The following is a 72,089-nucleotide window of genomic DNA, read 5'->3' as shown; positions in this document are numbered from 1 at the left end:
CTTCTTCTGAAACTGAAGTAGGTAAGTGTGCACATACATAACAATCCTTTTCATCCATGGCGTTAGTGTATTCTTGCACTAACCTAGAATACTTTTATTATAGCTTACAAAGGAGTAACTAAAGTGGTCTTTCCTAGTTTTGTAAATAGGTGTATTAGTGATGTTCTTTGCTTAGGCTCAGATTCTGGGGCTAGGTAAAACCCTAATAGTACTATAGAGATCACTATTACTGTTGTTACGAAAATTGAACCCATGATATATTTACACTAATTTCTAATGTAACACATTCCATGAGTCAGTTTAAAAACACATAGTTTAATAGCTTTCAGCAAGTGTTAGTTTGTACCCTTTGGTACAGTTAATTTTATTTTTCTTCAGCAATAAATCCTCTAACTAGACAATCCTTAACCTGACTCTGCATTCTTTTAAAATGTTGGCCCTATTCTTCTGTAATTTCAACCCAAATCTAGGTTGATCTTCTGCAAAACAAAGAACTAAAACAGCAAATATCTAATGAGTTTCAAGTGTTTCTTCCGATTAATTTCATCAGTCTCGTTTTCTCTTTTTCAGGGAGGTTCAAATAGTTCAGGATTCACGTTGCATAAATCCTTCCAATGTGACATTCAAAGCATTATTCATGTAGTAAGACCATTCAGGTGCTGAATATCTGTGACAGGGCACTCGTGCTCTTTTCGATCTTAGGCTTTACTGATTTGGATCTATACCACCTTCGTCACTAGAATTTTAGCTATTGAAGAACTTCTCCTTCGATTTTTGTTTTCATACCTTTGTGGCCATTCTACTTGCTGATTTGTTCTCCTTGTTCCAGTGCTGGTTCCTTCTCCTGGTTCTTCTTCTTGTCTCAGTATCACATCAGTGGCACTTTTACTCTGTGATTCAACCTCAGATTCTTTTTTGTTACCAATGTAAATGCCACTCTGAGTTACTTCGGGTACTTGCACTTGACTTTCCGTCAGCTGATTGTCATCCCTTCCTGTTCCAGTGGCTGGACTGACACCAGTGCTGTTGGTCAGGGTGATATCTCTTTTAGTGGCATAACCACTAATGCTCTTTGTTCAGGATCATAGACCAAAGGCACTTCTTCTGGACTGCTCACTCTATGGTGTGGGAAGCATGAATCCAGTTTGAGACCCCAAAACACTTAACAGCAGTGTGTGCAGTGAGGTTAACCTGAAAGGGCCCTTTCCACCTGGGTTCAAGGCAAGTCTATAGAATGTGCTTCTTGATCATGACCCAATCACCAGGATTGAGGTCATGGCACCATTCTTGATGTGGGTCTTCTGTGGTAGCTGAAACATGATGAGAGACAACACAAACCACATTAGCCAATCCTTTTCAGTAATCCAATATTTTATTGTCAGTGGTATTCACAAGAGCATTTGCAGGAACGGCAGATAATCTCATTGCTCTGCTCATCCATATTTCATGGGGTTATAACCTCATCTTTCTGTAAGAGATATTCTGGATAGTCACCAAGGGTAAATGGTCTAGCCATTTCAGAAAGATAGATGTACAGACCTTAGCCAATCTAGACTTGAGGGTACCATTTATTTGTTCAACAATACCAGAAGCTTCTGGTTTGTAACTGCAGTGTAATCTTTCTTCAATCTGTAAGGCTATGGAGATCATCTTCGTCACTTCATTGTTGAAGTGCGTTCCTCTATCTGACTCAAGAGAAATCGGCATGCAGAACCTAGGTATTAATTCCAGTAATAACAGCTTTTATACAGTGAGACTGTCATTCCTTCCAGTTAGGTAGGCTTTAACCCATCTGGAGAGGACACACACAATCACTAGGATATATCTCGACCTGTTGTGGACAGGCAACTCTATGAAATCCATCTGCACACTTTTAAATGGGCCTTCTGATCTCCCTAGGTGTGTTTAAGTGACGTGTTCTTTTCTCTAAATTGAACTGTTGATAAGTTACACACCAATGGCAGATCTCTTCAAGCAATATTCTGACTCTGGGGTTGTACCAGCTCTGCCTGCTAAGTCTCACCATTGCATCTCTTCCTAGATATGTATATCCATAGTAGTGTTGTATCATTGGAAACAACAAACTATGCGGTAATACTGGTCTCCCATCTACAGACACCCAAATGTCATTTGCATTTTTCTCGCATCCTGCTTTTACCCAGCCATTCTGTTTTGCCGCTGACACGTTTTTCTGCACCCACTTCAGTTCATTCCACATGTCAGTAACTTTATCAACATTGCAAAAGAACTCTCCTCTTCCGACTCACATGTGAAATTTCCATTAAAGGAACAGGCTAACAATGAGCAATACCTGCCTACTGAGTCAGCAAATCTGTTGTCCATGGCAACATAGCCACTTCCTCCTTGATGAGCTAAACACTTCACCACAGCAATATCTCCTTGTAATTGCAGAGCTTGCAATTGGTCCTTGACGTTTGTTCCATTTTTGATCGGGTACCCGAGGAAGTAAGAAAACCCCTCTGTGACCACAATTGTCCAAAATCATGGATGACACCAAACCCATTCTGGCTGTTAGTGAATATGTTGACTCTCATTAGTGCAGTTAAACTGCAGGATCTAGTAAGAGCAATCAGTTCAGCAACTTTGGCAGAAAAAACGTTGTGACGCCGTGAACCTTTGACCACATAATTTATGGTTCAGACAGCATAAGCTGCTCTAAGTGTGCCATCATTTTCTCTCAAACATGAGCCATCAATGAATAATAAATGATCAGACTCAATCAGACGTTCATCCAGAATATCAGTGCTGGGTTTGGTGCACAATTTCATGACATCTAGACAATAATGTTCACTTTCATCACAATTCTCATCATCATTTAAAGGTAACAGCGTCAATGGATACAGCACTGTGCATCACTTCAAAACAATATTTTGGAAGAATGCATATTGTTCTTATCTTGGGTCTACCTATATGGGCCATATATTATGTATTTGTTCTCGTTAACCCCTTCCATGCCCATGACGGAATGGTTCAGTCATGAGCACTATTGCAAAACAGCAGAGGGATTTCCCATTTTATGTTGCCTTGGGAGGTGGGGAAGAGCATCCCCAACCTCCCAAAGCAATGTTTTGGTGTTCCTTGTAATGACGATCGCACGCATGGCGCGCTGTCGTCATTACAACGAAAACAAAACTGAAACTTAGTTTCAGTTTGACAGTTTTGGTTCTTGTAGGGCTATCTCAGCCTCCCAAGCACCGAAACACATGGGAGGGGTATTGTTGGAAAGAGAAGAATATCCCCTTTCCAATGGTATCCTTCCCTAGTGGATCCCTGCCTGGGGATCGCCTAGGAGGGCGCTCCTCATGCAGGGATACACCCACTAGCACCAGGGAGTGGGGAGCAGCCCCTTGGGCAAAGGCCTTTGCTCCCCCATACAATTTTGCAACAGACTGTCTTTCTTCCGCCCCGGGGTGCAGAAAGCACCCTAGATGCCAGGGATTATTTTTTTAGAGGCCAGTGGTGGGGGCTACCCATAATGGGCAACTCAATGCCACCACCCTACCCCCCCAAAAAAGGCAAAAGACTTTCTGCCCAATTAGAAGGCAGATGGGGGCAGAGAGCCCACTAGGCACCAGGGATTTTTTTTTATACATAGGGGTGGGGGCTGCCCAGAATGAATATGCCAATGCCCATTCCCCCACCCAAATGCTAGTCTTTTGCCGCCCCGGGAGGCAGATGGGGCAATAGTCTCTTACCTGACCCGGGGGACAGAAAGCCCACTAGGCACCAGGGTTTTTTTCTCCAAATATCTCTTGCGGGGGCTGGCCAGAATGTGCATGCCAATGCCCCCACCACCCCAAAAAATGCAACAATCTTTTTGCCCCCTCAAGGGGCAGATGGGGAGGTAGACCCTGATATGCCCCCCAGGGGGTAGAAAGCCCACTAGGCACCAGGGATTTTTCTCCCAATGTTCGGGGTGGGGGCTGCCCAGAATGGGCATTCCAATGCCCCCACCCCTCAAAACAAAAGCCACAGCCTTTCTGCCTCCCTCATAGCCCCCTCCATGGCTTAATTAACTCTCAGATCTCATCGAAGGCCTGCCCCCTTTCTCAACCACTCTGCAAATGGGCCTTCTGGTTGGGGGATGAAGTCCATTTGACTGCTGAGGGTCATTGGCTGCCAATAACCCCTATTGTTGCCACAAGCAAGTGCTCCACAATGGGATTGCTCACACCTCATTGGAGGTGCTGCCCCCTTTCTCAATAACTGCAAAGGGGCCTCCTGGTGCACTTCTGTTTGGGGGATGAAGTCTAGGGGTAAGCGCGCCAGTAAACTCTATTCCGCTAGTGGTTGGCAGAGTTTCTCCCAAACTCCACATTCCAAGAGGTGTGCAGAGAGGCAAACCTCTGCAAACTCATCCAGCGGAGAGAATTTTACCACCCACCCCTATCAAAGACTCACACACCCGCTCACAGACCCACTCAGACACTCATATACCCACTTACAGCCCCACTCATACTCTCAGACCTACTTACAAACCTACACAGACACTCATACACCCACTGAGACACTCATGCAATCACTCACACACTTAGTGTCAAAGGTTATTGGGTACAGTTAGAGAATAACATTTATAAAATTTACAAATTCCCTTAAAAAACAAAAAGGTTACATGGACGTTATATTTCAGATGTAGAATTTAAAAAAGCGTAGGTATTTATTGAAAAAGCCAAAGGTTACAGGGACATTATAGTATGCTCAGATTTCACTTGTACAAAACCAGTGAAATTCAGCAGTTATAGATACCTGAGCTAGCAATGACTCACGCACCCCAATCCACTGCTTATGACCTCATATATTACATCCCTCATGACATGGACAGTGATATTGGACCGCGGGGGGAAGCCTGAATGTCCCTGCAGTCCCAGCTGGCTGCCCTCCTCCTGTGGAAGCCAGCATTGCTTTCAGACATAGGGAGCTGCTAAACATGCAGCTCCCTGTGTCTGAAAACAATTCTGGTTCACTTCCTGCAAGCGAGAGCATTACTGAGTTTTTGCTTGCTGAAATTGGAGCGTTTGCTGTGACTTGGCAGGAGCAGTAAAGCTCCGCAAGCTACAGCAAACATCTATGTCCCAGTGGTGGGCACCCCAGGATATTGCAGGAGCTGGCCCTGGGGGGTGGGTGTCCCCAGTGCCATCTATAGCTCCAATAGGGGAACCATGTGCCCTCTCCTTTCTTGTTTGGAGAGCCAGCCCCAGGAAGGTCCCTGGGGCCGAGAACAGCCCAGGAGAGGGCCCGCTCCCATTTTTTAAATAAGAAGGTAGCCCAGGGGATGTTGATGTCCCTGGGGCCCAAGGTGGTCCTTGATGCCCCTATTACAAATTGCTTATGGCCCAGGGGAGGCGGTGTTCCCCGGAACTCGGGGGATCTGAGAGGCCCTCCATAACAATGCATAAGCTCTGGGGAGGTGGTGGTCCCTGAGGCACGGTGTGTCCACGAGGTCCCCCTGATTTATTTTTAAAATATGGCCCCAGGATGGTGGTTGTCCCCGGTTCCCCGGGGGTCTGAGAGGCTCCCATTTAACAATGATTGAGCCTGCACTTCTTTTTTACATCTTTCAGCAGGAGCCTGTTACTTTGGCCTCTTTGGTGATTAATTACCTACTTGTTGTCGCCAGTATGTAGTTATAGTTAGGATTCAATTTCTATTAAAAAGCAGTTTTTCAGTTGCCTATATCTTTGACGCCGGTTGATGAATCATCACAAAAGTTTTCCCAAAGTGTAGGGTGGCCTGTCAAGCAGGGGTAAAAAAAAAAGGGGGGTCCCAAATGAGTTCCCCCTAATGTTATTTACCATAGGACATTTGAACAAGCATACAGCCCGAACTGTTGGACTGAATTACACCACATTTGGCTGAAAGGTAGATTGCTTTCACTTATTTGGTGTGCATTTGTTCAGTAGTATTAGAGATATTAACTGAAAAAGAAATTTGTATATATAGGTACGTGGACCCTCTCCAGATCCACCTGCAGGAGTCTGCTGATTCACGAGCCACAGCGAAGTCCTGATTGGCTGGCAGCACCTTCACAAAAAAGTTGTGGTCGCCATTTGTTGATTCAGATATTCTACAGACACTGCTACACCCTTTCACAACCCCATAGAGAGATTCTCATAACTACACTGAAATCTATACAAAGACTGTCACACCCACTCACATATACATACAGACCCTCTCAAACACACTCTTATATTTATGCACCTACTGTTACACTCATTCACAAACCCATACTAAGACTCTCACATGCACACACACATTCATACAGAGACTTTCACACCCACTCACATACCCATTCAGATAGTGTCATACCCATATAAACACTCTCACACATAGACTTACACCTATATAGACACCTAGATAACCACTCAGATACTGATATAGAGTATCAAACCTATTGATATATTCATACAGACACTATTACAGCCACTAAGATACGCATTGAGACACTTATGCACCTAAAATTATACCTATTTAGACTCTGGTATACCTACTGTGAGATCCATTCAGAACCCTTTACTAGAAAGAATGAATGTGCTGTTTCGCATTGAAGGAGTGCTTTTGGTTTGCGGATCCACGACGGTCTAGCAGGTTTGATAACATTAAAAAAAAACTTATTTACAGTTAAAAATAACAGCTGTTAAGGACATAGGGTGGATCTTACAAGAGCGGTTGTGTTCATTGTATGGACATGATGACTATGGGCCCGATTCACAGAACTAACTTAAGACAAAATCCTAAACTTACTACCATTTTGGTATTCACAGAAGGCACTTACTCATTTTGGTATTCACAGAAGGCACTTACTCATTTTGGTATTCACAGAAGTTAGGAGTCCTAAGTTTAGGACTCCTAAATGCCTTCTGTGAATACCGAAAGTCTTAAAATTAGCATTTTACGCAGTTTAGTTGTAGTATAGTTAGGACTCCTAACTTTAGGACTCCTAAATGCCTTCTGTGAAAACAGAAAGTCTTAAAATTAGGATTTTTCTCAATTTAGTAGTAGTAAAGTTAGAACTCCTAACTTTAGGACTCCTAAATGCCTTCTGTGAATACCGAAAGCCTTAAAATTAGGATTTTTCTCAGTTTAGTAGTAGTATAGTTAGGACTCCTAACTTTAGGACTCCTAAATGCCTTCTCTGAATACCGAAAGTCTTAAAATTAGGATTTTTCTCAATTTAGTAGTAGTAAACTTAGGACTCCTAACTTTAGGACTCCTAAATGCCTTCTGTGAATACCGAAAGCCTTAAAATTAGGATTTTTCTGAGTTTAGTAGTAGTAAAGTTAGGAGTCCTAACTTTAGGACTCCTAAACTGAGAAAAATCCTAATTTTAAGACTTTCGGTATTCACAGAAGGCATTTAGGAGTCCTAAAGTTAGGACTCCTAACTTCTGTGAATACCGAAGTGAGTAAGTGTCTTCTGTGAATACCAAAATGAGTAAGTGCCTTCTGTGAATACGAAAATGGTAGTAAGTTTAGGATTTTGTCTTAAGTTAGTTCTGTGAATCGGGCCCTATATTTCCAAGTGGATGCAGAGTTTCAAGGTGCTCAGAAATACTATGTTGCCTTCGTCTGTAAAGTGAACACCATCTCTCCCGCATATTCTATGCATGTTGAAGCGCAAGTTAGACCATGTTATGGTTTCTGAGGAATGCTGAAGCAGTTTTATTACCATGTTTCCTGGCTTTTTCTATCTGTGGACAAAATTCAAAAGGCCACTTCCATTTCTGTCTGGCATATGTCAGAAAACACCAAGGCAATGTGAGGGAAAAGTTAATTGTTCAAAGGTATTCTTCATTATGATTTCAAGTTCTACCCCAGTCAGTGTGCCCAGGTCATGGCCAACACAGTGCACAATTATGAGGTCTGGATGTTTGGAGTTCTTAATGCTTTCAACCGAAGGCAGCAATTGCTGCCACTGTAAACCTCTCTGGCCGAACCAACTAATATCAACATAAGGCAAACCCAGGTCCTTGTCAATGCCATTCTTTTTTAGCAAACTCTCTAGCCCAGAATACAAAGCTATGACCTACAATCCATACTTTAACCATTTCGAATGATATGATGGAGAAGTAGCACACAGGTGAGGGCTGGAGTAGGCTACAGCTAAATTAGTTTTTAAAAATAAGTCAGTTAAAAGAGACCCTACCAAGTACAATTTAAAACAGCGCATTTGATTGGATGCTGTAGTTATGGCTCTGTTTTAAAACTAGGTTGTGGTATGAATTTTAATTAAGTACATGTCTGATTGGCCATGAGGTATATGGTTCTAATTACATACAGTTAACCACATCTGCTTTCTTGGGTTTAGGAGTTAGTGCTGTAGAGACAGTTGTTAATTTGTGGCCTACTTTTAACAGAGAATATTACAATTTTGGTCACCGTGGAAACAGAGCTACATGGGAGAGGGGAACAAAAAAGCCTGCAATGTAAATTTGAGGAGACATTCATCATGAAATAAATAATGAATACAAAATGATTGTGTCTAAATTTAAGGATTTGTAGGAAGTGGTTTGTAAGTGGTAGTGTTTAGGAATATTTTTAAAAAAAGATTTTGGTTTGCCACATTGAGCCGCAGATTCACAGCGAGGTTACACAGGCAGGTCATGCTGTGCACCGCTGATCCGTTCATAAATCCGTCGATCTTGCCCAAAACCACTACCAAATTGGGTTCTCTTTAGAGGAGTCAAAAAAAGTGTTAAGAAATGTGACCATTCAGAAGAGCTGTTTTATTAGTAGGAAAATTAAATGAAATGAAAGCGGTGTTTTTATTTGTTTGCAGCCTCTCTAACCTTAAACGCCAAGTTGAATATGGTGCCATTAATGGTTGCCTTGTATGAGAGTGGTCTACCATTCTTCTGCTCAGTTTTTGAGTGCTTTCCTGAGACAAGTTTGACAAATACTAAGAAACAACAATATTCACCAACAATTACATTGAACATGTATGTGAATTGAGCTGTAGCATAAGGACCGAGTGTGAGTAAGGTGGGTGAAAGTGAGCAGGATGTTTGAGAAAAGTAAATGGAAATGTGTATTGATCAGGAGCTATGAACAAAAAGTGGTGAAGAAAAACAAATACAGGTATATCCCAATTTAGGGAGTGACACAAGGAGTGAAATGCTAATGTATGAAGTGAGATACAATGGTATTTTATTATGAATAGTTATGCAATGATATATAGACAGATATATCGATTAAAATGTGTTGGTTGACACTGATGATCTTGCTAAGATAGCAAAGTCGAGTTAAATATATTTACTTCTCACACATATTGATATAGCTATGCATACAATACCAGAGCAAAAGGTACAGTGATGCATACATTCACAGAGTTACAACAAAGCTGATGAGTGCAGTAAATCACTCAGAGAGATATTGATTAATGCAATTAAATAACTAGCTAAGTAGTAAAATGTAAGCTGAGGTACCCAGAGAGAAATAAAAGTATATAGCAGGACATGTAGAGATAGTTTACGATGTAGTGAGAAATTAAAGTACACCATATATAACAGTATATACAGTAATACACTTATAGACAGAGACGCAAAGAAATATGGGTGTAATGCAGGTATGACATACAGATAAGTACTAAGAGATCCTAAGCAGACACTGTAATGTAAGGACAACCTCTCTAAAGTAGAGACAACCATTATAAAGTAGATAGTAAAATTTGTAGAAAGGTACCCAGCAAAACAATTATAGTGGCATTTACAAGACCTGATATATAGCGTGATACACAATACTAGATTAAGTGGAACAGTAATGTAAGTAGTTATACACATGTGTACACATGAATACCTAGAACAATACATTCTCTATATCTGTAATACCTATGTATAAGAATAGGAAGATAGATGGATAGACAGTTATATGTGTGTACTGTACAAAGCAGAGGAAAGAATAAAAGGATAGTATGTGTTAAAATTGGATTCATAAATCTTGAAAAGATGGTTTATTACAGCACGGCAATAGTACATCCATCAATCTCAGGGTTCAGCTGTAACTGCCCTTTACCAAAGAATCATTAACCTTGGAGGCTCCAATTAGAACCTGGAACATACATAAAAGTACACAAGTTGCATGCCTTAAAGGAATAGCTTACTGGACAACATTTGTGGTTTGAGAATCTAACACATCCCCCTCATTACCAAACAAAATAAATATGGAACAACATCAAACATAATCACAAAATGATCTAGGTGCATTTCTAATATGCACAATACTTTTAACCCTTGACGCCACTGATCCATCCTCTTGCACCATTTGTGAACTGTCATTGCCAGCCACCTCATTTTTATGCATGCCCTAACGTCTACCATTCTGAACAGGACATTTGGCCAACCTCCTAGAATTCCAGACTCTTCCATCTTGGGTGATCACACTGTTCTTGAACACCTTCTTGATTTGTATAGGTCTACCATACTTACTAACTCCCTTATTAACCAATGCTGATTTCAGTATTCTGACCCAATCACCCACCATCCAAACTGGTTCCTTTGTTTTCCACTTGTTGTCAAACCATAATCTAGTCTTACCCTGTTTGTGTTCAATCCTATTAGCAGTTTCATGTAAATTTACCTTTTGCTTAATAAATTCCTTACACTTTCCTCTGAACCACCAGGGACATACCTCCGAAGCTGGATCTCTTCCTTTGAGTAATTTGAATGGGCTGATCTCAGTAGTGGAATGTGGGGTAATGCGGTATACCCACAGTTTTTCCCTGAGCACACTCAACCAATTACCCTTTTGTTTTAATGATTCAACCACAAAATTCTTAAGCACTCGGTTGAACCTCTCCACCTGACCATTCTCATGAGGTTCATACAATGAGGTACAAATGTGTTGTATGCCACAACTTTTAAGAACATTTTCCATCTCCAGAGAAACAAGTTGCACACTATTATCAGACACAAGAGTGGAAGGACAACCTTCCCGTGAGAAAACATCTTTAAAGAAGCTTATAACCGCACTTGTGGTCGCTTTGGGTACAAACTTGACCTCAGGCCATTTGGAGTGATAATCAATTAACACTAGCGCAAAACGTGACATTTCAGGTAACATATGAAACAGACCTGAAATATCAAATGCTACCTTCTTCCACGGTTCTTTTGGCCATTGAACTGTTTTCAACGGAGGAATATGAACCTTCAATATTTTGTCATTGGAACAACACTCATTACATTCCCTGACAATACGATCAATCAGCCTATCCATACCTGGCCACCAAAAATAGGATCTAATCAGGCGTTTCATCGCAGATATACCAGGATGTGTTTTGTGTGTTAATTTGAGGATCAATTCTTGAATACCATGTGGAGGAATGCCTTTACCCACTTTTAACAGAAACTCACCCTCACAAAACAACTCATCAGCTACTTGGAAATACGGTAGTAACTCTGATTCTACCTGATCCTTCCTTGGCCAACCTTCCATCACACATTTTTTGAGACAAACCCATTTGTCATCTGCTTCTTGGCTCTCTTTCCAAAGTTGTTCCGTGATTTCTTGGTACTGTGAAGGAACCACATCAGAAATACCTAACACAAAATCTACTTCCTTAACCAACCTGACACTACAAATACCATCATCACACGGAAGGCGTGACAAGAAGTCTGCAGTTACATTTTTCTTTCCAGGTATGAATTCAACCATGAAATGATATTCTTGAAGTCTTGAAGTCAACCTAGCTATTCTAGCTGTGGAATTCCAACCACCACCTGCTGACAAAATATGGACCAAAGGTTTGTGATCCGTTCGGAGTACAAACTTGCTTCCCCACAAATACATTCTATAGTGTTCCACCGCCCAAACACAAGCCAGCAATTGTCTTTCAATAACAGCATACTTACGCTCTGTCTCATTAAGAGTTCTGGATGAAAAAGCCACATTCCACTCTTTTCCCCCATCTCTTTGTGATAGAACACTACCAAGCCCATATAGACTGGCATCCACCGTGACAATACATTCTTTTCTCATTTTAAACGGTTTAAGTGTAGGGGCATTCACTATATCATTTTTGACATCTAAGAAAGCTTTATGTTGTTCTTCACCCCAATCAAATGCTACCTTTTGTCTTAATAACTTCCGTAAAGGTTCCATCTTGGTAGCAAAAGTTTTAACAAATTTGCTGTAGTATTCACACATACCGGAATAAGATAATAACTGTTCTTTGTTAATCGGGGCCGGAGCCTTTAAAATAGTCTCTACGTTGGATTTCTTAGGAACCAAACCATTACCGGACAAAGTATGCCCTAAATACTCTACTGAGCATCTGAATAAGTTGCATTTGTGTGCCTTAAGGGTAAGCCCAGCTTCCTCTAACCTCTTGCATACTTCATTTAAGTGTGCCTCATGTTCACTTTCATTCTTTGAAAAAACCAAAATGTCATCCTGGAAGCACTTTACATACCCATCAATATCTTTGAAGATCTGAAACATGACTCTCTGAAAAACAGAAGCAGCCGATGCCAACCCAAAAGGCATCCTGGTGTATTGGAAAAGCCCAAGTGGGGTGATAAATGCCGTAAACTTCTTTGACTCCTCCGTTAGCTCAATTTGATGGTACGCAGATCTAAGGTCGAGTGTCGAAAAAATCTGAGCACCATCAAACAGTGAGACCAGTTCAGTGATATTGGGGAGAGGGTGACAATCAATTATAATGTTAGAGTTTAGTGCTCTTAAGTCAACACAGACGCGCAACTTCTGATCAGGCTTGCGTACTAAAACTATGGGCGAAACCCATTCAGCAGATTCGATTGGTTCAATAATCTTATCTTTCAACAAATCTTGCAACATGTCTCTTAGTTCATCTGTGACATTAATGGGTACCCCTCTTAGCTTTTGTTTGACCGGCATTGCATTATCCTTTAGAACGATCCTATGTGAAAAATTCTTTAACTTACCCAACTTATCACAGAATACCTTGTCAAACTTATGTGTTATGTGTGACATACTATTGTTAGTTACTGAAGCGTGGTTTACTGTAGTAACTGATAACATGTCTAACTCATTACATAAAGAAATCGGATCTTTCGAGCTTGGATTTAAGATAATGCCTAGTTCCCACTGATCACGCCACCCTAGCACATTTACTCCTTTGATAGCAATATACAACTTCACATTAGCAGCTCTTCCCCTAAATCCTAAACGTACTCTAAAGAACCCTTCCATGTCAATTTTTGAACCATCAAAACTTTCAGCGTGAATGTCGGGTTGTTGCATATCCTTACTATCACAAATATTTTGCAATTTTTCATTAAAGTACTTTCTACTAATAATTGTTCCAAGTTAGTGCCAAGCACATCAAAAGAACCTTTGGGAGGCTTCATACAGTTCCCTTTTCCTGGATCCATATGTGTGATGGACACAACAAAACTCTTGTCACGATCTTGGCTGTCATTCACGCTTGTAACTTTATTTGTATCCAAACTCCCGGACACGTTGCGTGCTTGCCCATTGGGACGTCTATCTCTGCAGACATTGCTGAAATGTCCTATCCTGCCGCAAACTTTACACTCTTTATTAATAGCTGGACATCCCTGAAAAGAGGCAATATGTGATCTGCTCCCACATCTATAGCACACATAAAAATTACTAGGATGATCTTGCTTCCTTCCTGAAAAGTTACCATAACTCTGTTTGGGTTTTCCTTGAAGTATGTTGGGATTTTTAGTTTCTCCCTTAGATTTGACAACACATATTTCCTCTTCCGCAGTGGACTTAATGGACTTTTGGCTTACTACATCCATCCATTTTTCTGATAGCTCCGTGGATTTGGCTATAGCTATAGCTTCATCTAACTTTGGATCCCCCATGACCCATAGTTTTTCTTGTATCTTCTTGTTTTTAACGTGAACAATTATTTGATCCCGAATCATTTCATCGGTGATGTTTCCGAAGTTGCAGTGTAGACTTAACGCTCTCAAGGCCGTAAGAAAATCGTCAAAAGATTTGTCATCTTTTTGTGCCCTGGTATAAAATTTTAATCTGTTCAGGGCAATGTTTGATGTTGGTTTGAATCTTTTTTCCAACCTGGTCAAGGCTTCTACATACACATTCATATTATCCCCTTGCCCCATCTGGAGAACAACTTGCGGCAAAGTTCTGAATACTTCTTGACCCTCCGAGCCAAGGCAGTGAAGTAGAATGCTTTTTTTCCTTTCTGCGCCCATGCGTTCCCCATCTATGGCTTTCATGTAGTTAATGAACTCCTCTTTCCATCGAGGCCACGGTATGGGCGGATCACCTTTGTTTTGAAGAAATTTACTTGGAGCTTCAAATTGCATTTTTTTTTTTACCAAGGAAAGAAAAACAAACAAAAAAAAAAAAATGAACCGTAAAATAATGAAAATTTGTTGAAGATATAAGTCACTGCACACTTCCCTTGAACTAAAATACACTTGAAATAAATTACCCAATGATAACTAACCAGCTATATTTCAAAAACTCACTTGTTGTGGTTCTTTTGTAGTTGATCTGTACAACGTTACATATTCTTACATTGGTTCTCTCGATATAATGTCTTAGCGATATCACCGTAAAAGATCAAAAGACTGTGATTGCCACTGCCGGCTCCATTTGGAATTGACTTCCGTGTTGGTTGCTAAGTAACCAAACAACAAAATGGCTGCCTGACGCACGCAACGCATACGTAGCGTTGGCTTGGTGATGTCAGCACTCTGAGCTGAAGCCCGTTTTCCTTGGAACTGTGAGGAGGAATGGCGCGAACCGTGGAGCGAGGTTAATGGTGAGCGCTTGATTCGAAGAATGCACACCCGGTAACCAATGTTTTCCAATGATTACCAATGATTATTTTAGTGGTGCGAGTCCGCTAAGCTTGCCAAAGATACATCCAAAAATGCCTGGGAATCTAGCTTGTGCTCCACGAGAGTCCGCACCGCATACAAAGGTTTTAATCCAAAAATGAAAACGTTGTGAAGTGATGTCCCTTAAACAGGAGCACAACCAGTCTTCTAACCATACATGTAGATCGGTAGATCAGTAATCCTCGTCTGAATTGGGTACGTAGATATCCAAGTTAGATTTTGTGGAAAACACCAAAAATTAAATAAAAACCATAACCATAAAGTGTGAGTTACTCCGCTCCCGTGCTGGATAAAGGCAGGAGTGTTTTCTTTCGCCGCTCGTCGCCAAATGTTAAAATTGGATTCTTAAATCTTGAAAAGATGGTTTATTACAGCACGGCAATAGTACATCCATCAATCTCAGGGTTCAGCTGTAACTGCCCCTTACAAAAGAATCATTAACCTTGGAGGCTCCAATTAGAACCTGGAACATACATAAAAGTACACATGTCGCATGCCTTAAAGGAATAGCTTACTGGACAACATTTGTGGTTTGAGAATGTAACAGTATGTTTTGCATAACTATTTAGAAACTGTAGAGTACAAGTATAGAGAAACTTTGGACACAGTGATGCATTCACTAGCACACCAACCCACTTACCTATCCATACACTCAGAGACTCTCGGAGACATTGTTGCATACAGTTACACACTCCTGGACACATGGATACACTCAGTGACTGACTCAGATACTTCATTATATAGATACTCAAAGACCTTGGGACAGATTAATATAAACACTGAGGCGCCCATGTACACAGTAATACACTCCCGTACTCATTTATACTCTAGCTTATACATACAATTACACACTCTCGAACATATTGATACATACACTGACAACCATGCCCACAGTGATGTATTAATTGATACACTCACACAGTCACTTATACACAGAGTTAGATACCCTGGGTGCTTTGATATATACACAAGAACATCCATGCATACCCTGATGCACTCCTTGAGCTACTCATGTACTCGCTGATACATACACTCAGACACTATTGTAGACCCTTAACATACACTGATACACTCATAAACACAGTGATGCATGAAGTGATAGAGTGACACTCACTTATGCATGCACTTAGATATAATTTGGAAGTGATAGATATAGTGAGACTCTGACACACTCACTTACACAGACAGTGCGATATTCTGTGACACACTGATACATACCCTGAGATATCTGTGTACACACTGATACAGTCATTGACTTAGTCACATACGCTCTGATAAACACAGTGAGACATCCTGGGAAAGAGTAATACATTCAGTGATACACACAAGGACACATTAATGCCGTCACTGACACACTCAGTTTTACTTAGCATATCAATAATACAGATATCCAAGAGAGGTGCATGGATACAGAGTTATATCTGTGCACTGTGGAAAGAAGAGGAAAAAAATAAAAGGAAAATATGTCTTGTATAACTGATTATAAACCCTAGACTAAAGAATAACCAGTTAGTCAGTAAATTAGTAATACAGTTATTTGTTGTAGATGTTAATTTATTGTTTATTTTTTTACAGACATCTGGTTTTATTTGATGAAGAAGATTTACAATGCCTGACAAAAGAGAAAGACAAAAGAAACAGAGAAAACAGTATTATGTACTGCAGACTAAGGTAGACAAACAAAATAAGGGAGGAGAATATCCATCGGAACAAAAGAGAAGCTGGTAAGAGTACTAAACAGTTTCTCAAAAAATATGTTGTAAAATATTAAATGTGACTACAGTCTTGTCTAAAAATGGAATTTACACACCAAGTGGAAAAAAGCAAGGAGTATGTGTTTTGAAAGTAGGAAATGCTTTAAGAAATAAGGGACTTTGGGCCTCATGTAGGTAGCCAAATACCGGTCGGTAACGGCCGATTTTCGGTAAATATGCCGTTACCGACCGGTATTCAGACAAGTGAGATGTAGGAGTCCAAAAACCACTTTTCGGTAAATATGAGGCGGTAAATACCGATTCATAGTTACCGAATTCTAAAATACCGATTCATATTTACCGAATACATTAATAACGAATCGGTAAATATGAAGTGGTAAATATGAAGTGGTAAAAATTGAAAATGACATGTAGGAGCAGTCGGTAATTAAGAAATCCAGGAAAATCGGTAAATAAGAGTCGGTAATTAACACGGATGGAAAGCAGGTGGTAACCATCAACAATGCACATAAGCAATCCCAAAATGCAACAGCGTGGACAACATGGCCGCCATGTACGTCATTGCAAGGCGCCTACGTCTACAGGCAGCAGGACTGAGGGTGTGGCGACGGGAGGAACAAATCTACAGACAGCGCATCACACTATTCCAGCTGACTGATGCAGAGATACATGAGAGGTACAGGCTACACCCCGAAACCATCATGGACTTAATCAGGGACCTTCACCCACTCCTGGACCAGCCAATAAGAAGGGCGCACGCCATACCCCCACATGTGCAGGTGCTCTGCAGCCTACATCTGTTGGCATCCGGCAGTTATCAGGTGGTGATAGCTGCGGTAGGTGGGGTATCCCAGAGTTGCCTGTCACGTTTCTTCAGGAAGTTCCTGGATGCCATGATGCAGAGAATGCACCACTACATCAGCTTCCCAAACACACAGGCTGCACTGCAGAAAACAAAAACAGACTTTTATCACATGGCACAGTTCCCCCATGTCATCGGCTGTATTGATGGTACACACATCCCAATCTGTCCTCCAGCTGACACAGAGCACATCTACAGGAACAGGAAGTCCACCCACTCCATCAATGTGCAGGTGATCTGTGATGCAGGGAACATCATCACAGATATTGTTGCAAAGTTTCCTGGGAGCACCCACGACTCTTACATCTTCCAGAATAGTGGGATCTACACACGACTGAGAGCCGGAGAATTCGGAGAGGGATACCTGCTGGGTAAGTAACAGTGACGCCCCTTGAAACCTGCAAATCAGAGTGTATAGAGGCATGTAACTGATGGTTCCCTTTTACTCATCCAGGCGACAGTGCATATGCATGCCGTTCATTCATCCTCACTCCCTACCTACACCCAGCAACCCAGAGTGAGAGACGATACAACGTGGCCCACAAATCTACACGCAATGTGGTGGAGCGCACGTTTGGACTGCTGAAGAGCAGGTTCCGCTGCCTCCACAAGAGCGGAGGCGCACGCCAGTACAAACCCATCACCTGCTGCAAGATAATTGCCACTTGTGCAATGCTGCACAACCTTGCCACGAAAAAAGGTACAGATGTGGAACTAACATATTTTGAGGACAACGAGGATGAGTCAGGCCAGCCAGAGGACAGCGCAGCTAGAGTGCCAACTGCAATCGATGGGAGAGAGAGACGGGCAGAGATCACATGCAACTATTTCTGAGTAAGTGAGGGGACACAGCGAGTCGTGAGAAGTCATGACGTAGTTTAATGTGGCACCACGCCATGAACACATGAACAGGCCAATCTGGCAATATGCCATCTATACAATGAGTATGTCCAGGGTTACGTCACCCAATGGCAAGTGGATAAGCAGGGCCACATCAATGTTTGCGCATACGCGCTGCAGTGGTGGATTGCACGGCCTGTGCATCCTCACTAGAGCCAACCCCAAGCCGCCTGCTGCTCCTGCGTGCTTCGGGGACGGGGGGTGTGATGCTGCTGCTGGTGTCGATGCTCTCCGCAGCATCCCCTGCAGCAGTTGTCGACGCCTGACTTGTCAATAGCACCCCTAGTGCACTTGTCACCTGCACCATCCCCCGTGACAGGTCGCTGCAGCACTGTGTTAGGCCCTCCTGCATCGTCACAGAGCGCCGGCAAAGTAGGGAAGTCGCAGTTGCCAGACGGTTGAGTGCCCTGCTGGTAGTGTCCCTTCTCTGGCGTTCCCGGCGCCGTGCTTCGATGTCAGCATCTAATTTGCTGCACAACTGCTGGATTGACTGGGACATGTCCCGAATGCCCGCAGCCATGCCGCCAATGTTTGTGTCCATGTTGACTAAGCTTGTCCTCATCACCCGCATGTGCCTCTGGACTGACATTACTGCCTTTGATTGCAGGCGCTGTTGCTTCAACATTTGGCCCTCGAGCCCCAAGAAGACACCATGGCCGTCAGTGGGTGCTGGTGGACTCTGGACACGCGACCTGCGGCGCCCTCTTGCTCCCGTCTGTGCTGCCTGTGATGTTTGGGGCACAGTGGGATGGCTCCCTTCCTGGGGCCCGGTGCGGTCTTCTGGGCCCATGCTGTCGTCTGACGAGGTGTCTAAGGCTCGTAGCCTGGCTGCTGTACGCCTCCTCATTCTCACACCTGCAAGCGGAGATGTGGCCGGTGAATCGAACATGAGTGGCGATGCTGGCTCTGGTGGTGGTGATGCTGGCTCTCGGTGAGGTGATGCTGGCTCTGTGTGCGGCGAGGCTGGCTGCGTAGGTGGTGCGGCTGCCAGTGGGCCTGCTCCCTGGTCTGCACTCGTGCTGGCTAGAGGTGATTTTTGTGGCCGGTGTGCCGTCTCCCCTGCAGCATGCCCTGTACTGCATGATGTCACATCTGTGGACAGAAAAACAACATTGGCTCAGTGTCCCCGAAGGGCTGCATTGCAAGCGTCACAATAAATCATTTCACATTCCAATCTGTCCTCTGTCTCCTTGTGCCTCGAGTGCGTGACATGCCTTGTTGCCCTGTGACATTTACGTCATGGTTAGTGTTGCCCTGACTACATCTCCCGGAATGCATTGCCTGTCTGCACTGACACGTGTGGACTGCAGTGTGATTCTCGTGTCACAATGGGGGATGTGGGATAGGGGTAGGGGCGGCTACATTGCTGTGCTTTCGTCTTACCTTGGTGTGTTGCGGCTCTGGCAGAGCTGTCGGCGTCCCCAAGACCCACGACGCTCTCTTGCTCGAGTGTGGCCGCCACCAGCTCCTCCAGTTCGGTGAGGGCAGGTGCCCTGTTGGTTCCACCTCCGGTCTGGCTGGCCTCCTTCTGGATGTCGCCCATCTTCCTCTTGGTCACAATCCTCAGGTCATACCAGCGCTTTTTGAGGACCTCAATTTCCCTGTGGGTCACTCCCACAGCATTGACCTGCGCCTGGATGGCCAGCCATATGTTGCGCTTTTCGGCCTCAGGCACTTGCAGGGATTGCCTCCCAAACAGCTTCTGGTGCTGCTTCACCACCTCCTCCACCAGCACCTGGAGTTCCTTGGGGCTGAATTTGAGCTTCCTCCTCCTTTCCCCTCCGTCTTTCTGTGTGCTCTGGCTGGACATGCTGTTCGTTTCCCGCTCGCACATGCAACTGCTCCCTGCCTCTCCTCTGCACTCCGAGCCTCTCCAGGGTCGGCTAATTATGTACACCTGCCTGGGTGTGGCCACTTCGGCTAATTGTGTACACCTGCCTGGGTGTGGGCAGTTCCTGGTTGGGTGGGCTGTTGTTGCACAGGATTAGCTGTTTCGTCAAGTCATGTGATGTTATTTACCGAATCCGTACGTACCGATTCGGTATTTTCCGATTCGGTAGATACCACCTCGGTATTTTCCGATTCGGTAGATACCACCTCGGTATTTTCCGATTCGGTAATTATCACCTCGGTATTTACCGAATCGGTGAATTCCGATTCGTATTTACCGACTGTTACCGAATCGGTAACTGTTACCGAATTTTTACCTACATGTAACTTACCGATTCTAATTTACCGATTCGGTACGGCTCGGTATTTAAGAACCGGTAAAATTTATTTACCTACATGAGGCCCTAAGTCATGGAGACAGAAACATTTTAAGGAGTTAAGAGCTGAAATGTTTATTAGAGGACAAGTGCTGCACTTAAGCAAAAGAAACACACTGAGAGTGTTGTTGAGAAAGCATTTGCTCAGAAAAGGAAAGTATTTATATTAATATTGAAAGGAATGAAGACACTAGACCAAACAGTGTTGAGTATGAAGAAATAACTGTGAGAAAACAGCTTAATAATAGAACTAATGTTTGCAAAATATTTAAAGGTGAATGGAAGCATACTTCTAGTACAGAAGCTTATTTTAATGAAGAAAGCTATTTGCAAGAAAACACACTAGTGCATGCAGTTGATGTAACTGGTCGTTGTTATGAAGTAAAAGATGATAATTCTGTTGCAAAAGATGAGTTGGTTTCTCTGCAATGTAGAGGAAGTGGTAGTTGAAGAGGTGCAAGGAAGGAGTTCACAGGCCCCAGTATACAAATGGAGCTGTAGTTGTAGTATTTGTCAGGAGTCAATTGATTTATTCCAACATTTTATACATGACTTTCCATACAGAAGTCTCAAACTGAAAATTGCAATTTTGAAAGGATTTAATCCATGCAAAGTGAGCAAATATGGTAATTAACAGGGACATTCATTGGCACGTCTTTCAAGGCAATTTTTCAGAAGAACCTTTCATCATTTTAGGATGATAGTTGTTCACCATTCCAAAATACGAACTTTGGTTAGAAGACTTTACTATGCAAAGATTCCTGCCTTATATTTAGGAGAGATAAATAGAGTAGGGGTGGGCGGAATTTGCGAAAGCGACTTTCGCAAATTATCGCGAAAATGTTAAAAATCTCCGCAAACAAGCGGAAGTATCGCGAAGATGCGCAAGTTTTTTTCCCGCCCGTTCGCGATATTTTTTGCATGGTTGCGGGTCGCTAACTTACCCCTGCGGTTGCTCGCGGGCGCGGCCATCTTGTTTTCAGTTGTCTCGCGGTGCATGATCGCGAGAAAAAAGACGTGATCACGCGACGCATGACGTCACTGCGGACGCGAACTGTCGCGAGACAGCGCAAATGGCTAAAACAATACAACATCTCATGGAGAACGCGACCGGATCTGGTAAACTTGTCGGCGAACGCGGGGATTCAGGTAAGGCGATCGCGCGCGCGCTAGAATGTATTATTTTACAGCGCGAGCAAGAACCAAATTATCGCAAAGCTGCGGAATGCGGAAATTTTGACATTTCCGCGCTCTCCGCGGAACGCGGAAATGCCAAATTATCGCAAATTCCGCGAACGGAACGGAAATTTTGCCCAGGCCTAAAATAGAGTTTTATTGTATGGTACACCAGCAGAGGGAGAAAACGTTTGTGAAGATATTCAGTTTCGGTTGTTTGGTCCAGAAGAGAAGTCTAAGGAAAATGTAGAGTTGGTTACTGGAGGTGTAGAGGAACAGGATACAGAAATTAATTCTGAAATCTTTGCAGAACAGATTGCAAAGTTTAACACAGTTTGCTCTGAGAAACCAAACGGTGTTTGTATTTGTTGTTGAAGCACTCACTCCAAAATGCAAACTCACAATGTAGTTGTGTACTCTAAAGCTGAAAAAGAGAACGATAATAAGTGCAAGAGTTTGGTGCATATTTATTTGTTGAGGAAAGATTTTTCCACACAGATAATATGTGAGCACTGCTTTGATAAGTTAGAGAATATTAAAATGCCAGCTAGAGCCATATATAATAAGTTTGGATTGGTGTCAGTTCCAGAAGATCTTAAAGTATTAAATGTGTATGAATCAATTCAAATACAGTATATACATCCACTCAGAGCCATAGGCCATACGCAGAATTTAAGGCAAATTAAAATTCCATCAACATTTGAGTGATTTCTAGGTCCTATTTTGATTAAGAAAGTCAAAAGCTTCAGAGAAAGAGTTAGGCGAGACATGATGCCATTGCCTCATAGCTCCCTAACTGCTGTGATGATTCACAGCAGGCTTTTTCTGATGGGGAATTTGGAAACAGATCAGTGCATGATCAGTCCATGTGAGAGGAAGGGGTGGCTCACAGTATAATTTACTGATGTTTGTAAAAATTAAGTCTAAAGTGTGGCCAATTGAATGTGTTGGGCCTATAACTTTCTGATGGAGGCCCAGTGCAGCTATATGAGCTAGGAGCTGGTACCTATCTTTATTTTAGGGATCATCGAAGTGGTAATTGAAATCTCCTAATAGTAAGAAGTTTGGGGCCTATAGCACATGTGATGCAATGGTTCAATAGGATGGTGGTTCAAGTCTATTTTAGGTCTTGTCGGGCGGTAAAGCAGGGCAACTTTCCAATGATAATTTGGGGAAAGTTCTAGTGTAAAAATACACATTTCCGCCCAATCCTTATTTGATGTTTCGATAAGTGAGACTCTAAAAGGGTCTCTAAAAGAATCGCAACTCCGCCTCCAGGTCTTCTATCTCTAGCAATTTAAATCATGCAATTATTCTGCGGGAGAGCCTGTGTGATAGCGGGTATTGAACTGGGACTTAGGCATGTTTCCGTCTAGAAGCCAACATCAGACATAAGAGAAGAAAAAAGATCCCAGCATTCGGTGGCATGCTTGGGTAGGGATCTTATACTACATAGAAAAACTCTTAATCCCATTTGGGGGAAGCGGGATTGAGGAGACTGGGGCTGAAATAGGTTGCCTGTTTCCAGTGTAGTCATAGCATCTGGCCTTAAGTCACTGGAAGTGTAAGTATTACAACTAAATTTGCATTTAGGACAACTCATGGGTCCCTCTGTGTATCCCTGCACTAACCTGTACCAGTCAGCCCCTTGGTGAGTGACTGGGGTGGGGGAAACTGCAACTCACCTCACATCACCTCACCTACATCTGGTGATTTGGCCCGAGGGTCGCTCATGGACCTGACTCAGTACAATGCCAATCCTGGTTCCCTTTGAGCCGGTGCAGGGAGAGTGCCTAAGGTCTGAGGAGGCAGAGTCATGGCTGTGAGCCCCAGTGAATTTGGAATCAGCCGACCTGGGCTGGAAAACTCCAGTGAGCTGTGACGACCTACGGGAAAGAGAAAAGCACTATCAGCTGCTTTCTAAGCACAAACTGTGATGTTGGGCCAAGTGATGATGTGGGTACGCTCCCAGGAGGTGAGGAGTGCGGGCCTTAGTTACTGAATTAAATTCCCACAAGACCTCTCCAAACATGCCACAAAAATATTGAAGCACAAATGTCTCAGAGATCATCCAGAAATGCTAATAGCAGACATTTACTTTAGTCCAGGACAAGGTGGCAGCAAAAATGACTTTATCTACACAAAAAACCTGCCAAATGGAGAATTTCATACAACACCTTCACGTAACGAACGCTACCAACATCCACCATGGAATGAAGCTCACCATATCCCCATCTCAGAACTTTAACGGAGAACTGGCCATAACCATCGACAGAAATGGGAACATCCTAGTCCAAGCCTCAGAACAAAACCTTACCATTTTTGACTGACACTTCACTGCACTCTGTGTCTCCCTGGCCTCTGGTCCCATCTCCACTCCTCTCCCATTAAACCAACCCTCCATCCTCTTCCAGTGAGCAGATACATGCATCCGCACCTTCACCACCTAAATGGATGACTCTCAATTCCCCTTGCCTAGTCTCCTCCCCACCCACCCTTCAAACCCCTCCACTGCTAAACCCCGGGATACTATAGTCTCACCCTCAGAATCATCTTGTCCGTCCCCATGGCTCACAGCCCAGCCAGAGTTACACGCTACTCCCGTTGCCTCGCAATCCTCCAACCTCAATAGGCTGTCTCCTTAAATGTAAATGTAAATGTAAATTTGATACTTGTATAGCGCACTACTCACCCGCAAGGTTCTCAAGGCGCTTGTACGAATACCGCTGTGGAACCCATCCTGGCTTTCCCTGTGAGGCGCCCTCTCCTGGGCACCCCCAAGGTGGAGGCCAGGCATCCTTAGCGTTGTGGGGGCCGTTGTGGAGATTAAGCAAGCTATTGCCCAGAGTTGCAGAGTGGGACTCCATGATTGGAATAGGCACCGAGGCGAGAATTATCTGGTCCGTGGAATTTTTTGAGCCCAAGACCCGCCGAGGCGGGGATTTGAACCCTAGTCCCGGGCTAGACCTCTGCATCAGGGTCTGCCGCTCTAATCATTGAGCCACACTTCTCCTTCCTTAGCCCTTACCCCTGGCTCCGACCTTGTCTAGCACACCCCCCCTCCCCACTGCTCTCCCAGCCCTCTCGCAACTGTTTCCCCATAATAGCCCGTGTAGAACTCAAAATTGATGCTATTCTGGATGAAATCTTGTTGCTTCGCATTGAGGAAAAAAAATATCCATACTCTGCCCAAAGACCTCGCACCACAGATAAACTCTGACCCTGCCACAAACACTCTGCACCGCCTCAAACCCAAATGCACCTCAGCCTAAACATCACAGCAGGAGGCTGAATTGATGAATTACACCTATGGAAATGACCCACAGCCAAACCGCTTTCTACAAGATCCAATTTGTCCTTGACTCGAACAGGAGCACAGACACCTCTTGCCCCTAGGCCGCTCTCCCAACTAACTACCATCCAACCCAATCATCCTGAACAGAGACCCTCACCCACGCCCCACAGCATGCTTCTTAACTGCCGGAGAGCAATCAAGCATGCCACTGATATAGCTGATGCCATCTTACAACATAACAAGGACATATGCTTTCTAACTGAAACCTGGCTACCTTACATTGACTTCTTCACCCCACCGGGCTTCTCAATCATTTGCATAGATCACAAAGGGGGCATGGGTGGCTGAGTAGCCATCATACACAAAAGATATCCCTGCTTAACTTCCTTCAGCACTGCCAAACACCCTATCTTTGAATATCTAGGAGTTCAGCTCTCCACAAATGAACCCAACTCCATCAAATTCCACATCACCTATCACCCTCCTGGCAAAAAATGCTAATTTCTTGATGACCTAGCAGGCCTAATATAAAAATCTCACTAAAAGACAGCACCAACATTATATTAGGAGACCCAAAACTGCATCGGAACTACACTAAAGACCCTACAGTACAAGCCCTCTCCACCCTCCTGGAAGCAAGCAATCTCACTCAACACTGCAACATGTAAATGCACAAGGGTTCCAACCTTGATGCAATCATCTCCAATCACAGTACACTATCCCTGCTCTCTATCCTACCATCCAACTGGTCAGATAACTTTCAAATTCTCCTCGATCTCAATTCCTTCCACCATTGTTCTCTCCAACGCCATTGTCCCAAGCACTGGGTTAGAAAGATCCACAAAATACCCAAGTGGAGCTTGAAGCTTTAGTCAGTACTTAGCCTACCATCTATATGCAGATGACACACAACTCTACATGAAAATTGCTTCAGACAAAAACATCCACCACCTAAATAACACTCTCCTCACAGTTCAAGCCTGACTGACCAGCCACCACCTCAAACCCAACCCCAGCAAAACTGAACTCCGTCTCATTCATCCCAAAGAAAATTCCTTTCTTGTAGACAGCTGGTTCGGCAACCTCTTGGCCCTAAAGTGCAAACTGTCCATCTTCAACTCAATTAATTCCCTGAGGATTACTCTTGACTGCCACCTAAGCATGAAAGACCATATCAGTGCAACTGCAAAACACACTTTCTACACACTGAAAAGCCTAAGAAAAAGTCAAACTCTTCATCCCCATGGAAGACCTAAAGATGGTGGTGCAATCCTTAAACATACCCGGCTGGACTATGGCAAAGCAATGGTTAACGATGCCCCAAAATCTTACCTAGCCCAATTAAAAGCCACACTCCACGCTGGTGCTAGACTCAGATCAGGGGAAAGGCTCTTTGATCACATCACTCTCACCATTAAACTAATCAACTGGCTGCGAATTGAGGCTACGCCATACTAAAAACTGCCTACATAACTCACAAAGTTCCCTTAACTGGTACATCAATTCTTCCCTCACTTTAAAAAGAAACTGATGCTTTCTCTCCTCAACAAATACCTAAACTCACCTTCTTAAAGCACCTGACTAGCCTGTAGGCACCCTCTCCACAACCTCTAAATAAATCTGTTTACCACTACCCCAGGGGAAATTGTGCCTCAAATTCCACCATCCTCAAGAGGCCTTACCTCAGCTACCTCAAAACTACATTGTCAATCTTTACTACTGTTCATCTTGTTTTGCCCTTTTTACTGTTACTATGTGCTTTTTAGGTCTTGCCAACGCAGCACGCATGCGCAGCATCGGAGGGCCTTCAGCCGTCGCGCTTCACTTTTTCAAGCACTGCACTCGTGCTTGTGGTGGCATCTACCTTGCGGGAGCGTGCATCGGCGCGCCACAAGCCCGAGTGCAGTGCTTGAAAAAGTGAAGACTGCTCGCGCTCTCACTTTTTTTTTCTTCCTTATATTGCGATCGTGCGCGCACACCACTCGCAGCTGTCATACTGCCAGACTTCCAATGCTTGAGCTTATGTCGAAATGTGTTTCCAGGCACAGTGCAGCTATTGGCTGTCTTTCCTTTTGTTGAGCCAGCTATTTATTTTTTATTTTTAGTAGACCACCTCGGAGGATCAAAATATGTGCACTCATGCTGTGCTTTATTGATTCCCACCTCCTGGTTCGCGTTGAGCTCTCTCCCCCACCCTCCAAGCACAAACACAGTGTTTCTCTCCACCCACCCTTTCCCTGTGCATCAAGTGAGGCACCATCCATGTTCCGTGGAAGAGAGGGAGCATTTAGGCCCTATTCTACAGGCAAATCGGCAGGGCATAACTTTAACAAATGTCATCACATCATCCGCTCTTTTGGGCAATTTTATAGGCTAGCCGACCTCGTGCGGGCCTATAGCGCATTGTTGACACCAAGCTTGTCTGTGCTGCTGTGTGTGTTTCAGCTTCGCCTTCACCTGCATCTAATGTGCTGCATCGCAAAATACTTAAAAGTTCCCAAAAGGGAGACCGAGTGCATTGCAAATGCGTTTTTTTCCTGTGAGCTTGGACCAAGCCCAGATGTATTTACCTTAATTTCTGTCCCCCCAGTTCAGGTACTGTTTGCCTTGTCTGTGTTTCTTTATCCTACTCGCCTGTTCATGTTTCTTTATGTTGTTCCTCTTTCTTTCTTTCTTGTTGTTATTTATACCTCCCACCCGCCCCTCATTCATGTTTCTATATCCCCCGCACGTTGTTCATGTTTCTTAGCCATTATTTATTTCCCACACCACACCCACAAGTTGTTTGTTTCTTTATCCGCTCTGCCCCTGTTTGACCCTTCTATATTCTCCCCTTCCCTCCGAACAGCTTTACTCCTTACCACTCCCTTATTTCATGCTGCTTTACCCCACAACCCTGCCGTCATAGTGCTTTTCTCATAACTTTTAGCTGTGTTGCATGGCTGAAAGTTATGATGAAATAGCGCTGAGGTGCATTTGAGCACTATGAAAAAAGTGCTATAACGTGCTAGTTGGAATGAATGGAGCCACAACAAGCACATCTTTGGCTGCACCAGGCTGGGCCCGAGCACAGAGCTCAATAATGCTATTAGGTATGTTTGCAGTATGTCAAGCACGAGATACTCCAGATTGTAGCCCAGCTGAGGAGCCTTCGAAAACATGGATTGTATTCAACGTATCAATAGTAGTACACTATACTGCTAGGTGAAATGATCAGCGTTCACGGGTGACAGTTTGTGGAGGGGGTTGGTCTGAAAGGAAATAGATGATAATTTATGTATGGAGCTTAGAAAAGCAGAGCTCAGATGTCCATTAAATAAGGCCCGTGCTAATAATTCCAAACAGAAAGCAGAGGCCAGCGCAGGGACTTTACCACTCACCAGCTGACCCCCGGGTTCTATGAGTAGCTCATATTGCAAAGCATGGCAAGTGCTCATATATATACACATTCTCTTCTGTCCACTGAGTGCATGTGTAGAGGTTGTGTGCACCAGCAGGCAAAGCAAGGCATGCACATTTCACTGTCACAATATGGAAAATCAATATACATGTACACGTGTTTCAAACCTTTGCTCTAATAATATAATAATAGTGCCCGCCGTCATAGCACTTTTCTCATAACTATTAGCCATGTTGCATGGCTGGAAATTATTTAAAAAATAGCTCAGTGCTGCACTGTAGTGCTTTGACAAAAGTTATTACACAGCCCACACTACCCGCATTATATCACTTTTGTTTTTTCTTTCAGTCATGCTGCACGGCAGCCGTGCTGCTGTACAACATGGGTAAAAGACAATGACAAAGCCAATAGCTCTCCCATCTGCGATACCTTTTGGCTTTGTCAGTGCTTGTGGTGCTATGTCTCTACTCAGTTCAGTGGTTTGAAATCTCACGCCCCTCATTGCTTACATTTGTCTTCTATCCACTCTGTTCAGAAGGAACAAATGCCAGCACCGGCTTCATGAACCGTTCTTGGTATATTATTTTTGTTTGGGTTCAATTGACCATTTCATTTCTATAGTGCACACTGTGATAAACGTACCCTTTTTTAAATTCAATAAATAAACGTTTGCACTAACCACTCCTCTAGTCACCAACGAGATGCTACTTACAACTGTGCAATTTCCTACACCTTGCAGAACTTGCAATTTGTTTTAATTTGTGAAGTTTTGCAAAGTTTCTTAGATTTTGCTTCACAGTAACTACAAGATACTTTCACTCTAAACCAAGAAAGTGGCATACAATTAAGATACCTACCACTTTGAATCATATGTCCAATGACACCGAGTGAGCACAGCAAGCTAGTCCAATCCCCTTTACAAAACTTCCCTTCCACCCTTCCTTTCATCAGAACCCAGAAACTCCTGAGGCGGAAGCCGGGAGACAGAGACTTTTGTTTTAACTTGATGCACGTGTGATATTGTGTGTCACTTTATTTTCTTGTGTTTTAAAAAAAATAATAATCATCTCCTACCTGGCTGCACAGGACTCGACCCTGTAAATCTACCGCTCAGCTGCCCTGCGCTGACAGCGGCTCTCCCCTGACAAACACGGCGCCATTGTCGGCGTGCGACTAGGCCACGCCCCCTTGGAGGCCACGCCCCTTTTTCATCTGGTACTTAAGCTGACCCACAAGCGCTGCTTGCCAGAACCCAGAAACTCCTGAGGCGGAAGCCGGGAGACAGAGACTTTTGTTTTAACTTGATGCACGTGTGATATTGTGTGTCACTTTATTTTCTTGTGTTTTTAAAAAATAATAATCATCTCCTACCTGGCTGCACAGGACTCGACCCTGTAAATCTACCGCTCAGCTGCCCTGCGCTGACAGCGGCTCTCCCCTGACAAACACGGCGCCATTGTCGGCGTGCGACTAGGCGACGCCCCCTTGGAGGCCACGCCCCTCACCTGTATAAAAGTATGTGTCACTTCCGTTCGCGCAGCGGACGGGCGCAGCGGGCGTGCCGTCAGCGCGCCGAAGGCAAGCCCGTCTGGGCCCGTCCGGCCCGACCGGACCCAGGCCCAGGGACGCTGTCGGATCCACCTCTTGACCGCTTGGTGTATTCAGGAGACATGCTCCGTGCGCTCCAACCGGAAAAAACTCTGCCCTGCCACCACACGCACACCGAAGGTAAACCTTTCTCCAACTGTAGGCGTTGTAATCCTACCACCCTAAACTCAGCCAAACTCGGACTTAAGATAGGTCTTCTTAACTGCCGCTCCCTTCCTAAGCATGCACACGAGACCAACCTGTTAATACAAGATCAGGAGTTAGACGCGCTGTTTCTTACCGAAACGTGGCTATCTGACAGCTCTGACTCGGACATCGTCACTGCTCTCCCCTCAGGCTATCTTTGTCAAGCCCTACATAGACCCAGAGGGAGAGGAGGGGGCTTAGCCTTAATCTACAGAGAGCAGCTTATCTGTAGAACCTCCAACGCTCACATCGAAGACTGTGAAAGTTGCCAATTTTCCATCCATACCTCCCCGGCCCACACCCTGTTGGGACTACTGATCTATCGCCCTCCAGGTGCTCCTGGGAAATTCCTTAATGCCGTTACCGAATCGGTTTCACAATTAGCCTCCTCTGCTCCTAACTTCCTTATCGTAGGTGATCTGAATCTGCACTTTATGGACCCCACTGATCGGATAGCCTCAGATCTTCTTCAGGACCTGTCATCATTTAATATCCGACTGGTCAACAATGAGCCTACCCATGATAAGGGACACCTACTAGATCCCGTCCTCACCAATGTCGCTAACATCACCACCAGTCCACCCCTGACTTTGCCATGGACTGATCATTTCCTAGTCCCCATCTCTTGGGATGCCCCCATTATAACCCCTCAAACTACGAAAATCCAGGTCACCGATAGACGGTGGCACAAACTTGTACCCACGGAATGGGCCACCACTCTCTCAAACACCATCCCTGAGCTCTCCATCGAGCCTGGTACGGCCGATATACAGTTTAATTCCTGGATCACATCTTCGCTAGACAAACTAATACCTAAAACAGACACTCTTAAGCATACCAAAAGAGTGTCCTCTGCTCCGTGGTATACCCCAGAGCTCAAAGCTCTGCGCCAGGAATGTAAGAGAACGGAACGCTCCTGGAGGAAAGATAAGTCCAAAGCTAACAAAGACGCTTACTCTACCTCCCTTTTAACTTACAAAACATCCATTCGTAAGACCAAAAGCGCATTCTTCCAGGAGAGAATAGAAAAAGCAGTATGCTCGAGTAAAGAATCCTTCGTCATTCTAAAAGAACTTCTGAAGACCCCTGATCCTGGACCGAGAAACCCCCCGGATCCTAAGGCCGATCAGGAAAAATGCCATCAGTTGGCCAACTTCTTTCAAGAACAAATACTAAAAATCCTTGATTCAATCCCCCCTGTTAGTTCGTGTGAGGAAAACGACCCCCCGAACACTCGGACATCCATCTGCCTCCCCTCTTGGGGTCAAGTAACTATCGAAGAAGTGGGAAATACTCTAAACTCCATTAAAAGCGGATCTCCCAGGGACCCCGCCCCGCTTCGGACCCTTAAGGAAGTAGCTTCCATCATTGTTCCCCCCCTTACCCACCTGATCAACGCCTCATTCCAACAGGGAGTCGTGCCCCCGAGCTGGAAAGCGGCAGTAGTTAAAGCACTACTGAAGAAACCCTCCCTTGATCCCGAAAACCTGGCCAATTTTAGGCCAATCTCTCTTCTCCCAGGATCAGCAAGGTTGCTGAAAAACTGGCCAACAAGAAACTTTCACAGTTCCTGGAGGACAACAACAGACTAAAAAGCTCACAGACAGGTTTTCGTCCGGGGCAGGGCACGGACATCGCCCTCCTGGCAGCGATAGAGGAGGCCAGAGCACTCTTAGACGAAGGAGGATCAGTGGCAGTGATCCTCCTCGACCTGAGTGCGGCCTTCGATACCGTCAACCACCAACTTCTCATCAAGCGGCTCAAGAGAGTTGGTGTGGAAGGCTCCGCCCTATCCTGGCTGTCATCCTTTCTGGCCCAGCGCACCTTCCAGGTCTGGGAAAACAACACCTGCTCCTCCGAAACTCCCCTCCAATGTGGCGTGCCTCAGGGCTCCTCCCTGAGCCCCACATTATTCAATATCTACATGGCCCCATTGGAGGAGGTTATCACCCCGTTCGGAGTGAGCGTCGTCAGCTATGCTGACGACACTCAATTAGTTGTGTCATTATCCCATCCCAGCCAACAACCAGCAGATTTATCTAACTGCCTTACGCAGGTTCAACGCTGGATGAACAGTTCAGCCTTAAAACTGAACGGAGCAAAGACTGACGTTCTCCTCCTTGGCCAGAAAGGACCCACTCTCTCCCCGAACATCTGGCCAGGATGTCTGGGTCCCCCACCTGACCCTAAACAAGAAGTAAAAAGCCTAGGCGTGTGGCTCGATATAGACCTTTCATTCACCACGCAAGCAAAAAAAGTAGCCGGGACGTGCTTCGGGCTCTTGAAATCACTGAGGAAGATCCTGCCCCTCTTGCCCCCCAACTCGCAAAAATTGCTAATTCAAGGCCTGATTCTCTCTAGGCTTGATTATAGCAATGTGATCTACTTGGGCGCCCCTGAAGCAACAATGAACAAGCTTCAGAGAATTCAGAATGTCGCCGCAAGGATTCTCACTAATACTCCCGCCAGATCCTCGGCCAAACTAGCACTAAAACTCCTTCACTGGCTCCCAATTAGGGAGCGGGTCAAATTTAAGGCCCTGTGCCTAGCCCACAAACTGCTACAAAATCAAGGCCCCCCTATTCTCAGAAAATGTATCAAACCTTATAAATCCTCTAGATCCCTCCGTTCTGACAAGGAGAATCTCATCATCACTCCCAGATTTAAGAAGGCACGTTCAGGCGGAAGACGTTTCTCAGTCCACACCGCCCGCCTCTGGAATGCACTCCCCCGCGACCTGAGAATTGAACCACATTACCTACGCTTCAGGAAGCGGTTGGAAACCCACCTTTTTCCTTAAAAGCAACTTGCTCTTCCGGAACTCCGATCTTCTACCCCCCCCCTTACCCCCCTCCTTTCCCGGCCCTCTGACCTTTAGAGGTAGGGTTCTTAGCGCTGGGATACCTCCGGGTGACTACGCGCTCTATAAAAATTTTAATAATAATAATAATAATTAATCAATTAATCCATTCGTTCTTTCCACTTCATACACCAATCCATCCTTTCCCCTCTCATCCACCTATTAATCCATTTCTTCAATCACCTTTTCATCAATCCACGACCCATTTATCCACTATTTCACCTTTCCATCCACCCACACATTTTTCTATCAATCACTTTCTCTTCTATTATCCTTTCACCTAATATCCATCTATTCACTCATTCATCCTTTCACCTTTCCCTCCTTCCTGTCCTCTATCAATCCTCCCAGTCATACTTTCTCTGTTCATCCATTCACCCATCCTTTCTTCCTTCCATTCTCAACTCATCCAGCCACCCAACTCCCTTCCATGCACACTTCAATCTTTCCACCCTTCCATTCATCCTTTTGTTCCAGCAGTCTTCCAGTCCTCTTTTCATTCATCCATCCTTTCACTCGTCCTTCCAACTTTCCAAACTTTCTTTCACCCTTCTTTGTTTTCCTCTTTTCCTCCAACCCCCTTTCCTTCTGTCCCTATTTTAATTTTTCCTTCCACACTTCCTTCTTTGCACCCTTCTTTTGTTTCACACTTCCTTCCACTCATCCCTTCACATTTCTTTGTTTTATCCTTCCATTCATACTTGTATCCTTCCTCTTGCCTTCCTTTTTTCCCTTCCTCATTTCACCATTTATATTTAGCAATCTTTTTCTTTTCTTCCCTCTTTGATTTTTACTTTCTTTTCTTTTTCTGTACCTCTATCTGTTTGATGCCTCTACTTTTCTGGTTTTCCACATTTTATTCATTCAATCCTCTATGCCCTTCATGCCCTTGGCTCAGTTGTCAGCCATAGGCCTACACGCCTCAGCTGTTTCTGTTCTGCAAACCTGAAGACAGACGAAGCCCACAAAAGAGTCAACATTTTAGTGCCTTTTCAGCCAATTGGCTCAGTGCAACACCCACCACACCTCTAGCTGCTATAGTAGAGGGTTTAGGCATAGCCAATAGGTCTTGCCTTTGGGACCTTATAAGTGTTTAGTTATCCAGCACAATATCTTTGGTGCAACAACATCAACTGTTGCATGGCTAAACACGTATAAGGTCCCAAAGGCGAGATCTATTTGCTATGCCAATGCTTGTTTAGTTTTACACCTCCAGTAATCTTGTACAATTAGCGCTGTGCTCTGTAAAGGGCTATGTAGTTTTTTGTACTGTAACTACCTCAAAATTGTATCAGAAACTTTCCCTAATATCCTTATACACCCCCTCACATACTGTCACTATGTATCTATATTTACTGCTAATGTATCGAATGTAGTTGCTGCAATGCAATTTCCTGATTTACCTCGTCACTTTCTGTCACTGTGTATCTGTATACACTACAAAAGTACCTCATGTATGTGCTAACTCTGTGAAGCGCTCTGATGCCCTCAGGTCAAGTTTGCGCAATACAAAACTCAATAAATAAATAAACAAATACAATAAATATGCAAACTATAGTGGTAGATAAAGATATTGAAGAACCTCTTATTATTTTATCAATGGTGTTCCAGCAAAGAGTAGAAAAATGTGACAAGCGTTAGTAGATATTAATAAGATCAAAAAAGCAATATTATACCTAGCAAATAAAATATTTACAATACAAATGTTGATGTTGCTGAAAATGTAACTTGCATAGAGGATGAGACGTTACCATCAAGTGGACAGATTGAAAAAGTGGATCAGTCAAGATTGGAACAAATTGATGAACACTACAGCATCCATCCCCTGCATTCTAAAGAAATCATTGGTGATGCTATTAAGCTGTTTCAAATGAAACAAGCTAAAGGAGCTCTGTTAAGTGTATGAGAAAAAAGTTTAGAGCCACGCTGTTTTCCTCAACTGTTCCCCACTGGAGCAGGAGGCCGCTATGATGACCATACTGTACAGATACAAAAAGAACTATTGATGGACAGAATGCAGAACAATGTCATACATTCACCCCAGTACAGAGATCTGGGCCTAAATCCATTGTTTTTTTGCTCACCATGACATTCCAGTTTGGACACAGCCATATGCAAATCAGTCTTGACCCTGTGCCCAATGGGAACAGTCCAGCCCGAACTGCCAGGCCAGGTCCTCCCTGGACTGGAAACAAGCATCCTAGGACCGGTTTCGGGGTTTCATCCCTCTTCAGCCAGGATAGCTTGATTTCAGTGGCATGGAGAGTACGGGACTCACGTCTGAAAATACCCGTCCCACTCGGGGTGACAAATGCAAAAAGAACTATTGATGGACAGAATGCAGAATAATTTCATACATTCACCCCAGTACAGAGATCTGGGCCTAAATCCATCGTTTTTTGCTCACCATGCCATTCCAGTTTGGACCCAGCCATATGCAAATCAGTCTTGACCCTGTGCCCAATGGGATACCAGACTAGGGCATACCAGGGCATACGCTGTGTGCTCATTCATCATGACTCCATATCTAAATGCTACTACACCAAGTGAGCAGCGATACAATGAGGCACACATCTCCACAAGCAACATGATTGAGAGGACATTTGGGTTACTAAAATCCCGGTTTCACTGCCTCGACAAAACTGGGGGTGAATTACAGTATAGGCTGGAGACTTGATGTAAAATAGTCGTCACATGTTCCATGTTGCACAACATAGCCACAAATAGAGGCATTCCTCTGGAAGACACTGACAGTGAGCCAGAGGTAGACATCCAGCCAAGACAACCACCACAAGCGGTCCAAATACAGCAGAGGGGAGACGGAGACGTGCAGAAATCACTCAACATTATTTCTAAGGTGGATAATCATGAGACAACACAGTAGGTGCACAACGGTTTATTGTAACAATATTGTGGTAGTGTTAATGCACACATACCAGGTGCAGAAAAGTGTAGTGTGAATAAAGACAATTAAATTACATTGCCTTGGCACTTACACGTCAGTATGAACAATATACATGATGCTGGTTACCTCACCAGAATAGTACTTGTCCAGGTCACTACTTTTTCCAGCCACGCACTCCCGTTGGCCTCTCAGTAGGCTCAGCCACATACCCAATTGAGCCTTCCATGCCAGTGTTGCTCCTGGTACTGCGCCTCCTAGGATTTGTGACAGGTGCCAGTAGGCTACTGAGGCTGGAGGCCTCCTCACTATCCCCCCTGCAAGTACGTTGGTGCCGCAGTCTGGAGTTGTTCCACTGCATTAGTGACCTAGATGAGGCCCCTGGCCACATTCCCGCAGCAGTGGCTCATCTCCACTTGAATGCTGACAGCACAATGGGAAAGCTGAGCTGTAGTTGTGCTCAGCCTATTGATTGCCCTGGTGTAACCGTCCAGGCGCCCCATCCAATTGTGATGCCTCCGACCATGGGAGGCATGCTCACCCTGGATGACCCTGCACAAGTCGTGCGTAGCTGTTGCAACAATGGCTAGGTTTTCCGTGTTTGCCCTGTGCCCTTCAACTACAGAAGTGGTGAGCTCTGTAAGGCAGTCACATATGTTCCCCATGTGTGTTGCCATTGCCCCCAGTTGGCCCTGCATAATCCTTGTGTTTCTTCCTTGCAGGCACTGGACCCCATGCATCTTGCCATCCAGCCCACTCCAGGCAGCTGCTCCATTGTCCTCTACAGACTTCAGGATTGCCCTGGGCCTTTGCCTGCAGAAATGGATGGACCTGTGCCGCATTGGTACCTTTGTTGGTGTTGGTTGTGTGTTGCCAACCTGCTGAATGGGAGTTCATGTGTGCCTCCCTTCATCACTGTTCGAAGCAGGCAGTGGTGGGACTATTCGCATGCGTCAAGTGGGAGAAGGTAAGGTGAGGATGCTGGCACTTCTGGTTCCTTCTCAGACGGTTCCACTGGTCCCTCTGACTCGTGGTCCCCAGCCGCGTCACTCCCCTGTGCTGCTGCATCTGTGATTTTACACAGTGCAAGTTCAGTTATTTTTTGGTGCACATGTTTGTGACATAGAGCATGCAAATGTCTAATAAAGCTACTTATGTTATGGACAAAGTCTACTTTAGTCACTTCCTTGCTGTACTCTGCTGTACTAAAGCTGTTTTGGTCCCTCCTTGCCTTGCCCTTACTTTTGTCTATATACAACTCCCACAGTGAATTTGGGTGTTGCAAGCAAAAAGTGGCTGGACTCAGGTGTGCTACACTATGCAGGGTATGCATTTGGGGCTATTTTAGTTACATTTAACACTGAAATATATTTAGCAGCGGTCTTACCTTGGAAGGTACCTGCCTGTTCAGAGGTGTCAAACTGTGTTTTTCCGACGACTGCCTCTGGCTTCAGTGTGATTACAACCATGTCCTCCACGGGTGTGTTTGGACGTTCGGAAGATGGTCCCCCTCCAGTTTATTTTGCAGCTGCTAACCTTTCGGCTACCCTCTGTTTAGTTCGGCTGCTCAGGTTGTACCAGAGATTGCACAGGTCTGAGAGTGCACGCTGTGTTACCCCCACAGCATTAACCTTAGCTTGGATTGCCAGTCAAATTTTTTGTTTGACTGACTCTGCAGAGAGAGTTTACCAAAAAGCCCATCGTGGTTCAACACCACTTCCTCAATGAGGATTTCCAGTTCTTTCTCAGTGAATTTGAGCTTTCTTTTCCTGCCTACTCCTTTCTTTTTCCCTTTTTCTGTGGTCATGCTGTTGTTTTCTTACTGCTTCTGCTCCAAACACAGCTTCCTCCTGTTCAGCTCTACCAAACTGCCTCCTACTCTGACTTTCTCTGTGAACAGGTGTGTGCAATCACTGATTCACTTCCGGGTTGTGATGTCATCCCAATGCAGCAATCTGGGTAAATCACTGTTAGCGATTCTGTAATAGGGAATTCGCTATTACCGATTCAGTAATAGCGGGCTCGCTATTGGAAGTAGCGAATTTTACCGATTCGCTAAAATATAGCTAATTTTTTGATGCATTCACTTTTGCGATTCCATAACAGCGATTTCTTAATAATCGCTATTAAGGAAAAGTAAAAACGTTTTTTGATGCATGTGTGCATGTGCCCCTAAACACCTGGAGCAGTTAGCTGCGAAAATTAACAATGATCAGAAGGACATTTATATGGAAGTTAAAGTGAAAATGGAACATGGAGTTCTCCACAAGAAGAAAGAATACAATTATTAATCCTTTAAACCAATTCCATTACATATCAGGGGTCACGCTAGCACAGGGAAAAAGCTTTTTAATTATGATTCTGACCACTTACCTACAGAGGACAACACAATCAAATTTGTTGTGTGTAGTAACAGCACCAACTGGATTAGCTGCACACAGTATTAAAGGAATAACTGTACATCGACTATAATTGCTAGCTGTAGAACATGATGACAAACTGGAATACCAGACCTTATCTGTTGAAGCATGCCATCAGGTAAAAATAATAATTACAATAATAATAAAAGACATTTGTAGAGCGCGCAGCTACCCCAGATGGGGTGTCCCGTTGCTAAAACAGACAGTGAACAAGGTGGAGGACAGCGCAAAACTATTCATTCTGACTAAAAAGCCAGGTCTTCAAGGCCTTTCTGAATTCCTGTTCGGACTGTATCATGAGTAAATGAAGGGGGAGATTATTCCAGAATGTGTTGGTACCCACCTCAAATGTTCTGCCTCCCATTCTTGCTTTCACAAAACGTTGTGTGGAAAGAAAGCGTTTGTGGTTGGACCTTAAAGGTCTGTCTTGTTGATAAGGGCAGAGTCTCCTCCTCAGATAGATACGCCCTCTCCCTTTGTCTGCTCGAAAGGCAAACGTCAGGGCCTTAAATTCAATCCGTTTGGCTATCGGCAGCTAGTGCAGTTGCCTGAGGTAAGGAGAGATGCAGTGATGAAGAGGGACCTCGCAAACCAATCGGGCTGCCGCATTTTGAATTATCTGAAGTCTCTGGATCAGACCAAGCAGCATACCCATATACAGGCCGTTTGTGTAATCAAGGTGGAAGGTGATTAGAGGATGGACCATGGTTTTGCGGGTTGAGTCAGGCAGGAAGTTTATACATTTTTGAATAAAATGAAGCCTTTAATCATTGATGAGGTAAGCATGGTTTCAAATGTAATGCTTGCCTTTGTTCACTTAAGAATGCAACAGATTTTAAGAACAGAATACAATGTTCTCTAAGAAGGAAAGCTTTTAATTGTGTCACTCACTCAGTTCTATACACTCTGATACACCCTAGGTCTCACTAATGCATACACTAACACACCTATGGACACACTGATGCATTGTCTGACAAAATAATTGACTCACTCATATACACACTGAGACACCCTGTGACTAACTGATACATACACTGACACACCCTTGGACACACCAATACATTTATTCACACATTCAAATAGTTACTCGTGCACACCCTGACATACTCTAGGAGTATGACATAAATTGACAAACCCATGGAATGACTAATGCATTTACTTACACACTCACACACTTACTTCTACACCCACTGAGTATCTCAGTAACTCATTGAGTTTATTAGTATGCTTAAGCAGGTGTCAGTGTATATATTAGAGCCTCCAACACTGCTACACCAGTTTTACCGGCCCAGAGGTTGGGCCGCGATGTGCTGACGGTGCTAGAAGTACCATAAAGCAAACTGAGGCGTCCTGCAGCATGGGGGCCTCCAACACTGCTGCACCAGATTTCCGGCCTAGAGGAGGGGCCACGACGTGCCTGACGGCGCTGGAAGTGCCATAAAGGCAACTGAGGCATCCCACAATGTGGGAGCCTCCAACACTGCTGCATCAGTTTTCCCTGCCTGTAGGAGGGGCCACAACGCGCCTGATGGTGCAGAGTCAAGACTGATTTGCATATGGCTGGGTTCAAATGGCCCAGGGAGCAAAACAATCTCTGTACTGGGATAAATGTATGACATTGTTCTGCATTCTGTCCATCAAATTGTTGCTTTTGCATTTGTCACCCCGCGTGGAACGGGTATGCCAAGACGTGGGTCCCATGCTCTCCATGCCACTGGAGTCTAGCTGTCCTGGCTGAATAGGGGTAAGACCCCAAAACCGGTCCTAGGATGATTGTTTCCAGTCCAGGGAGGACCTGGCGTGGAAGTTCTGGATGGACTGCTCCCATTGGGTGCAGGGTCAAGACTGATTTGCATATGGCTGGGTTCAAACTGGAATTGCATGGGGAGCAAAAAAAACAATGGATTTAGGCCCAGATCTCTATACTGGGGTGAATGTGTGACATTGTTCTGCATTCTGTCGATCAATTGTTGTTTTAATATTTGTCACCCCGAGTGGGACGGGTATGCACAGACGTGGGTCCTGTGCACTCCATGCCACTGGAGTTAAGCTATCCTTGCTGATGAGGGGTGAAACCCCAAAACCAGTCCTAGGATGCTTCTTTCCAGTCCAGGAAGGACCTGGTTTGGCAGTATGGGCTGGACTGCACTGATTGGGTGCAGGGTCAAGACTGATTTGCATATGGCTGGGTTCACTCTGGAATGGCATGGTTAGCGAAAAACCGATGGATTCAGTCCCAGATCTCTGTACTGGGGGTGAATATATTACATTGTTCTGCATTCTGTCCATCAATTGTGTTTTTACATATGTCACCCCGAGTAGGACAGGTATGCCCAGACTTTGGCCCGTGCTCTCCATTCCACTGGAGTCAAGCTATCCTGGCTAATGAGGGGTTAAACCCCAAAACCGGTCCTAGGATGCTTGTTTCCAGTCCAAGGAGGACCTGGCTTGGCAGTTTGGGCTGGACTGCTCCCATTCGGCGCAGTGTCAAGACTGATTTGCTTATGGCTGGGTTCCAAATGGAATGGGTTGGGGAGCAAAAAACAATGGTTTTACGCCCAGATCTCTGTACTGGGGTGAATATATGACATTGTTCTGCATTCTGTCCATCAATTGTTGTTTTTGCATTTGTCACCCCGAGTAGGACTAGTATGCCCAGACTTTGGCCCCGTGCTCTCCATCCCACTGGAGTCAAGCTATCCTGGCTAATGAGGGGTTAAACCCCAAAACCGGTCCTAGGATGCTTGTTTCCAGTCCAGGGAAGACTTGGTATGGCAGTTTGGGCTGGACTGCTCCCATTGGGCGCAGTGTCAAGATTGATTTGCATATGGCTGGGTTCCAAATTGAATGGCTTGGGGAGCAAAAAACAATGGTTTTAGGCCCAGATCTCTGTACTGGGGTGAATCCATGACATTGTTCTGCATTCTGTTCATCAATTGTTGTTTTTGCATAAAGCAAACTAAGGCGTCCCTTAGCATGGGATCCTCCAACACTGTCACACCAGTTTTCCTGGCCCAGAGGAGGGGCTGCTATGTTCCTGACAGCGCCGAAAGTGCCATAAAGTCAACGGAGGCATCCTGCAGCACAGGAGCCTCCAACAATGCTGCACCAGTTTTCCCAGCTTGGAGGAGGGGCCATGAAGTGCTTGACGGCACTGGAAACGCTATAAAACCAATTAAGGTGTCCCTAGCTCAAGACTCTTGCGGGCATGCCCGGGCCAAGACGGGGGCAAGACGGGCCCGGAAGAGGCTAGGCTGGGCCACTCCTCTGAGATCTGCCTTGGAGTTATCGAGGCATGGACAAGGCCATAAATCGATACTTCTCCCATCAGAGTTACAGTGTATTTTCTTTTTTTGTTGCGCTATCCATTTTACCAAATGAGGATTCCTTTTGTCCTGTTTACACTGGCCAGTTCTACTGCAGTACTTTAGTATGGGTAAAAGGAAGGGAATTCCCGGCATCCCTAGCACGCTACCAACACCCATACTCGCTCTACAATTGATAACTATTTAACCGGGGCTGTGGATATGGTTACTAATGAAATAAGACTGGTGGAGTGACGCCTTTCACCCAATTCAGAGGAATATGCTTCAGCTATACCCTTGCTCCAGTCTAATAATCAAAGTTCTCTTGAACCCCCTCTGATGAGTATATCCAGCACCTTGGTTTCAATTCCATCTGCTGGCTTAACTGGCTATGTTCATCCAGGGGAGAGTGGCCAAACTAGCAACAATATGATGGCCTGTCCAGGGACGCATCACATTTATCAGCAATAGGAAAGGGAGTTGAGCATAGCCCTATTGGTATAGTGGGCAGTGACCAACATCGTGACTCTAATTTAGAGAGTGGTCCAAAACCCAAGCACAGGAGGAAACTTGTAAAAACTATGAAAAACAAATATCCTGTAGCCAAGGGTAAAATGGCACCCTGAAATAGGCCCTGTAATGAAGACGTGTTACCGTCAACATCCGCTGCTGTTAAAAATATCTAGAATCAACTTAGTAGTCGCATAGGCAACCTACTGGATTCTAAATTGTGTCCAATTATCGATCACCTAGTGCAAATTGAAGCCAAACTCACATTCCCCAGGGTAATTTCTTGCTCCGAGGAAACCCAGTGCACCCTTAACCCACCCCAAATCAGATCTCCAATTATGGGGGCAGAGGGGCTGCCGACAATCAAGCCTCCCTACAAGACATTAGTTCAGTCTCTAATAAAGCCGCTCAGAGCAAGGAAGTGCATCCCACAATGGATAAACAAGCTGTCAAGCAACTAGAAAAGGGCCTTATGAACAAAAGTATACATTGGCTGAATATTAACGTGACTGGCCACTGCAACATATCTAAAGAGATATTGTTGGCAAGACCTGTGGGGGGATTGGCGGGTGGGTAAAGGTCACACTGGTGAAGATATTGTGGTCAATCTCCCTAACCCCATGGTGGTAAAGGAAATACTGTGTCAAGCAAGTGCAGGAATGGTCAAAACTAGCCCTGTTAAGATATTGCCACTTGCTATTTTACCCCGCAATATTGACGGCATAGCTGTCTCAAAGAGTGTCCTCTCTAGATTCCCCCTTCAGCCGACAGTATCCCTGAGAAATAGATTCACAGTCCTGGCTGGGTTGTAGGATAATGACTAAGGGTTTAGCAAGGAGCACGATTGCTCTGGTGCTCTGGAAAAGGGTGGGGAACCTTCCAGTACAACTCCTGCTGTCCAATTGACTACCAGTCCAGTCCAGAACTATCAACATAAAGGGCTAGCAGCGAGTGCATCAATGGCTGAAGATGGTGCAGATAATGTAGGTATACATTTTTTAAGCTAGAATGTTCCAGGCTTAGCTTCCCAAAATTTTATTTCAAACTATGACATAGTTTTTATGCAGGAAACCTGGGATTAGAAAGAGATAGCGTTAGATGGATTTACGTGCTTTAGTCTGCCAGCGGTACCATCTCCAGTGGATAGAGCCAAAGGGCGGCTCACTACTTGGTTTAAAGTTAACATTGGTTGCTCTATTTCTCCTCTTTTCTTGGATCAGGGGAGGCCAGGTCTTTTGTCTTAGCTGGAATGATATCTACAAAATCCACATGGTGAATTTTTATAGCAATGATTTCTCCTGTAAAGGTGATTGTAATTTCCAGGGTCTTTTTGCAGTAATTGATATGACAGTGGAAAAGGAGGCTCGGGCTGAATGCCCCCTTAATTTGATGGTGGCAGGTGATTTTAATGCCAAATTAGGGCCCGTGCCATCTTTATTATCAACTACTTTTGAACCTCTTGTTTGAGAAGCTGATTGCAATGTGATGGATACAAGGGGGCGGGTCCTATTTTCCCTACTGGCTGAACGGGGTCTGGCTAATAAGGTCCGTAACTTGTGATATTTCAACTTTTACTGGTGGGTGTTCTGGGAGCACTATAGATTATATCTTTACCTCCTGTTGTATGTTTTCGATCATTAAAAATAGCAAGGTCTACAGCAATCATGATCCCATTGCTGCACAATTAATGACCCCACCAGCACAACATAAGTCTAAGCTAATGCCTCCTCAGGTTTTAATTAATAAGGATGCAGGGCGGTGAGTGGTGTGGCATACTGCAAACTTGAAGTACATTATGTCCCATGTAGTCTGCAACAGTATGGCACTTGTGAACAGTTGCAACCTGGTCATTCGCAATCCGACCCTCATTTTAAATCAATTCACAAACCTTTTATCAAGGATAAAAGATTGGCTCCTGAGGCTCCTGAGGCGGAAAGCCGGGAGCAGGGCTATTCACTTTTTAAAACCTGTACCTGTAATACTGTGTTTTTATCTCACTTACCTGCATCACTTGGCTTTCTCAAACAGCGCTACTCGCTGCAACGATCCCCGCCATTCCCGAGGGAGAGGCGAGATACGCCCCCTCGGCTGGACACGCCCCCCGCCATACCTACAAATAGAGCGCGTCGCTCTACAGCGTCGCATTAAAGATTGGCTCCTGAGGCGGAAAGCCGGGAGCAGGGCTATTCACTTTTTAAAACCTGTACCTGTAATACTGTGATTTTATCTCACTTACCTGCATCACTTGGCTTTCTCAAACAGCGCTACTCGCTGCAACGATCCCCGCCATTCCCGAGGGAGAGGCGAGACACGCCCCCTCGGCTGGACACGCCTCTCCAACCTCCTGACCCACCAACATAAAGCATGTGTCTTGCCAGGAAGCGCAGCGGACGTGCGCAGCGGGCGCGACATTTGCGCGCCGAAGGCGCGCCGAAGGCAAGCCCGTCTGCGCCCGTCCGCGACCGACCGGGACCAGGGGCCATATCCCCTGTAGGTTCCAGCGCACCTGAGGTAGCCACCATTCGCTACAACCGTAGCGATTTACTTGCCCTGCATAAACCTATCGAAACAACAAACTGCATCCAAACCGGCCCAGGCATATCCTACGGACCCATCTCATGCCGTTCATGTCAAAGGACCAGCTTGGGTCAACTCTCAACGGATCCTCACATAATCCCTACTAACCCCCAGCATGAATTAAAATGTCTATATTTTAATGCCAGATCACTACCCAAGCATGCATTAGACATATGGGACATTTTATCCTCAAAAACGCCAGATTTAGTTTTTGTCACAGAAACGTGGCTATCCGATGTCAGTGCTCCAGACCTAGCCAACGCCCTCCCCCCCAACTATAAAATAATAACACAAAACAGACAAAGTAAGAAGAAAGGAGGCGGAGTCGCCGTAATTTTCAGGGACCACCTAACTTGTCTAACGGATACAACTAATGCGGATCCTGAACATGAGCTATTACCATTTAAAATTCTCGCCGAGAATTATGTTATGTTAGCGGGCGCAGTTGTCTATAATCCACCAGGACAACAAATCAAACTCAGCGCTAAACTCCTGAATCAAGTACTCCCTTTGTGCTTAAAGCACAAAAACTACCTGATTATTGGAGACTTCAATGTCCACTACGAAAACCCTAATGCTCCTGGAGTCGCACAGCTCAAATATGACATGGAAATCCTCCAACTGAAACAATTAGTCGATGGCCCTACGCACATAGCTGGGCACACCCTGGATCTCTTTTTTACGAACATCGAATCGACCACCCTTAAGGAAACTCTCCCTCTGTCATGGACCGACCATTTCATGCTTTCATTTTCATTTGAACTTCCTGGCAAACCCGTTAAGACCAGATCCACCCCCCTCACCTCTAAGAGAGCTTGGAAATTAATCAATAACTCCAACTTCCAAAATCATTTTCACGAGACAGACGTCTCCCTACCAGACAATGAACCTATCGGTAATAATGTCATCCGGATAGAAACCAGAATTCACCAAATATTGGACAAAATAGCACCCTTACGAGAAGTTAGAAAAAAAACAACCATTAACGAAAAATGGTACACCCCCGCCCTCAAGAGTCTTAAAAGGGAATGCCAAAAAACAGAACATCAATGGAGACAAGCGAAAGACCCTCTAACCAGAGCCAACTATACTGCCAAAAGGAAACAATATATCCTTGCCATCCGAGAGGCAAAAAAGGCATTTTTTGTGCAACGAATCAACGAAAACCATAACTCTGCAAAAGAGTTATTTAAAATCGTGAAAGAGCTCAGCAACCCATCCTGCACCTCGCAAACTCTCACCCCTTCCACAGAAGCATGCGAACGGATTAGCACCTTCTTCTCCGATAAAATTAATAAAATTTATTCAACCTTCACCCCTTCCCATCCCGTCCCCCCTTGTGATGACGTATGCCCATCTGCATCCGACTATGACAACGATCGCCTAGACTTGGGCAACTCCCCTTGTCTATCCAACTTCCAACCACTCTCTGAAGAAGAAGTGTTAACAGTCCTTAGAGCAATAAAATCTGGCTCTCCCGCAGATCCCTGCCCGCACTTTGTATTCTCTGAAATTGCACCGACTCTATGCCCACTCATCACCAAATTATTCAATCAGTCCCTCGCCTCCGCGTCCTTTCCAGACTGCTGGAAGCACGCATCTGTAACCCCCCTTTTGAAGAAAGCTGGTTCCGATATTCTCAACCCTGAGAACTATAGGCCTATTTCACAACTCCCCTACCTCTCCAAAGCATTGGAAAAAATGGTTAACTCACAGTTATCCAAATATCTGGAGGACAACTCGCTCTTGGACCCCACCCAAACCGGATTCAGATCCAACAACAGCACCGAGGCCACGCTGCTGGCAGTGTCGGACAGTGTCAGATGCATCACCGACCAAGGGGGCTCGGTGGCTCTGATACTGCTAGACCTGTCGGCAGCGTTCGACACGGTGTCGCACAAATGCCTACTGAACATTCTTCGGACCAAAGGAATACAAGACACTGCGTTGCAATGGATTGAATCCTTCCTGAGCAACCGCACCCAAGCAGTGCACATGGGCCAATTCCATTCAGAACCCCGTCCCATTGGCTGTGGAGTCCCACAGGGGGCCTCCCTAAGCCCCACTCTCTTTAATGCCTACATATCATCTCTGGCCGACATCGGAAGAAAGTGGGGCATCGGCATCTGCTCATATGCCGACGATACGCAGCTGATGGTGACCATGGATGAAAGATCGGAAGGATCAGAATCAACCAAAAATAAACTCCACAGTTGCCTCTCCGAAATGGCAGATTGGATGCGCAACCACTGCCTCAAGCTCAATGCCGGAAAATCTGAGATCCTGCTGTTCGGAGGAGCCAAACTATCGTGGAACGATTCATGGTGGCCACCGTCACTGGGAACAGCCCCGACCCCGAAACAATACGCCAGAAATCTAGGCATTATGATGGATGACGCACTATCTATGAAAGATCATGTGCGCACACTGTGGGGTAAGGGATTTGCAATCCTGAAACTCCTCGCTAAGATTTTCACCTGGATCCCACTCGACTGTCGTCGTACAATTACCCAGGCCCTCCTAGTCAGCCGCCTGGACTATGGCAATGCTCTATTCGAAGGAATGAAAGAGCAGCTATTCTCCCGCCTACAGGTTCTGCAAAACCAGGCTGCTAAACTGGTATGCAACAAAGGCAAACGTGACTCGGCATCAGCATGCCTAAAACAACTCCATTGGCTTCCGATGCGCCAGCGTGCCACATTCAAACTACTTTGTCATGCGCACAAAGCCCTCCACAAAACAGGCCCTACAATCTTGCAAGGGAAAATTGAATTTTATACTCCAAACAGGAACTTGCGATCCATTAACTCAGCCCTAGCAAAACCTAAGCGCATCTATAGAACAAGGACAGGAGGACGGGCCTTCTCCCACCTGGCGGCCAAACGATGGAATGAACTACCGATTGACCTGAGACATACCGTAAACCTTCTTTCATTCCGAAAAAAACTCAAAACACACCTCTTTCCCAAATACTAACCCCTCCTGCATAAACCTCAGTAGCCTTTTCTTTTTTAGCGCCTTGATATCCCTTGGGATGAATGCTGCGCTCTACAAATACCAGAAATAAATAAAAATAAAAGAGACGCTCTCTAGACCCATTGCACAGCCATGTCTCCAGGCTGAATCATGGTTTGCAAAGAATGTAGAGCAGCAAATTAATCTCTACGCTGGGCCTAAAACAATCCCCTAGAGATCAGAGTGCTTTTATAGCCAGCAGAAAGATCTGCTAGCAAGCAGTTAAGAGAAGAAAATCGGCCATGAAGGAGGAGAAATGGGAACTCATAGTTAGAGCTTGCGAATTTAAAGACTCACAAGCCTTCTGGAAAGCTGTGCGGTTTGTTTTATCCCTCTTAATACATCAACATAAAGTAACAGTAGCAGTCCATATCTCAGCTAAAGCCTGGCTGGCGCACGTCTCTGGGATGTATTCTATCGACTGGAAGGCTGACGATGCATTTAAGTCATTGGTCCCATTGTGCCCATACCTCGAGATCAGTGAGGAACAGGACTTTAAAGCGATTGCAGACAGTAGGTGCAAGAAGGCTCAGGGGCCAGATGGTGTCCTGCTTGATTTTGTAGGGACTTCCTATGGTTTTGGACTCCCATTCTTACTTCTGTATTTAACACTGTCAATAGTCAGGGCGTGCCCAGGTAGTGGTGCACATCAATAATTGTCAACATTTTAAAAAAATGAAATGTGCATGACGTCAGGTGCTATAGCAAGACATCCCTTCTAGATTCCACAGCTAAATTAATTGGGAGAGTAGTTTTGGACCATCTACTTGACTGGGTCAATACAAATAGTATACTTGCTTCAAGCCAGTATGGGTTCAGAAAGGGGCTTTAAACTATTGAACAATGCCTCAACTTCCATCTCAATGTGGCAAAATACAAATATGCCAAGAGAGTCTCTACTCATTTGGCATTTATGGACTTTTCAAGTGCTTAGGACTATGTATCCAGATCAAAGCTGTGGACTATTCCAGACAGTATGGGTGTTGATGCAGGGTTGGTTTAATTTTTAAGACTTTTACATCACAACCCCACAAAAACAGTTAGGTATGGTAGCTCTGGTGAATGCACAGAGCCCTTCAATATCAAGCGTGGGGTGTGCCAAGGATGCCTCCTTGCACCAATCCTTTTTCTCCTTTATACAAATTATTTGGAGAAAATATTGGTATCTGTTGGGGCAGACGTTCCATATGTGGAGAAAAAGGCTGTGCCTGCTCTTTTATTTGCTGACGATGCAGTCCTCCTGGCAAGGACAGCCAACGGCCTCATGAGTCTCATTTTTAGTTATGTTAGCCTTGGGAGAGACCTGGATCTGGAGACCAACCTTAAGAACACATTTACTATGGTATGTGGTCACAGAAACACGAAAACCCATACTTTAAATATATTGACGGTAAAATACTAGACAGCTCTTTTCCCTCCTTGGGCTTGGAGTTCGATGATGGTGTACTTGGCTATACCCCAGCTGTAGGCACTACTTCATTGCTTGCCATGCCTATTGGCAAAAAACCTATCTCCCTGATTTTAGAGATATATAATAATCTATATATATATATATATAATCGGAAATGCCTACCAATTTTAACATATGGAATGGGTATATGAGGATACAGGGATGTTCATGCCGATTACTAGGCGTTCGTCCCTCAGCCCCACAAATCCCCCATCACCTGGATCTAGGCATGGAGTATGCCTAAGATACCATCAATGCTGTCACTTTGGTTCTGTGGTGCTCAATTTGGTACAATAAAGAAGCTGAACCCATTCAGACAGTTATTAGAGATTGCTTATCCTGTCCTCATGAATTGGACATTCCATGGCTAAAATATATTAACGACTGTCTTTTGGCTCTTGGTTGTGCCCACTTGTTCGAGCACCCTGAGTTCATAAAAAAAAAAGGACGAAAATTGGGTTCAGGGCAGTTTTCGTAAGCATAAACAAGCTACTAGGGAACTAACAGAAGTGCATAAATCTTTAGTCAGACACTATTGTATCACCCAAACGGTGCCAACAACCACTCCATATGTATTGTACATGACTAACATAAAGTAGAGAACACTGTTGGCAAGATTCAGTCTGGGTTCCTTCCATTTGTTATTATGTTTTCCCTTAGACCAGTACATTTGAGCCTCTATTGGCACATGCCCATCTGATGAGCAATCTAGCCAAATCATGATACACTTTGTTTTGTTCTGTCAATTTTATTTGCCGTCCACAAGGACGTTTTTATTACCTTTGCTATGTAGAAACAAATTTTCCAATTGTAAAGTGGCTCTATGTTACTTATTACACTTTAATGACTGTAATATATGCTATGCAGTTGCTATTTTTTTAAGTGCATTTTAGCTAAAAGAAGGAGAATGCTGTTTTGATAAAAAAAAGTTATTTTTACTAAGTATTGTTGGCTCTGCACCTCAAAGTGATTATCGTTCCCCGCATTCCCCATTCATTCATCATACTGCTATATCTGATTTGATGCTTTTGGAATCAAATTTTATGCACTGTCACTTTATCAAATGTAAACTAAGAAAGGATTTTTTCTTTCTAACTGTGGATATTTTTAACACATGTATTTTATATCCTATAATTGTTTTATTTTGCGCGTATCTTTTATGATCTGCCTTACATAGATTCAAATAAATACAATGAATTGAATTGAATTCACTCCTTGGAGTCACTAATATATGCACTGACACTTTCTTTAACACTCTAATACACTCACTTAGCTACTGAGACACTTACTCATACACACAGAAACATATCCCAACAGTAACTGATAAATATACTACTACACTCATACACACACAACTATACACCATATATAAAATAAATAAATGAATCAAAAAACCCAGCTTATTTGGTTAGGTTCTAAAAAGGACCTTATGCATTTTTAAAACATTTTTTTCAAAGGATTAGTGTATAAAAACAAACTTGGTACCGAACCATTCCAACACCAGTTCCATGTCAACGAATATGATATCACGATCAGAAATAGAGGCATCAAATGTGGATGGTGATAAGTAAAAAAGGTTAGCAAGGATGAGTATTAACAGCATGTACTCAGCAACAGACATATTTAGTCTAGCAAGCATATGACAAAGTAAACAATAGGTTGTCATGTGCATCCAATTGGGGGGTCACAGCTGCCACCGTTATGGTTGCTGAGATGGATGGTACCGCAACAGTTGCAGATGAAACAGAAGCATGGGAATCAGCTTCCTTCTCGTGCAGCATCCTGTGGCATGTTTTTTCATGGAATGTCTTACCATACTTCCACATGGAAGAGGTGCAGTGACTGTACTTTTTTGCTGTTGCTCCAGAAAAAATTTTGCCACAGCATTTGACAATTTTAGCAGAAACTTTCTTTTCACCTGATGGTATACTAAAGTATCACCAGACGTCACTTCCCTCCCCCCTTGGTGCTGCATGTTCTTCATCCTCCTCGTTTTCCTACAGAACCGGATCGTCAACAGGAGCAGGTGTTAATGCTGCAGGCATTTTAAATAGTTGTTGACCCTTACAACAGTGAAAACAGCAGATTCTCAAAGTTATGTCCTCCTTTCTCTGTTTCCTAATAAAGTTTGAAGATTTGGGTGTGGTTTAATGGGAAAAAAAGGTGTGGTCCCAAAGTGGCTAATCAAATGAGGTTTTGCAGAGTTTCCGAATGAATCCGCGGTGCCAATAGGCAGATTCACAGTGCCATAAAATAGCAATCCAAGTGAGTGATTCCGAAAAATAAACATATTTTCGTAAATTGTTCGGCTGTAATATGTCTACCCTATTGACTACATCTGAAATAGTGTTGTATATAAAAAGAATGTCATTTTAAACTGTGGTTCCATTGTGATGACATGATCGGAGTAGAAAACCATAGGGTTCCGGATGACCAGTGTGTCTTGGTGGAACTGCGGAAGTACCACGGAACTAAAATATAAAAAAAATAAAAAAAGACATGAACATATTTTCAATAGCAAATTTTTTTTTTTAACCAATAGTTCTTATTTCAAAAAAATGTTTAGAAATATATTATAAAATGTAAAAAAAAATTTCAATTGAAAAAAATATATACAAAAACGTAGTTTACATTTTTAAGAAAAAAACTGTGAAATGTTATAGTATATTTTTACAATTAAGCTATAAACATTAACAGCATTTGGGAAAAAACACAGTTGTATAAAAAACATTTAAAAATATTCAATTATTCTTGAAAGAACTACTATTGAAATAGTACTTAAACATTAAAAATATCACAAAATATTTTTAAAAATGTGTAAAAAGAGAAGAGAAATGTTATACTGAGAAAATTAAATAAGAAAAGACCTTAGAAAACCACTTACAAAAACAAGGTTTACATGGATGTTATAGTTAGGAAATAGAATTTCAAAAATTTAGAAACTCACTAAAAAAACCAAAGGTTACGGGAATGTTATAGTTAGGAAATAGAACTTGAAAAAATGTAGGAATTCATTGAAATAAAACAAGGTTACAAGGATGTTATAGTTAGGCTGACATTTCACTTGTACAAAACCAGAGAAATTTAGCAGTTATAGTTAACTGAGCTAACTAGAACTTATGGCTCCGCAATGCACTGCTTATGGCCTCACATATTACATCATTCATGACATGGTCAGGGACCACTGATGACATCTCTAATAACATCACCAATGACATCACTCATGACATCTCAAATTACATCATGGATGATATCACTGATGACATCCTCCAGTGATTGTGAGTGTTTTATAAAAGTTACTGAGTGCCTGTATGGGTGAGTGAGCGGGTTTGTAAGTGGAGCATAGAAGAGTGAGTGGGTATGTGAGAGACTATATAGAATATATCGTTTATACTTACCTGTAAAATGTTTTCCATGCATATGCCTTTACCACACATGGCCTTACAATGAAGATGCAAGTATTTTACAAGTAAGTATATATACACACATCAAGGGATTATTCTTACCTGTAAAATACTTACATCTTTGTTGTAAGGCCATGCGTGGTAAAGTCATATGCATGGTAAAACGTTTTGTGGTAAAGGTATGAGTTATAAAGATGCATGCATTGTAATGACCATATTGTAAAGGTATGCGTGGTAATGATATGCGTGGTTCCATCACACAACTGTGCTCCATTTATGTCAAGCAGTAAAACTGCATGTCTGATGCACATTTAATGGCTACTTTGGGAGGCTATTTCAAGGGGAAATATGCTCTTTGTAAATGTCAGTGCCCTACCATGCCATGCTTTCGTCAAATTTACTCCAAAATGCACCAATGGATACAAATTGCTCACTTACCACTCTTCTGCTGAATGTGCATGGTTAATATGCAACACTTATTCTATGTGCTGTGACATGAAATACATTTTAGCATCAAAATTCTGAAAATTGTTCCACCACCAGTGCTGTAGGGGTTCCTCTCTGGTGGGTGTGGCTAAAATTGCCAGTGCAGCAAGCATTGAAAGTGATATATAGCTGAGCTCAGTGGCAGGTCAGAACTTGATGACCAGTGACTCTTCTGAGTCTAATGGAGAAGTGTGGCTCAATGATTAGAGCGGCAGACCCTGATGCAGAGATCTAGCCTGGGACCAGGGTTCAATTCCCCGCCTTGGTGGGTCTTGGGCTCAAAAATTCCACAGACCTGATAATTCTCGCCTCGGTGCCATTTCAATCATGGAGTCCCACTCTGCAACTCTGGGCAATAGCTTGCTTAATCTCCACAACGGCCCCCACAATGCTAAGGATGCCTGGCCTCCCCCTTGGGGGTGCCCAGGAGTGGACGCCTCACAGGGAAATCCAGGATGGGTTCCACAGCGGTATTCGTACAAGCGCCTTGAGACCCTTGCGGGTGAGTAGTGCGCTATACAAGTATCAATTTACAATTTAATCAACGCTGGCCTATTCCCTCAGCCCAGTGGCCCTCCTGCCCAGCTTAGAACACCAACACTCAGAAGCTCATCCTGGCAGGCTCACTCATCTTACAGTCCAGTCAAGTAGGGCATGCACTCTGCACTAAACTTCACTCAGATGTACATCATGTGCATTAGCTCACAAGGCCATCCTTCCAGTGTACATTCCACTGGGAACCAGAACCAAATGTATCTTAATTTAATAGACACATATTCCAGGGGTTGTTCCATGTTGTCAACATTTAGCAAGCAGTATGGTTCATACACTGGAAAAGATAAATTACATGATTGCAAATGGGGCTGAGTACAACAGAGATTTGCCAAAAATCTGTGCTATGGATCTGTATAAAAGGACATTGAACTCTAAAACCTCGATGGTTATTTTGCAGAGTGTAGATCCACGAATAATGTCTTGACAGGCCATGCATATATCTGCACAAGCCCTCTGCACAGTCCCTAGCTGATGTTTCATTTGTAACAAGAGAGAAACATATTTGGGTCCTGATTAGCACAGTAGGGAATATTGACTTCTGTATTATAGTGTTACAACTTCCCAGCCTAAGGCTGAATTCACTCACAAGAAAGTGGCACTCTGAGGCCCAGATTCTCGTACTGGTCTGCTGTGTTTGCCTGCTACTTTGGAGCTGCAGGAGGGACTGCCACTTTGCTACCTGCCTTGCTGCACTGGCCTGCTGCCTGCTACCTTTTGCTGTGTTCAACTCTGAGCATTCTCTGAGGGCTTGCTGGCTTGTCTCCTGCTCTTAAAGTCTCAAGGCCATCAAAGACTAAGGGGTCATTAGGATGACAGGCGGATTGCCACCACAGGCCTGGCGATGGCGATCCGCCCACCATCCCAACCTTATTTACCCCTGCCATATTATCATGGCGGGGGGTAACGCAGCGGACGCAAAGTGCATCTGCCGCTTTTCCTCTGGTTGGCAATCGTTACAATTGCCAGCCGGGTGGATTTGGGCCTCAGTATGGTGGCAGTGCCTAGCAGGCACCGCCATCCATATTAGGATGGGTGGGAATCAAGGCCTTGAAAGGCTGGCGAGGATTCACTTTGGGGGCCTGTTGCGGGCCCCCAGGGGGGGTGGGGGCTGCACTTAGGGGGTACCTATGGTACCCCCCTACATTGCCATGCACAAGGTGACAAGCATCGCACAGTGCCTGCCACATTGTGCATGGCAATGCACAACATGCCATTTCACCATTACAGCAGCACCTGCCGCAAAGTTAGAAATGCGGAATGCGACCTCCAGGGTGGCGGTCGCATCCTAATTAGTGGTGCAGGACGGCCGCACATCTGGCGGCCAGTCCTCGCGAGGGTGGCGGGCGGACTAAAGTCCACCCGCCTTCCTAATCAGCCCCTTAAAGTTTATTGTCACTGCATGGGTGTGAGGGTCGTTCTGCAAAAACCAGTACATCGCCCTGCACGAGTCCCATGCTGTAAACGCCAACACTCCACTCTACACCAGAAAAGACCTCCATTTTGTGACAATCAGCACTTTAGTACCGATCAGATAAAGCACCTGTGCTTGGTTCAACAAAGGACCTGCATTTAATTGCAAAACTACAATGTAGACAAACGTCAGTGCATCATCTCCAGTCACCATTCTTCCAACTGCAGAGTTTTGCCAGTCAACAACGTGCCTTGCCTCCAACTCTGACTGAGGGAAGCCGCTGCATCCACTCGCTGCCGTCTGTGCCACCCGAAAGAAAGGCTCAGCGCAAAACAACATGGCACTGAACTCATCCCAAAGAATCCCACCACAGCCATGGGTGCATCTTGTCATTGTGAGGGTGAGAACAGTCCTGCGTGGCCTCGCCGCATAACCCTACACAGAGGTACCGTGACTCGTGAGACCAGTAAGGTCTCTGCAGCTGTGCTACGCGCTATCGCAGGCAGATGAGTTTAAATAAAGCATACCAGTCTCGAGGTTCCGCCGGAGAGTTATTTCCGAAGTCCTGCTTTGGTGCTCTATTATTCAGAACGTCCATTTGCTGATCCGAGACTGGGATCTTTACAACTGCACTGAATTTACCTTACAGAGCCTAATTGAAGTGAATGTGTTTAGTTGTTGATTTACCTTTATACAGAGTGCATAACTTGAAAAGTATTTAATCAGATCTTTATCGTTTTTGATCTTGTTTGGTTATAATATTCTTATTTATTCTTATAAACCTATGTGAATTGCTTTTTTGCGGTGTATTCTTTGTTTTACTGTGTGTATGTTGCACAGTTACTTTGCAATTTTTCTCTTTTGATATGCCTGCCTGCTCTGCTCCAAGATACTAAAGGGCGAGCACTGGTTATCTCAGTTGTGTATCTAGTTAACCCTGACTAGAGCGGTGGGTTCTGCCTGACTGGGGTGTGTACCTCAGCCAACCAGAAACCCAATTTCAAACACAATTTCATGAGTGATGCCATATGTGTGGTCATAAGCAGTGCATGGCGGGGACTCACGTTATAGTTAGTGCAGCTAATGTTTCCGTTTCCTTTCTGTGCCCCTGTTATTTGTGCCCCGTTTTTTCCTCTGTGCCCCGTTTTTCCTCTGTGCCTCCGTGATCTGTGCCCCTTTTCCTTTCTGTGCCCCTGTGATCTGTGCCCCGTTTTTCCCCTGTGCCCCGTTTCCTTTCTGTGCCCCCATTAGCTGTGCCCCGTTTTTTCATTTGTGCCCCCGTGATCTGTGCCCCATTTTTCCTCTGTGCCCCGTTTTTTTCCTCTGTGCCCCGTGATCTGTGACCCGTTTTCTTTCTGTGCCCCTGTGATCTGTGCCCCATTTTTGACTCTGTGCCCCCGTGATCTGTGCCCCGTTTCCTTTCTGTGCCTGAGTGATCTGTGCCCTGTTTTTTTCCTCTCTGCCCCCGTGATCTGTGCCCCGTTTTCTCCCTCTGTGTCCCTGTGATCTGTGCTGCGTTTCCTTTCTGTGCCCCCGTGATCTGTGCCCCGTTTTTTTCCTCTGTGCCCCCGTGATCTGTGCCCCGTTTTCTCCCTCTGTGCCCCCGTGATCTGTACCCCGTTTTTTCCTTCATGCTCCTGTGATTCTGTGCCCTTGCCCCCGTGCCATTCACCGCTCCCGCCGCTCCATCCCCTGCGGCCCCACCCCCCTGACTTTCCATTTGCTGCCCCTACCTCCCGCCCCCGTCTCCCAGCTGCTCCTCCCTCCCTCCTCCCCAAATATGGCGGCCACTGCGCAGTGAGGTGAGCGACCCTTGACCTTGTTAGGTAGTTCGCTCCCCCTCCGCACAGCACCGCCTGTGCGTCCTGTCCCTGCCCCAGCTGCTGCTGCTGAGGTAAGTTCTGTGCCCCCGTGATCTGTGCCCTATTTTTCCTCTGTGCCCCGTGATTAAGCGTGGGCGACAATTTCTGTTCCGCTCTCGGAAATTGCGAAAATTTCGAAACTCTCACGATCCACGGCAGAACGGAAATATGCAGGGCAGGATTCATTCTGGCACGATGCTCCTGTCATTAAACCTCAACAGGAAGCACTTACAGATATAAATAAAGCAGGTGCCCGAGTTGAAGGTCAAATTCAGTAACGCATTAATCAGCACAAAAGCTTCGTGAGCACGGTGGAGTCTAGGCAGGTGTGCTTTCTCCCCATATCTACCGTCAACAATTTGCTGTAATCCTTGATGGAGGTCTGCGCAATCCCCGTGTAGTTCCTGACACCAGGAGGTTCTGTCTCCTCATCTGCTGCTGTGGTCGGTCTCTGACCCTTTATAAACAAGAGGCATGTGAACTGCATAGAAGCCCCACCCGTTTGGCCCCAGCCCACACACCAGCGGTGTGCAACGTCTTCCCGCCCTTTCCCCACTATGATGGACAGCTCACTCGAGGGACCCGGGCGCCCATCGGCACGGTGGAAAAAGTTACAGACACACATGGTCGCTGGAGACAACTCTTCTGGCTCTTTACACAGCTGTAGTGTAGGAAAAGCACTATACATTTACCCACGAGGTAGCACTTACTGATTAGCCAGTAGAAAGTACTCCAGTTGAGTAAAGGTATTGCACAAAACGGTGGCATCTTCTTGGATAAATATGCAGGGCAGGATTCCTTCTGGCACGATGCTCCTGTCACAAAAATTAAACCTCAACAGGAAGGACTTACAGATATAAATAAAGCAGGTGCCTAAGTTGAAGGTCAAATTCAGTTACGCATTAGTCAGCCCAAAATCTCTGCGAGCACATGATATTTCGTGTGTTCGCGGAATTTTTTTGCCATTTCGTGAAATTTTGCAAAAGGCAATTTCGCAAATTCGGCCCACCCTTACCCGTGATCTGTGCCCTGTTTCCTTTCTGTGCCCCTGTGATCTGTGCCCCGTTTTTTTCCTCTGTGCCCCCGTGATCTGTGCCCCGCTTTTTCCTCTGTGCCCCCGTGATCTGTACCCAGTTTTTTCTCTGTGCCCCCGTGACCTGTGCCCCATTTTTCCTCTGTGCCCCTGTGATCTGTGCCCTGTTTCCTTTCTGTGCCCCCTTGATCTGTGCCCCATTCATTTTTTCCACTGTGCCCCCGTGATCTGTGCCCCGTTTCCTTTCTGTGCCCCTGTGATCTGTGCCCCATTTTTTCCTCTGTGCCCCCGTGATCTGTGCCCCATTTTTCCTCTGTGCCCCATTTCCTTTCTGTGCCCTCGTGATCTGTGCCCTGGTTTTTTCCTCTGTGCCCCCGTGCTCTATGCCCCATTTCCTTTCTGTGCCCCCGTTATCTGTGCCCCATTTTTTCCTCTGTGCCCCCGTGATCTGTGCCCCGTTTTGCCTCCTTGCCCCCGTGATCTGTGCCCCGTTTCCTTTCTGTGCCCCTGTGATCTGTACCCCGTTATTTTCCTCTGTGCCCCCGTGATCTGTGCCCCGTTTTCTCCCTCTTTGCCCGCGTGATCTGTGCCCCGTTTCCTTCCTGTGCCCCTGTGATCTGTGCCCTGTTTTTTCCTCTGTGCCCCCGTGATCTGTGCCCCTATTTCTCTCTGTGCCCCCGTGATCTGTGCCCCGTTTCCTTTCTGTGCCCTCATGATCTGTGCCCTGATTTTTTCCTCTGTGCCCACGTGATCTGTGCCCCGTTTTACCTCTATGCCCCCGTGATCTGTGCCCCATTTCCTTTCTGTGCCCCCGTGACAGTTTTTTCCTCTGTGCCCTTGCCCCGTGCCGTCCACCGCTCCCGTTCCTGCAGCTGAATCCCCTGTGGCCCTGCCCCCCTGACTGTCCATTCGCTGCCCCTACCTCCCACCCCCGCCTCACAGCTGCTCCTCCCTCCCTCCTCCCCATATATGGCGGCCGCTGCGCGTCCGCGCCAGTGGCGCGCCGAAGGCATACCTAAGGCGCGCCCATCTGAGCCCGTCTGTGCCCGACCATGCCTGGACAGCGCCCAGCGCCAGGACCCCTGGCCCCTGCAAACGCCATGACGCCCGCCTCTGCTATGACTCCAGCACCCTCCACGCACTCAACACCAGCCAATCACGCACCTGCTGCCTGACCACCACGAAGCGCACCCAAGGACCCTTCCCCTGCCGGAACTGCAGCTTCACCAGCATCCGGCCCTCAGATGCATCCTTCTCAACACCCACTCTGCAAGCAAACACGCCGCAGAACTCTGGGACCTACTGGACTCCAACACCCCAGGCGTCGCCTTCCTGACGGAGACCTGGCTGAACCCGTCCTTGGCACCCGACATCTCCATAGCCATCCCGGAAGGCTATAAGATCACCCGCAGGGACCGCACCAATGGAGTAGGAGGAGGAATTGCCATTGTCCACAGGAACACTCTCAAAGTCTCAACCAACACCAGCGACACCCTCAGTACCGCCGAACACCTGCACTTCCAGATCCACACCGATCCCAACACCACCCTCAGAGGAATCCTCATCTACAGACCCCCTCGGACCACGAGCACAGTTCAGCAACTCCATCACTGACCTCGTCAGCACACACGCCCTCACCTCCATAGACTACATCCTCCTCGGGGACCTGAACTTGCACCTTGAGAACAACAACAACACCAACTCCTCCACCCTGATTGACAACCTCGTCAATCTCGGACTACACCCACCCACTCTGCCGGCCAAACGGTTCACCCCATCTTCTCCGCAAGCTCCCACGTCTCCTTCAATCACACCACCGAGCTCCACTGGACCGATCAGCGCTGCATCCACTTCACCTTCCGGAAACCCACCACGCACCACCGCACCCAACAGATGCTGTGCCGCTGCTGGAACAAAGTCACCGAAGACCAGCTTTCCACCTCCCTCGCCCGGAACCCACCCACAGATCCGACCGACCCCGACACCGCCACTTGCAACCTCAAACAGTGGATCAACGACTGCGCCAACACCCTCGCCTCCCTCAAGAAGCCCCCCAACACCCACACTTGCAAGAAAGTTAGCTGGTTCACCGAATACCTCCAGGCCTCCAAGGGAACCTGCCAAAAACTCAAAAAAACCTGGATCCGTGAACGAACACCGGAAAGCTACACCGCCCATAAGAACGCCAGCCGCAGACACCACCACCTCATCAGATCCGCCAAAAGGACCTCCTTCAAAGACCCCCTAGACAACAACTCACACAACAGCAAAGAGCTCTTCAACATCGTGAAGGAACTCCCCAACCACAGCTAGAACACCAACGACATCCCACCTTCACAAGACCTGTGTGACTCGCTGGCCACCTTCTTCCATCGCAAGATCACAGACATCCACGACAGCTTCAACACCGTCACCACCCTGGCAACCACTGACACCCCCGCTCCCATGACCACCACCTGCACCAACCGCCTGATCTCCTGGACCAACATCAATGACGACGACACCATCAAGATCATGAACACCGTCCACTCCGGATCCCCGGAAGACCCCTGCCCACACCACATCTTCAACAAAGCCAGCACCACCATCACACCCCATCTCCGGAAAACCATCAACATCTCCTTCGAGACAGCGACCTTCCCGGAGAGCTGGAAGCATGCAAAGATCAACGCTTTACTCAAGAAACGCAAGGCGGACCCCAAGGACCTCAAGAACTTCCGACCCATCTCCCTGCTCCCGTTCCCGGCGGAGATCATCGAAAAGGCCGCCAACAAACAACTGACCAGATTCCTCGAGGAGAACAGCATCGTGAACCCGTCCAAGTCTGGGTTCCGCAGCAACCGAAACTGCCCTCATCGCCGCCACCGATGACATCAGGTACCTGCTAGACAACGGAGAAACCGCGACCCTCATCCTCCTGGACCTGTCAGCCGCCTTCGACGCGTTCTGCCACCGCACACTACGAACACGCCTCTACGACACCGGAATCCAAGAGAAAGCCCTTAAATGGACCTCCTCCTTCCTCTCCGGCAGAACACAGAGCGTCCGCCTCTCCCCCTTCTGCTCCGAAGCCACCGAGATCATCAGAGGTGTACCCCAAGGCTCATCCCTCAACGTTGTTCAATGTCTACATGGCACCACTCACCCACATCACATGATGGCAAGACCTCAACATCATCTCCTATGTCGACGACACCCAGCTGATCCTCTCCCTCACCATGGACCCCACACCACCAAAACCAACCTCCATGAAGGAATGAAGGCCGTCACCTCACTGTCAACAAGAGGATAACCTTCAAACTCCTCACCCAAGCACAAAAGGCACTGCACGACACAAGACCATCGTACCTCAACAGCCGACTCTGCCTCTACACCCCCACCCAAAATCTCCGCTCCGCAGACCGCGCCTTCGCCACCGTCCCCCACATCCGAAGAGTGACTGCCGGCGGCAGATCATTCTCCCACCTCGCCGCCAAGACATGGAACACCCTCCCCATCTGCCTGCGGCAGACCGAAGACCTTCTGACCTTCAGAAGACTTCTCAAGACCTGGCTCTTCGAACAGTAGCAGCTTCCCCCCTCCCCCCCAGTGCCTTAAGACCCTCGCGGGTATGTAGTGCGCTTTACAGATGCCATGATTGATTGATTGATTGAATGATAACTGGTGAATTTCTGTGTTTGTTTAGTTCAAAACATTAAAGTTGTCACTGACACATTCACCTAACTATAAATATACTTTAACCTTCAGTGATTTATACACAAACACACACATATATATGTATATGTATGTGTATATATATATATTCACTGAAAAAACCATGGGTTTCACACACGTTATAGTTAGGAATTAGCATTTAAAAAACCTTAGAAATTCAATTAAAAAACCAAAGGTTTCACACATGTTATAGTTAGCTGGACATTTCACTCGTAAAAAACCAATGAAATTCCCCCGTTATAGTTAGTTCAGCTAACTATAACTCGCGCGCCCGCAATGCACTACTGATGACGTCACATATTACATCACTCATGACATGGTCAGTGACATCACTCATGACATCACTGATGACATCTCAAATGACATCACTGATGACATCATCCAGTGAATGTGTGTTTTTCTGAAAATTAAATATGTTTTATATATGTATATCTCAAGGTCGATGGAAGAATAAATGAGTATATAAGTGTCTAAATTGATGATTTGTTTCTGAAAAATTGATTGTATAACTGACTGATTAAGTGTATCTTTTTGAATACATGGCTTAGTGAGTAATGTTTAAATGTGTAAATACCTGTATCAGTCTCTCACTTTGTATATAAGTGGCTGCATGGGTTGGTGAGTAGCTACATGAGTGTCTATATAGGTTAATAGTTGGTTTTTTGAGTATCAGTATGAGTGTCTGAGTGTCTTCATGGTGCGGTGGGGGGTATTACGTAGTGCATAGATGCATGAATGAGTGACTCACTGTTTGTATGTGTTGAAGACAGCATGTGTGCAGGACTGTATGGGTGGATGAGTGTGTGCATGGGTGTGTTAGTGAGTGAATGACTGTCTGAATAGTGTCTTCATAAGTAACTACATATGTTTTAATCTAGTATATGTGACTATTGGTGTTTATAAGTGAGTATATGTGAGAGTGAGAGATTGGAAGAGTTCCTGTATGAATAAGTATGTGTTTCTATAAGTGATTGTTAAAAAGACTAAGTATGTGTAAGTTTCTGTAAAAGTAAGTGTGCTGGTGTGTGTATAACTGTATATGCAAGTAAATGGATGTTTGATTCTTTATTAGCATGAGTGACTATGTGTGTGAGTAACTCTATGGATGAGTGGGATTGTGTTACAGGATGTTTAGGTGTATGAGTACATATGATGTGTGAGTACATGTATGAGTGACTGTATAGGATTGTTGGTGGATGAGTGGATGTGTATGTGGATCTTAGAATTACTGAATAGGTTGTTGTAACTGTTATTGGTATGTCCATTGTTTTGAAAATTTTAGTCTCTATTTTTGAATGTTTGTATCAAAGGTTATATTAGGGTGAGAGGAGGTCTACCACTCTGTCACAAGGATAATGTCATCAGTGATGTCATTTGAGATGTCATCAGTGATGTCATGAGTGATGTCACTGACCATGTCATGAGTGATGTAATATGTGACGTCATCAGTAGTGCATTGCGGGCGCGCGAGTTATAGTTAGCTGAACTAGCTATAACGGGGGAATTTCATTGGTTTTTTACGAGTGAAATGTCCAGCTAACTATAACATGTGTGAAACCTTTGGTTTTTTAATTGAATTTCTAAGGTTTTTTAAATGCTAATTCCTAACTATAACGTGTGTGAAACCCATGGTTTTTTCAGTGAATTTCAAAGGTTTTTTAAATGCTAATTCCTAACTATAACGTGTGTGAAACCCATGGTTTTTTCAGTGAATTTGCAAGGTTTTTTAAATGCTAATTTTTGTTTTTTTTTCTTCTTTTTTTTTTTACATATTTTTATTTTAATGTTCTATCCTTTTTTAAAGACTATGGTTAAATTTTTATAATTCTACAATATGTTTTTTTTATCATATTTTATAAAATAAACAGGTAAAATTTATTAGCAATACATTTTTTCCTTTTTTTAAAATTTTTTTTTAGTACGCGTACCGTAAGCTTACGGTAAGCGTACGGTTTACGCAATGTCCGTAATTTATCTACGCTGTTTGCGTATAGTTACGCAATTTGCGTAGCCGCGCGTACTCCGCGTGGGGCGTGTACGCTACACGCGCACGTTACGCGGAAGTGTCGGGGAGTGACTGTTATGCGCATGCGCGCGAGCGCGTGTCTTTTTTACGCGCATGCGTACTTTTGCCGTAAGCGTACCGTAAGCATACGGTAGGTCATGTGATCATGAAACACAACTTTTGATTGGTTGAAACTACTTTCAGTTCTAGAACTCTCCTACACCACACCCATTCCCCTCATTTCTGCTTGTGATCCCTTAGGAGAAGGAGCTGGGTTGTCTTTGTGATACGATGGCAGAACAGCAGAGCTCTTCTGAGAGTGAGGCTAGCAGCACTACCTTGAGGCAGAGAGCGAGGAAACAAAAGACCTCTTACGTATGGGAGTATTTTACTTTTCCAGAAGGCCAGCAAAAGGTAAATGCACCCTTAGTGACTTGCAAGCTGTGTAAGCGTGTACTTTCAAGAGGTAATCCTGACAGGAAGTATTCCTTTGGGAATCACACCATGATGAGACACCTTAAGGATGTACACAGAAGGACACATGCTCGACTTACTGAAGGTAACCCTTCAGTAAATCAACCAAGCACATCCACAGCAGCTCAGCCTGGACCATCATCTGCAGAGCCGAGTCCTTCTTCTGCAGGTCAGGTGAGCCCTTCATCTGTGGTGGGAGCATCTCCTTTTTCTGGTCCTCTGGAAACTAACCCTCGGTTTCTGAGGGTTGATATACGGTGCGCCACTTGTCATGATCTAATTTGTCATAGGGAGACCAGTATTTCCCTAGTGAACAATAAAATAGATCAGCACATTTGTCGTAGAGACTAATATTCCCACTCTTTCTTTCCTCTGTCCCTGCATGAACACAACGGCTCTTTTAAGAGCCAACCTTACCTTTCATCTATTTTTTATATATTTTTTTAAAAACTTTTTTTATTTTATTTTTTTACCGTACGCGTACGGTACGCTAAAAATCAATTATCACATTACACGGTCCTTGAGAGACTACAATTAAAAACTGCAAATGTGATTGTAGAGAAGTGGAAAAAAGGGACCATGACATTATTGACTTACCATACCTACTCAAAAAAAGATTTATTCATTTAATTTTTTTTTTTTATTGCTTTAAAAATGGTTCTAGTTTTCGAAAATGTTCTATCTCAATCTGAAAAAAAAGAAAAAAGTATTAATATTTAATAAAACATTTAATAATACTGTACACATATTTACATATTTTTCAAAAAATATTTTTGCCTTTTTTTTGCTGTTTTCAGAAAATATTGCATTTCACTATAAATTGTGAAAGCAATTGCATTCATCATTTAACAGCAGGCAAAAAAAAAATTAACAATCTCAAAGATTGTTTTTAAAAAAGCCCACAATCTCTTTTTGCATAAACATAACTTTATAGAAATGCATAATATTCTTAAAAAATATCATCTAATATCAATACTTATTTCTTTAAAATACCGTCTGATATTTTTGTTTCAAAAGTATAATCACAATAATATATGTCAAATAACTCCACAATACATCTGGTTCCATTTCCTTTAGGCCAAATAGTAATTTTAAAATTCTTTTTTTGTTTAATTTCCAATGGTAATCCAATAAAAAAAAAAAGTTTAAATTGTACAGATGTCACCGATTCTCTGTAACATTTTGGTTTCCGAAAGATTAATTAATAATTAAATAAGTCCACAATAGAATTGTTTACTTTTCCGCATGGCCAAATAGTAATTTTAAAAATCTTTTTTGAAAAAATTTCCAATGGCAATCCAATAACATTCCAACATTTAAATTGTGCAGATGTTACCGATTTTTTCTAAATTTTTGGTTTTCCAAAGTTTCCTTAAAAAATGGAAAAATTCCACATTACAATTGGTTACCTTTCCATTAGGCCAAATGATAATTTATTAAATCTTTTTATTTGTAAATTCCAAATGGTAATCCAATAAAATGGTAAAATTGTTTTGTCCAGATGTTGTCAAATCTCTCTAAAATTTAGGTTTCAGGAAGATTAGATAGGAATTTGCTAAATCAAAAGGCAAACGTTGCTTAAAAATCAATTGGGAATCATTACACAGTGTCCAGCCTTTTTCACATTTAAGATAAACTGTGTAATGACCAGAAGTTACAGTAGGTCCATCATGGAAAATTATTGCAACTGTTTTTCCTGAAATTGATAATTGCTGTCCTGTAAACTTCTTTATTAAAGTATCCAATTTTGAACCATCAGCTCTACATCGTTGCATCATTAAAATTACATACTGTCTGTATTCCTTTAAAATTAATGTTGAAAACATGTCAGATTTACACTCACCGCATTGCATGCTATGATTAGCATCTTTAACTAATTTAGCAAAAGTGACTGTTTTACTCTCTGGCAATGTTAAATAAATAAACCTTTCAGAATCAACATTAGAGCCACATATATTATAACAGTTTTCACAACTATGTTCCCATTTATAAGAGAGACCAAATAAATTTTCAATGTTAACCCCTTCTTCTTCCAGTACCTGAAGAAAATAAATCAAGAATTCCTGTGCGTCTTGCTGTACATTTTGAGAAAACTGTGTTCGTCCTGAACATACATCTAAAACTTTTCTAATTTCAGTAGCACTTTCTATTTGAGTTTTATCATTACTCAGCTTTTCAAAAAGGAGATTCAGCACAGTACAGAATCTTTTTCCCTGATTTACTATTATCTGCTCTTGCAAACTTTCCAGATAAAATGCCACATTCAGCACTACATTAGCGTAGCAGTTGACACCAGAGCTATTTTCAAAATAACATCCTACAACCTGTTCTTCATTTTCCTTATTCTTTTTGCTTGCAATTACATCACTCCTCTTTTTTTTCCTCCTCTCTACATCTTCATTACAGATATTCTCATTTCTCCTTTTACGAGAAACTACACGTTTCTCCAACACAGGATACTGACCTAAATGAGGAGCATAGCTTCTTCTTAATCTATTATACTCCTTTACACAGTTTGTATCAGCACTAACTTTTGAATCATCAAAGTCTATCATGAATAAACCTGATAATGTTTTCACTCGTGACAAAGCAACATATGCCATACCTTCTTTGAACACAGTTGAACCAATGTTCACAAATGCACAATCTACAGTCAATCCTTGAGACTTGTGAATAGTTACAGCATATGCTAGCGAAAACGGAAACTGCTTCCTACGTACATATAAGTCTTTCACAAGCATGAAACGAACTGTACAACGACAAATGTCTTTAACTTCTTCTATCTGATCAAATTTTATTTTTAAACATTCAATTCCATCTTTTTTCTGATAATTAATAAAACCCACAACTCTTCCCATAGCTCCATTAACTAAACCTTTTTCAACATCCAAATTTCTCCTTAAAAATACTCTACAGTTCATGCAAACATATAGATTTTTTTCTAATCCAGCTGTTTTGGAAATCTTCTTCTCTAGTGAATCCAATTTATTTTTCAGTGTGCCTGTTAATGTGACAGTAATTCTTCCATCCTCAATTTTGTCCACTGCTTCCAATTTCCTGATATCTTCCTTTTCCAATTTCAAAAGCTCCTCATTGAATATTGAGCATTCACGTAGAGTTGGCATTAAGCAGATGACACTTTTGTTTTCTGCAATGTTCTTGTATATCTTCTCTGCAACTATTTCTTCCTTTGGAAATAAATTATGTAGCAGCCGAGTCTGTAATGCTTTTTTGCCAGCTTCTGTGAGTAGTCCAATCCTGATATCTTTCAGAATACTTCCATATTCTTCATCGTTTGCTTGCCTCATATTAGTTGTAAGTTCCTTGTACTCAAAGAAGGACCAAATATTTGTATTACCGATGCTTCCCAATGACTTCTTCGTGTCTTCATGTGTCACAGTATTAAACACTGGTTGTCCTTTAACTGGAGTAAGTTGCAAAAGATCTCCAAAAACTATGACGTGTTTTCCTCCAAATAACACGTCATAGTCTGACTTCAGAATTTGCTGCATTCTTAAATGCACAAAGGCAAGCATTAAGTTCGATACCATGCTCACCTCATCAATAATGAGAACTTGCATCTTCTTCAATACTCTTGAAACTTCCAAGCATGCTTCTCCAGTTAGCTTGTTGTATTGTATTTTGTTCTCATGCTCCACTGGTAACATTAGCAAACGATGTAAAGTGATTCCTTTTATGTTATATGCTGCTAACCCAGTTGGAGCAGTAACCACACAAGACAAAGTAGAATCCGTTTTTTGCTGTAGGTAGCTTCTGATGACTTTTATTAGGAAACTTTTTCCAGTTCCAGCTTGTCCACTTACATACATCCTGATTGGATGAAATGATGTGCATGAGCACTCTTTTTTTTCATGTAGAAATCCGTGATCAATTTTGTTTCTGATCTCTTCATAAATTTGTTGCTGCTCTTCGTTCAGTTGTCTTTCCAAATTTTGTAAGTCTATAAATTCTCCTTGAGCTTGATTCATAGCCGTTTCCACTTCATTCATGGCTATTGATGCTTCATTTTCAACGATTGGTTGTCCTAGGGGATCTTGACTGAGTGTTCCTGAACTTTGGCTGTCCATAGAACTGTCTCTAGCTATTTCTGCTGCAATTGTAGTTTCCTGTTCAATTTCTTCATTTAACATTTGCAGATAAGTTGTGAATGGATTGCATTGTATGCTGTCTTTGCAAGCATTAAAAGAATCTTCATAGCTTTGAAATTCTCCCAGTAGTTCATCCTCTGTACGCCATGGTTTAAACAGCTGTAAAAGAGCCAAGTAGTAAAATTCCTTTTTGTCAGTAGTGTCGCAACTCAGCTTCCGGTGATTTATCAAACTTCCTTTTGTTTGCTTCACCAAACATCCTTCCTCACCAATGACTTTATATTTTCCATTGTTGATGTCTTCTGCGGCTTTCCGTGAATAAATGTAGTTCTGCAGCACTTCATAGAGACACATGTTCTCCAGATGATGACTTCTCTTGGGATAATATGTGTCCAACATGTTTGATTTCAAAATATCTGTACTTTCTGGGTCATTCTCGGCCAAATATTCAATTTCTCCAACAGATTTCAGTACCCGATTTCTCATTGCTGCAAGGCCTAAACTTGCCCAAATTATTCTTCTTGATTTCGAGTAGAGACTTGCAGAAGATAACCTATCTGAACATTCGTAGGATCCAATTTCTCGATGCGATAACATCTTCAAACTGAAACTGTACAGCTTCTTACTGACAGTTTTCTCGTGAGAAATCTCTTCCCACATTTCCTTCAATTCTGTTTTTTCTGATTTCGTAATGTAAGACGTTACATATCGAGCAACAGCAATGGAATTGTCAGCTACATACTGTATATCCATGTTAGCGTTCCACATGGATAAAATCACTGGGTTGTAGTCATTTATATTTTTTGATTCTTCTTTTCTTTTAAGGTTGTAGGTATTCTTAGGTGATTTTCTTGTGATAGTATGTCTCACAGATGACATAAAACTGTTAACTCTTCCATTTGAAAGAACAGGTCTAGGAAATCCAAATCGACATTTAGTGTAGTATTTATCTTTGCTCTTGTATTTCCGTCGACAGTATTTTCCACACCGATGACTTTGGAAACGTAAAACTTGCTCCTTTAACTTTTTCTCTTCTGTGCTTTTTGGTATAGCACATGTTGCATATTCTTCAATGTAAGATAACACTGCTTCATCAGTATCTGTTCCAAACTTTGGGGCATCCTTGATCCACAACAGCATATGAATATGAGGAGCACCTCTTGCCTGGTACTCTTTTCTCCAAAAGAAATCCACTACTTCTCCTAGAGGTGGATTTTTTTTATTGCAGATGAAGGACATCATAGCCTCAAATCTATGATTGAAATATCTGCAAACATTAACCGGATCCAATGAGCACAGTTCTCCTGCTGTCTTGTATTCAATGTTTTTAATGTTTAAATTTGCCTCTCGTAGAAAATCCAGTAAATCATCCCAAGCGTACTCGGCACAGCTTAGGGTAAGGAACCATGTTGGAGTTCCTAAATTCCGTAACATGCATTTTAATTCACCATGGCGTCGGTACCAATATTCATTTGTCCCACGCTGACAAGCCATCAGATTGATCAGTTGTGTTTCCAAATGATCATCTCGGTGCTGCACTTTCTCCATAAAATCCTTAGCAGACACATTTTGTAAATGTACTCCACTTTTTAAAATGTGATTTACTGCATAAGACAGTGCAGACAAGTCGCTTTCAAATAAAAGATGGAACAAATAAGGAATACTTTGTCGAAATCTGGGATCTTCAGCATATAGTCTTGTAGTCCGATACTCAGAAGCTGGAATCTGTTCCGGACGTTCATCGTATCGTCCTCCTTTTCCTTTAGGAAACAGCTGGGGAAAACATCGAGCTTCCAAGCTCTCCTCCCATACACTCACGGGAGTTCCTTTTGCTTTCTTCATCTGAAATAGATCAATATTGTCTCCCATAACTTCTTTTGAATGAAGAGGATGTATGCTAAAATGTTCATAAATTTCTTCTTCCTTTGACTTGTCCACTTTTTCAATTTGTCCAGTTGGTGTTTCTGTGTCTTCTTGTAAATCTTCTTCTTCTTCTTCTATATAAATTGATTCATACCATTTGTTATTCCTTTTCAAATACAAATTTGCTCTTTGTACTTTCCGTACATCTACCAGCTCCTGCCAAATCTTCTTATTCTTTGTAGGTACACCATTAACCAGAATAATTAATGGTTCAGTTTCCAAAGTATCCGCATCAATAGTTTCCATATTTTTTTTCAAATCCAAGGGCAAATACACCACTCTACCTTTTAAACCTCTCAGTAAATCTGAAGGAGGTAATTTACCAGTTTTGGGCTCCATACGTACTATGGTCTGGAACGGATGAACACATTGAATGAGTATAGACTCATATGTATTTAATTCAGAAAGTTCAGCAGGAATAGCATCCAATTCTAAATTATTATGTACAGCTCTGGTCGGCATTCTATTTTCCTCTAACTTGTTGTAACAGTATTTACAAATACGCTGAACTTCACCCAATTCAAAACAATTTTCAAGAAATATATAGGTGGCAGAATCCTTCCACTTATAATTATCTTCATTTTCACTCTTTCTGTAGAGATCAACATACCTGGTTTGTTTTCTATAATGAGTTCTGCGGCAACAAATACAAGTAATATTTGGTCTTTCATTAGAGATTATTGCAAATTTTGTTATGTGATCATTAAATGTCTTACTTACAGAGGGTTCTACATTTTCTTCCACTTCTTCCTCATTTACTGTGTCCTTCTCTGCACTGTTTTGTTCAGGACCAAAGTAACAAAACTGAATTTCATCAACAACCTTCTCTACACCTGATACCGTTCCACGGAACAGAGCCCTATTCAATTCATCTAACTTTATTGCTGGACTTTTAGCAAAATACAACCGTCTCACAAACTTTCTCATTTCAGTATGATGAACAGCCAGCATCCTAAAATGATGGAAAACACTATTACACACTTTTCTAGATAGACAAGCCAGAGAATGACCCTGCAAACCAGTATTCTCTCTCACTCTGCATGGATCTAGACTTTGAAGCACCTTAATCTTCTGTTTCACACTTTTTTTGCTATATTCTCTTAGAAACTCACGAAATTTATCAATAGATTCCTGACGCACAGTGCAAATACTACTACAATTCCAAGTGTACACTGGGGCTTTAGGACGTCTCCCCATAGCCTCATCCGCCATCACTTGTACCTCATCTCTTGGAACCATTATCTCCTTCTCCATTATGCGACCATTTTTCACTTCATAAGCACGACCTCTGGTGTCAACTGCATGCAGCAAACTATTACTTTGAAAATAACTCTCTTCATTAAAAAAAGGTTCACTACTTGAACTATGCATCCATTTTCCTAAAAACACTTTACAAAAGTTTGTTCTGTTCACTACTCTTTTCCTTTTGCTATGTGATTTCAGTACATTAACCATTTTGTCTAATGTACGCATCCTATTCAAAATTAAAATGAATAGTTTCCTTTTTAATTCTAATGCCTTTGCTGCAATGGCTTCAATTTCTTTATTTCTCTTATAAAACTTTGCCTTTTGCTTATATTTCTTCACATCCTTTATCAAATTGGACATAACTCTCCTCTGAAACATTTTTCTACGTATCTCTTTAAACGCTGTTTTTCTGTTTAAGTTTATCTTTTTAGTTGCAGAAGGTATATTTGCATTAACTAAATTCTCAATTTTTTCCTGTCCTTTTCGATTGAAATCATTCTTTCCAGTACAGACATTTTGTACATTTTTCCTTTTTTTGAATATGTTCCTTAGAAAATCTTTTGTTTGCTTACCAGAAG

Source organism: Triturus cristatus, chromosome 10, assembly GCF_964204655.1.
Source record: "Triturus cristatus chromosome 10, aTriCri1.1, whole genome shotgun sequence".
In the NCBI taxonomy this organism is placed as follows: domain Eukaryota; kingdom Metazoa; phylum Chordata; class Amphibia; order Caudata; family Salamandridae; genus Triturus; species Triturus cristatus.
Note: the sequence above shows the minus strand (reverse complement) of the source record.